The sequence below is a fragment of the Rutidosis leptorrhynchoides genome, chromosome 2, assembly GCF_046630445.1.
Source record: "Rutidosis leptorrhynchoides isolate AG116_Rl617_1_P2 chromosome 2, CSIRO_AGI_Rlap_v1, whole genome shotgun sequence".
In the NCBI taxonomy this organism is placed as follows: domain Eukaryota; kingdom Viridiplantae; phylum Streptophyta; class Magnoliopsida; order Asterales; family Asteraceae; genus Rutidosis; species Rutidosis leptorrhynchoides.
Window position 1 is genome coordinate 542153849 of NC_092334.1, and position 72089 is coordinate 542225937.

Below are 72089 nucleotides of genomic sequence, written 5' to 3' on the forward strand. Positions count from 1 at the left end.
GATCCAAGGTTATTGTTGGTATGTAGCGCAGCCTGTACTGCGGCTATGTTTGAAGCTAGAAAAGTACGGAATTCCTCTTCATTCATATTCACGGTGTGTCGAGTAGTCGGTGCCATTTCCTTCAAAATAGTCAAATGGAACAAGTTAATCATACAGAATATTAAGAGTAGTTAATAGTATTTCGTATCATAATATGAACTCATTTATAAAAGCTTTTTCTTCATATTAGCGTTTTATAAGTTTAAATTCGGGTAGTACCTACCCGTTAAGTTCATACTTAGTAGCTAATATACAATTCCACTACTACAATTCTATATGAAAAAGTGATTATAATAATATTTCGCGTTCAAACTTTTACACAATATTTTACAAACTTACAATACCGCTTATTTTACAAATAGCATGAAATATAGCACACAATAAATTTGATATAAGATGGTTGTGAAGATAATTCTAGCTAGTACACAAGTCGTTCAGCAAAGGCAATAAAGACACGTAATTCATACATCCAGAAACAAGTCATGCATTCTGGTTTTACTAGGATTACTTCCCATCCTTGGTCTTGTGGAACATAACCATTATGGCCGTTAATAAGACAGCGTGTTGTAACGTTGTCAAAGGGACGAGGGTTACGTAATGTCCAACAGTCCCGTAACAATCTAAAAACCTCATTTCTTACCCCAATTACCGACTCCGTCACTTGTGGGAACGTTTTGTTTAATAGTTGTAGCCCGATGTTCTTGTTCTCACTTTGGTGAGAAGCGAACATTACTAATCCGTAAGCATAACATGCTTCTTTATGTTGCATGTTAGCCGCTTTTTCTAAATCACGAAGTCCAATATTCGGATATATTGAGTCAAAATAATTTCTTAACCCATTGCGTAAAATAGCATTTGGGTTCCCCGCAATATATGCGTCAAAGTAAACACATCGTAACTTATGGATTTCCCAATGTGATATCCCCCATCTTTCGAACGAAAGCCTTTTATAAACCAAGGCATTCTTGGAACGTTCTTCGAATGTCTTACAAACTGATCTCGCCTTAAATAGTTGTGCCGAAGAATTCTGACCGACTCTAGACAAGATTTCATCAATCATGTCTCCGGGTAGGTCTCTTAAAATATTGGGCTGTCTATCCATTTTGTGTTTTTATACTGTAAAATAGACAAGAGTTAGATTCATAAAAAAAAATACTTATTAATACAAGCAATTTTTACATATATCATAAAGCATACGCACACTATATTACTTATATTACACCACACAAATACAACTATCTTATTCCGACTCGCTTGTTTCTTCTTCTTCGGTTTTGGTTTGTTTTGCCAAGTTTTTAGGGATATATGATGTTCCCCTAATACGAGCCGTCGTTATTGTAGTGACCCGAACTTTTCCATGTTTATATATATTAATTGAGATTGATATTTACATGATTAAATATTTCCAACATGTTAAGCAATCAAACTTGTTAAGACTTGATTAATTGAAATATGTTTCATATAGACAATTGACCACCCAAGTTGACCGGTGATTCACGAACGTTAAAACTTGTAAAAACTATACGATGACATATATATGGTTATATATATAGTTAACATATTTTTATTATAAGTATGTATCTCATTAGGTATTTTAACAATGAGTTATATACATAAAAATGAGACTATTAATTTAAGAAACTCGAAAACGATATATATAACGATTATCGTTATAACAACGTCTTACTAGGTACATATAAATCATATTAAGATATTGATACACTTGGTTAACTATGTTAAATGATAAGTAAATATATTATTAAGTGTATTAACAATGAAATACATATGTAAAAATAAGACTACTAACTTAATGATTTCAAAACGAGACATATATGTAACGATTATCGTTGTAACGACATTTAACTGTATATACATCATACTGAGATATATTATATATCATAATATCATGATAATATAACAATTTAACATCTCATTTGTTATAATAAAAAATGGGTTAACAACATTCAACAAGATCGTTAACCTAAAGGTTTCAAAACAACATTTACATGTAACGACTAACGATGACTTAACGACTCAGTTAAAATGTATATACATGTAGCGTTTTAATATGTATTCATACACTTTTGAAAGACTTCAAGACACTTATCAAAATACTTCTAATTAACAAAAATGCTTACAATTACATCCTCGTTCAGTTTCATCAACAATTCTACTCGTATGCACCCGTATTCGTACTCGTACAATACACAGCTTTTAGATGTATGTACTATTGGTATATACACTCCAATGATCAGCTCTTAGCAGCCCATGTGAGTCACCTAACACATGTGGGAACCATCATTTGGCAACTAGCATGAAATATCTCATAAAATTACAAAAATATGAGTAATCATTCATGACTTATTTACATGAAAACAAAATTACATATCCTTTATATCTAATCCATACACCAACGACCAAAAACACCTACAAACACTTTCATTCTTCAATTTTCTTCATCTAATTGATCTCTCTCAAGTTCTATCTTCAAGTTCTAGTTACATAAAATCAAGAATACTTTCAAATTTGCTAGCTCACTTCCAATCTTGTAAGGTGATCATCCAACCTCAAGAAATCTTTGTTTCTTACAGTAGGTTATCATTCTAATACAAGGTAATAATAATATTCAAACTTTGGTTCAATTTCTATAACTATAACAATCTTATTTCAAGTGATGATCTTACTTGAACTTGTTTTCGTGTCATGATTCTGCTTCAAGAACTTCGAGCCATCCAAGGATCCGTTGAAGCTAGATCCATTTTTCTCTTTTCCAGTAGGTTTATCCAAGGAACTTAAGGTAGTAATGATGTTCATAACATCATTCGATTCATACATATAAAGCTATCTTATTCGAAGGTTTAAACTTGTAATCACTAGAACATAGTTTAGTTAATTCTAAACTTGTTCGCAAACAAAAGTTAATCCTTCTAACTTGACTTTTAAAATCAACTAAACACATGTTCTATATCTATATGATATGCTAACTTAATGATTTAAAACCTGAAAACACGAAAAACACCGTAAAACCGGATTTACGCCGTCGTAGTAACACCGCGGGCTGTTTTGGGTTAGTTAATTAAAAACTATGATAAACTTTGATTTAAAAGTTGTTATTCTGAGAAAATGATGTTTATTATGAACATGAAACTATATCCAAAAATTATGGTTAAACTCAAAGTGGAAGTATGTTTTCTAAAATGGTCATCTAGACGTCGTTCTTTCGACTGAAATGACTACCTTTACAAAAACGACTTGTAACTTATTTTTCCAACAATAAACCTATACTTTTTCTGTTTAGATTCATAAAATAGAGTTCAATATGAAACCATAGCAATTTGATTCACTCAAAACGGATTTAAAATGAAGAAGTTATGGGTAAAACAAGATTGGATAATTTTTCTCATTTTAGCTACGTGAAAATTGGTAACAAATCTATTCCAACCATAACTTAATCAACTTGTATTGTATATTATGTAATCTTGAGATACCATAGACACGTATACAATGTTTCGACCTATCATGTCGACACATCTATATATATTTCGGAACAACCATAGACACTCTATATGTGAATGTTGGAGTTAGCTATACAGGGTTGAGGTTGATTCCAAAATATATATATAGTTTGAGTTGTGATCAATACTGAGATACGTATACACTGGGTCGTGGATTGATTCAAGATAATATTTATTGATTTATTTCTGTACATCTAACTGTGGACAACTAGTTGTAGGTTACTAACGAGGACAGCTGACTTAATAAACTTAAAACATCAAAATATATTAAAAGTGTTGTAAATATATTTTGAACATACTTTGATATATATGTATATATTGTTATAGGTTCGTGAATCAACCAGTGGTCAAGTCTTACTTCCCGACGAAGTAAAAATCTGTGAAAGTGAGTTATAGTCCCACTTTTAAAATCTAATATTTTTGGGATGAGAATACATGCAGGTTTTATAAATGATTTACAAAGTAGACACAAGTACGTGAAACTACATTCTATGGTTGAATTATCGAAATCGAATATGCCCCTTTTTATTAAGTCTGGTAATCTAAGAATTAGGGAACAGACACCCTAATTGACGCGAATCCTAAAGATAGATCTATTGGGCCTAACAAACCCCATCCAAAGAACCGGATGCTTTAGTACTTCGAAATTTATATCATATCCGAAGGGTGTCCCGGAATGATGGGGATATTCTTATATATGCATCTTGTTAATGTCGGTTACCAGGTGTTCACCATATGAATGATTTTTATCTCTATGTATGGGATGTGTATTGAAATATGAAATCTTGTGGTCTATTATTATGATTTGATATATATAGGTTAAACCTATAACTCACCAACATTTTTGTTGACGTTTTAAGCATGTTTATTCTCAGGTGATTATTAAGAGCTTCCGCTGTCGCATACTTAAATAAGGACGAGATTTGGAGTCCATGCTTGTATGATATTGTGTAAAAACTGCATTCAAGAAACTTATGTTGTTGTAACATATTTGTATTGTAAACCATTATGTAATGGTCGTGTGTAAACAGAATATTTTAGATTATCATTATTTGATAATCTACGTAAAGTTTTTTAAACCTTTATTGATGAAATAAAGGTTATGGTTTGTTTTAAAATGAATGCAGTCTTTGAAAAACGTCTCATATAGAGGTCAAAACCTCGCAACGAAATCAATTAATATGGAACGTTTTTAATCAATAAGAACGGGACATTTCAGTTGGTATCAGAGCGTTGGTCTTAGAGAACCAGAATTTTTCATTAGTGTGTCTTATCGAGTTTGTTAGGATGCATTAGTGAGTCTGGACTTCGACCGTGTTTACTTGAAAAATGATTGCTTAACAAATTTTGTTGGAAACTATATATTTTTAATATGTGAATATTATGTGATATATTAATCTCTTAACGCGTTTGATATTATGTGATAGATGTCTACCTCTAGAACAAGTCCCATTGACTCACCTAATAATAATGAAGAGTCAAATGTAAATTGGAATGATTCGTGGACTGATTCACAAGTTCCCGAAGAGGAACCGGAAGAAGAGTCGGAACCGGAAGAAGAATCGGAACCGGAAGAAGAATCGGAACCGGATGAAGAAATAGAACCGGTGGGGGAAATAATAAAACGGTTAAGTAAAAGAAAATCCTCAACCAACCGACCAAGGTTAATTATGGTCAATGGTGTTTCCGCCAAGGAAGCAAAATATTGGGAGGATTACCAATTCTCCGATGAATCGGATTCCGACGAGAATTCCGATGATGTTATAGAAATTACCCCAACTGAATTTAAAAAGGCAAAAGAAAATAATAAGGGAAAGGGCATAAAAATAGAGAAATCTAATTCCAACCCCGATGAACTTTATATGTATCGTCAACGCCCGAAGTCCTTAAGTTGTAACAATGACCCGGGAACCTCTAAACCACCAGGTTTTTCTAAACCAATGTGGACAACGACGGCTCGTATTAGGGGAACATCATATATCCCTAGAAACTTGGCAAAACGAACCAAAACCGAAGAAGAAGAAACAATCGAGTCGGAATAAGATAGTTGTATTCGTGTGGTGTAATATATGTAATATAGTGTTCGTATGCTTTATGATATATGTAAAAATTGCTTGTATTAATAAGTATTTTTTTATGAATCTAACTCTTGTCTATTTTACAGTTTAAAAACACAAAATGGATAGACAACCCAATATTTTAAGAGACCTACCCGGAGACATGATTGATGAAATCTTGTCTAGAGTCGGCCAGAATTCCTCGGCACAACTATTTAAGGCGAGATCAGTTTGTAATACATTCGAAGAACGTTCCAAGAATGTCTTGGTTTATAAGAGACTTTCGTTTGAAAGATGGGGGATATCACATTGGGAGACCCATAAGTTACGATGTGTTTACTTTGACGCATATATTGCGGGGAACCCAAATGCTATTTTACGCAACGGGTTAAGAAATTATTTTGACTCAATATATCCGAATATTGGACTTCGTGATTTAGAAAAAGCGGCTAACATGCAAAATAAAGAAGCATGTTATGCTTACGGATTAGTAATGTTCGCTTCTCACCAAAGTGAGAACAAGAACATCGGGCTACAACTATTAAACAAAACGTTTCCACAAGTGACGGAGTCGGTAATTGGGGTAAGAAATGAGGTTTTTAGATTATTACGGGACTGTTGGACATTACGTAACCCTCGTCCCTTTGACGATGTTACAACACGCTGTCTTATCAATGGCCATAACGATTATGTTGCACAAGACCAAGGATGGGAAGTAGTCCTAGTAAAACCAGAATGCATGACTTGTTTCTGGACGTATGAATTACGTGTCTTTATTGCCTTTGCTGAACGACTTGTGTACTAGCTAGAATTATCTTCAAAACTATCTTGTATCAAAGTTATTGTGTGCTATATTTCATGCTTTATGTAAAATAAGCGGTATTGTAAGTTTGTAAAATATTGTATAAAAGTTTGAACGCGAAATATTATTATAATCAGTTTTTCATATAGAATTGTAGTAGTTGAATTGTATATTAGCTACTAAGTATGAACTTAACGGGTAGGTACTACCCGAATTTAAACTTATAAAACGCTAATATGAAGAAAAAGCTTTTATAAATGAGTTCATATTATGCTACGAAATACTATTAACTACTCTTAATATTCTGTATGATTAACTTGTTCCATTTAACTATTTTGAAGGAAATGGCACCGACTACTCGACACACCGTGAATATGAATGAAGAGGAATTCTGTACTTTTCTAGCTTCAAACATAGCCGCAGTACAGGCTGCGCTACATACCAACAATAACCTTGGATCTAGCAGTACAGGAAATCGTGTAGGATGCACCTACAAAGAATTCACTGCCTGCAAACCTTTGGAATTTGATGGAACCGAAGGACCGATCGGATTGAAACGGTGGACCGAGAAGGTCGAATCGGTGTTTGCCATAAGTAAGTGTACTGAAGAGGACAAAGTGAAGTACGCTACGCATACCTTCACAGGTTCTGCGTTAACATGGTGGAATACCTATCTAGAGCAAGTGGGACAAGATGATGCGTACGCACTACCGTGGTCAGCATTCAAGCACTTGATGAACGAGAAGTACCGTCCCAGAACCGAGGTCAATAAGCTCAAGACAGAACTTAGAGGGTTACGAACCCAAGGATTTGATATTACCACGTACGAAAGACGATTCACAGAATTGTGCCTATTGTGTCCGGGAGCATTCGAAGATGAGGAAGAGAAGATCGACGCATTTGTGAAAGGATTACCGGAAAGAATTCAAGAAGATATAAGTTCACACGAGCCCGCCTCTATACAACAGGCATGTAGAATGGCTCATAAACTAGTGAACCAGATTGAAGAAAGAATTAAAGAACAGACTGCTGAAGAGGCCAATGTGAAGCAAGTCAAAAGAAAGTGGGAGGATAACGGTGATAAGAATCACCAATACAACAACAACAGCAATTACAACAATAATCGCAACAATTATCCCAACAATCGCAACATCAATCGCAACTACAACAAACACCCCAACAACAACAACAACAACAACAACAACAACAGCAACAGCAACTACAACAATCATCCCAACAACAATAATAACCGCAACAACAACAACAATCAGAAGCAGCTATGCCAAAGGTGTGAAAAGTATCACTCGGGGTTCTGCACCAAATTTTGCAACAAGTGTAAAAGAAATGGTCATAGCGCGGCGAAGTGTGAGGTTTACGGACCAGGGGTTAATAGAACGAAAGGAACAAATGGTGTCGGAACGAGTAATGGCGGAGCAAGTAGTGTCGGAGCAAGTTATGCCAATGTAGTTTGTTATAAATGTGGAAAACCGGGCCACATTATTAGAAATTGCCCGAACCAGGAGAACACGAATGGACAAGGCCGCGGAAGAGTTTTCAATATTAATGCGGCAGAGGCACAGGAAGACCCGGAGCTTGTTACGGGTACGTTTCTTATTGACAATAAATCTGCTTACGTTTTATTTGATTCGGGTGCGGATAGAAGCTATATGAGTAGAGATTTTTGTGTTAAATTAAGTTGTCCATTGACGCCTTTGGATAGTAAATTTTTACTCGAATTAGCAAATGGTAAATTAATTTCAGCAGATAATATATGTCGGAATCGAGAAATTAAACAGGTTAGCGAAACATTTAAGATTGATTTGATACCAGTAGAGTTAGGGAGTTTTGATGTGATAATCGGTATGGACTGGTTGAAAGAAGTGAAAGCAGAGATCGTCTGTTACAAAAATGCAATTCGCATTATACGAGAAAAAGGAAAACCCTTAATGGTGTACGGAGAAAAGGGCAACACGAAGCTACATCTTATTAGTAATTTGAAGGCACAAAAACTAATAAGAAAAGGTTGCTATGCTGTTCTAGCACACGTCGAGAAAGTACAAACTGAAGAAAAGAGCATCAATGATGTTCCCATTGCAAAAGAATTTCCCGATGTATTTCCGAAAGAATTACCGGGATTACCCCCACATCGATCCGTTGAATTTCAAATAGATCTTGTACCAGGAGCTGCACCAATAGCTCGTGCTCCTTACAGACTTGCACCCAGCGAGATGAAAGAACTGCAAAGCCAATTACAAGAACTTTTAGAGCGTGGTTTCATTCGACCAAGCACATCACCGTGGGGAGCTCCTGTTTTGTTTGTCAAGAAGAAAGATGGTACATTCAGGTTGTGTATCGACTACCGAGAGTTGAACAAACTTACCATCAAGAACCGCTACCCACTACTGAGAATCGACGACTTATTTGATCAACTACAAGGCTCGTCTGTTTATTCAAAGATTGACTTACGTTCCGGGTATCATCAAATGCGGGTGAAAGAAGATGATATTCCAAAGACTGCTTTCAGAACACGTTACGGTCATTACGAGTTTATGGTCATGCCGTTTGGTTTAACTAATGCACCAGCTGTGTTCATGGACCTTATGAACCGAGTGTGTGGACCATACCTTGACAAGTTTGTCATTGTTTTCATTGATGACATACTTATTTACTCAAAGAATGACCAAGAACACGGTGAACATTTGAGAAAGGTGTTAGAAGTATTGAGGAAGGAAGAATTGTACGCTAAGTTTTCAAAGTGTGCAATTTGGTTGGAAGAAGTTCAATTCCTCGGTCACATAGTGAACAAAGAAGGTATTAAGGTGGATCCAGCAAAGATAGAAACTGTTGAAAAGTGGGAAACCCCGAAAACTCCGAAACACGTACGCCAGTTTTTAGGACTAGCTGGTTACTACAGAAGGTTCATCCAAGACTTTTCCAGAATAGCAAAACCCTTGACTGCATTAACGCATAAAGGGAAGAAATTTGAATGGAATGATGAACAAGAGAAAGCGTTTCAGTTATTGAAGAAAAAGCTAACTACGGCACCTATATTGTCATTGCCTGAAGGGAATGATGATTTTGTGATTTATTGTGACGCATCAAAGCAAGGTCTCGGTTGTGTATTAATGCAACGAACGAAGGTGATTGCTTATGCGTCTAGACAATTGAAGATTCACGAACAAAATTATACGACGCATGATTTGGAATTAGGCGCTGTTGTTTTTGCATTAAAGACTTGGAGGCACTACTTTTATGGGGTCAAAAGTATTATATATACCGACCACAAAAGTCTTCAACACATATTTAATCAGAAACAACTGAATATGAGGCAGCGTAGGTGGATTGAATTATTGAATGATTACGACTTTGAGATTCGTTACCACCCGGGGAAGGCAAATGTGGTAGCCGATGCCTTGAGCAGGAAGGACAGAGAACCCATTCGAGTAAAATCTATGAATATAATGATTCATAATAACCTTACTACTCAAATAAAGGAGGCGCAACAAGGAGTTTTAAAAGAGGGAAATTTAAAGGATGAAATACCCAAAGGATCGGAGAAGCATCTTAATATTCGGGAAGACGGAACCCGGTATAGGGCTGAAAGGATTTGGGTACCAAAATTTGGAGATATGAGAGAAATGGTACTTAGAGAAGCTCATAAAACCAGATACTCAATACATCCTGGAACGGGGAAGATGTACAAGGATCTCAAGAAACATTTTTGGTGGCCGGGTATGAAAGCCGATGTTGCTAAATATGTAGGAGAATGTTTGACGTGTTCTAAGGTCAAAGCTGAGCATCAGAAACCATCAGGTCTACTTCAACAACCCGAAATCCCGGAATGGAAATGGGAAAACATTACCATGGATTTCATCACTAAATTGCCAAGGACTGCAAGTGGTTTTGATACTATTTGGGTAATAGTTGATCGTCTCACCAAATCCGCACACTTCCTACCAATAAGAGAAGATGACAAGATGGAGAAGTTAGCACGACTGTATTTGAAGGAAGTCATCTCCAGACATGGAATACCAATCTCTATTATATCTGATAGGGATGGCAGATTTATTTCAAGATTCTGGCAGACATTACAGCAAGCATTAGGAACTCGTCTAGACATGAGTACTGCCTATCATCCACAAACTGATGGGCAGAGCGAAAGGACGATACAAACGCTTGAAGACATGCTACGAGCATGTGTTATTGATTTCGGAAACAGTTGGGATCGACATCTACCGTTAGCAGAATTTTCCTACAACAACAGCTACCATTCAAGCATTGAGATGGCGCCGTTTGAAGCACTTTATGGTAGAAAGTGCAGGTCTCCGATTTGTTGGAGTGAAGTGGGGGATAGACAGATTACGGGTCCGGAGATTATACAAGAAACTACCGAGAAGATCATCCAAATTCAACAACGGTTGAAAACCGCCCAAAGTCGACAAAAGAGCTACGCTGACATTAAAAGAAAAGATATAGAATTTGAAATTGGAGAGATGGTCATGCTTAAAGTTGCACCTTGGAAAGGCGTTGTTCGATTTGGTAAACGAGGGAAATTAAATCCAAGGTATATTGGACCATTCAAGATTATTGATCGTATCGGACCAGTAGCTTACCGACTAGAGTTACCTCAACAACTCGCGGCTGTACATAACACTTTCCACGTCTCGAATTTAAAGAAATGTTTTGCTAAAGAAGATCTCACTATTCCGTTAGATGAAATCCAAATCAACGAAAAACTTCAATTCATCGAAGAACCCGTCGAAATAATGGATCGTGAGGTTAAAAGACTTAAGCAAAACAAGATACCAATTGTTAAGATCAGATAAAGAAGAAATACCCGCATCTATTTCCAGAAGATTCGTCAACACCTTCAACAGCTTAAAATTTTGGGACGAAATTTATTTAACGGGTAGGTACTGTAGTGACCCGAACTTTTCCATGTTTATATATATTAATTGAGATTGATATTTACATGATTAAATGTTTCCAACATGTTAAGCAATCAAACTTGTTAAGACTTGATTAATTGAAATATGTTTCATATAGACAATTGACCACCCAAGTTGACCGGTGATTCACAAACGTTAAAACTTGTAAAAACTATACGATGACATATATATGGTTATATATATAGTTAACATGTTTTTATTATAAGTATGTATCTCATTAGGTATTTTAACAATGAGTTATATACATAAAAATGAGACTATTAATTTAAGAAACTCGAAAACGATATATATAACGATTATCGTTATAACAACGTCTTACTAGGTACATATAAATCATATTAAGATATTGATACACTTGGTTAACTATGTTAAATGATAAGTAAATATATTATTAAGTGTATTAACAATGAAATACATATGTAAAAATAAGACTACTAACTTAATGATTTCAAAACGAGACATATATGTAACGATTATCGTTGTAACGACATTTAACTGTATATACATCATACTGAGATATATTATATATCATAATATCATGATAATATAACAATTTAACATCTCATTTGTTATAATAAACAATGGGTTAACAACATTCAACAAGATCGTTAACCTAAAGGTTTCAAAACAACATTTACATGTAACGACTAACGATGACTTAACGACTCAGTTAAAATGTATATACATGTAGTGTTTTAATATGTATTCATACACTTTTGAAAGACTTCAAGACACTTATCAAAATACTTCTACTTAACAAAAATGCTTACAATTACATCCTCGTTCAGTTTCATCAACAATTCTACTCGTATGCACCCGTATTCGTACTCGTACAATACACAACTTTTAGATGTATGTACTATTGGTATATACACTCCAATGATCAGCTCTTAGCAGCCCATGTGAGTCACCTAACACATGTGGGAACCATAATTTGGCAACTAGCATGAAATATCTCATAAAATTACAAAAATATGAGTAATCATTCATGACTTATTTACATGAAAACAAAATAACATATCCTTTATATCTAATCCATACACCAACGACCAAAAACACCTACAAACACTTTCATTCTTCAATTTTCTTCATCTAATTGATCTCTCTCAAGTTCTATCTTCAAGTTCCAAGTGTTCTTCATAAATTCCAAAAGTTCTAGTTACATAAAATCAAGAATACTTTCAAGTTTGCTAGCTCACTTCCAATCTTGTACGGTGATCATCCAACCTCAAGAAATCTTTGTTTCTTACAGTAGGTTATCATTCTAATACAAGGTAATAATAATATTCAAACTTTGGTTCAATTTCTATAACTATAACAATCTTATTTCAAGTGATGATCTTACTTGAACTTGTTTTCGTGTCATGATTCTGCTTCAAGAACTTCGAGCCATCCAAGGATCCGTTGAAGCTAGATCCATTTTTCTCTTTTCCAGTAGGTTTATCCAAGGAACTTAAGGTAGTAATGATGTTCATAACATCATTCGATTCATACATATAAAGCTATCTTATTCGAAGGTTTAAACTTGTAATCACTAGAACATAGTTTAGTTAATTCTAAACTTGTTCGCAAACAAAAGTTAATCCTTCTAACTTGACTTTTAAAATCAACTAAACACATGTTCTATATCTATATGATATGCTAACTTAATGATTTAAAACCTGAAAACACGAAAAACACCGTAAAACCGGATTTACGCCGTCGTAGTAACACCGCGGGCTGTTTTGGGTTAGTTAATTAAAAACTATGATAAACTTTGATTTAAAAGTTGTTATTCTGAGAAAATGATGTTTATTATGAACATGAAACTATATCCAAAAATTATGGTTAAACTCAAAGTGGAAGTATGTTTTCTAAAATGGTCATCTAGACGTCGTTCTTTCGACTGAAATGACTACCTTTACAAAAACGACTTGTAACTTATTTTTCCGACTATAAACCTATACTTTTTCTGTTTAGATTCATAAAATAGAGTTCAATATGAAACCATAGCAATTTGATTCACTCAAAACGGATTTAAAATGAAGAAGTTATGGGTAAAACAAGATTGTATAATTTTTCTCATTTTAGCTACGTGAAAATTGGTAACAAATCTATTCCAACCATAACTTAATCAACTTGTATTGTATATTATGTAATCTTGAGATACCATAGACACGTATACAATGTTTCGACCTATCATGTCGACACATCTATATATATTTCGGAACAACCATAGACACTCTATATGTGAATGTTGGAGTTAGCTATACAGGGTTGAGGTTGATTCCAAAATATATATATAGTTTGAGTTGTGATCAATACTGAGATACGTATACACTGGGTCGTGGATTGATTCAAGATAATATTTATTGATTTATTTCTGTACATCTAACTGTGGACAACTAGTTGTAGGTTACTAACGAGGACAGCTGACTTAATAAACTTAAAACATCAAAATATATTAAAAGTATTGTAAATATATTTTGAACATACTTTGATATATATGTATATATTGTTATAGGTTCGTGAATCAACCAGTGGTCAAGTCTTACTTCCCGACGAAGTAAAAATCTGTGAAAGTGAGTTATAGTCCCACTTTTAAAATCTAAGATTTTTGGGATGAGAATACATGCAGGTTTTATAAATGATTTACAAAGTAGACACAAGTACGTGAAACTACATTCTATGGTTGAATTATCGAAATCGAATATGCCCCTTTTTATTAAGTCTGGTAATCTAAGAATTAGGGAACAGACACCCTAATTGACGCGAATCCTAAAGATAGATCTATTGGGCCTAACAAACCCCATCCAAAGAACCGGATGCTTTAGTACTTCGAAATTTATATCATATCCGAAGGGTGTCCCGGAATGATGGGGATATTCTTATATATGCATCTTGTTAATGTCGGTTACCAGGTGTTCACCATATGAATGATTTTTATCTCTATGTATGGGATGTGTATTGAAATATGAAATCTTGTGGTCTATTATTATGATTTGATATATATAGGTTAAACCTATAACTCACCAACATTTTTGTTGACGTTTTAAGCATGTTTATTCTCAGGTGATTATTAAGAGCTTCCGCTGTCGCATACTTAAATAAGGACGAGATTTGGAGTCCATGCTTGTATGATATTGTGTAAAAACTGCATTCAAGAAACTTATTTTGTTGTAACATATTTGTATTGTAAACCATTATGTAATGGTCGTGTGTAAACAGAATATTTTAGATTATCATTATTTGATAATCTACGTAAAGTTTTTTAAACCTTTATTGATGAAATAAAGGTTATGGTTTGTTTTAAAATGAATGCAGTCTTTGAAAAACGTCTCATATAGAGGTCAAAACCTCGCAACGAAATCAATTAATATGGAACGTTTTTAATCAATAAGAACGGGACATTTCAGTTATCCACATTGGTTTAGAAAAACCTGGTGGTTTAGAGGTTCCCGGGTCATTGTTACAACTTAAGGACTTCGGGGGTTGACGATACATATAAAGTTCATCGGGGTTAGAATTAGATTTCTCTATTTTTATGCCCTTTCCCTTATTATTTTCTTTTGCCTTTTTAAATTCAGTTGGGGTAATTTCTATAACATCATCGGAATTCTCGTCGGAATCCGATTCATCGGAGAATTGGTAATCCTCCCAATATTTTGCTTCCTTGGCGGAAACACCATTGACGATAATTAACCTTGGTCGGTTGGTTGAGGATTTTCTTTTACTTAACCGTTTTATTATTTCCCCCACCGGTTCTATTTCTTCATCCGGTTCCGATTCTTCTTCCGGTTCCGATTCTTCGTCCGGTTCCGACTCTTCTTCCAGTTCCTCTTCGGGAACTTGTGAATCAGTCCACGAATCATTCCAATTTACATTTGACTCTTCATTATTATTAGGTGAGTCAATGGGACTTGTTCTAGAGGTAGACTTCTATCACATAATATCAAACGCGTTAAGAGATTAATATATCATATAATATTTACATGTTAAAAATATATAGTTTCCAACAAAATTTGTTAAGCAATCATTTTTCAAGTAAACACGGTCGAAGTCCAGACTCACTAATGCATCCTAACAAACTAGATAAGACACACTAATGCAAAATTCTGGTTCTCTAAGACCAACGCTCGGATACCAACTGAAATGTCCCGTTCTTATTGATTAAAAACGATCCATATTAATTGATTTCGTTGCGAGGTTTTGACCTCTATATGAGACGTTTTTCAAAGACTGCATTCATTTTTAAAACAAACCATAACCTTTATTTCATAGATAAAGGTTTTAAAAAGCTTTACGTAGATTATCAAATAATGATAATCTAAAATATCCTGTTTACACACGACCATTACATAATGGTTTACAATACAAATATGTTACAACAAAATAAGTTTCTTGAATGCAGTTTTTACACAATATCATACAAGCATGGACTCCAAATCTCGTCCTTATTTAAGTATGCGACAGCGGAAGCTCTTAATAATCACCTGAGAATAAACATGCTTAAAACGTCAACAAAAATGTTGGTGAGTTATAGGTTTAACCTATATATATCAAATCATAATAATAGACCACAAGATTTCATATTTCAATACACATCCCATACATAGAGATAAAAATCATTCATATGGTGAACACCTGGTAACCGACATTAACAAGATGCATATATAAGAATATCCCCATCATTCCGGGACACCCTTCGGATATGATATAAATTTCGAAGTACTAAAGATTCCGGTACTTTGGATGGGGTTTGTTAGGCCCAATAGATCTATCTTTAGGATTCGCGTCAATTAGGGTGTCTGTTCCCTAATTCTTAGATTACCAGACTTAATAAAAAGGGCATATTTGATTTCGATAATTCAACCATAGAATGTAGTTTCACGTACTTGTGTCTATTTTGTAAATCATTTATAAAACCTGCATGTATTCTCATCCCAAAAATATTAGATTTTAAAAGTGGGACTATAACTCACTTTCACAGATTTTTACTTCGTCGGGAAGTAAGACTTGGCCACTGGTTGATTCACGAACCTATAACAATATATACATATATATCAAAGTATGTTCAAAATATATTTACAACACTTTTAATATATTTTGATGTTTTAAGTTTATTAAGTCAGCTGTCCTCGTTAGTAACCTATAACTAGTTGTCCACAGTTAGATGTACAGAAATAAATCGATAAATATTATCTTGAATCAATCCACGACCCAGTGTATATGTATCTCAGTATTGATCACAACTCAAACTAAATATATTTTGGAATCAACCTCAACCCTGTATAGCTAACTCCAACATTCACATATAGAGTGTCTATGGTTGTTCCGAAATATATATAGATGTGTCGACATGATAGGTCGAAACATTGTATACGTGTCTATGGTATCTCAAGATTACATAATATACAATACAAGTTGATTAAGTTATGGTTGGAATAGATTTGTTACCAATTTTCACGTAGCTAAAATGAGAAAAATTATCCAATCTTGTTTTACCCATAACTTCTTCATTTTAAATCCGTTTTGAGTGAATCAAATTGCTATGGTTTCATATTGAACTCTATTTTAAGAATCTAAACAGAAAATGTATAGGTTTATAGTTGAAAAATAAGTTACAAGTCATTTTTGTAAAGGTAGTCATTTCAGTCGAAAGAACGACGTCTAGATGACCATTTTAGAAAACATACTTCCACTTTGAGTTTAACCATAATTTTTGGATATAGTTTCATGTTCATAATAAAAATCATTTTCTCAGAATAACAACTTTTAAATCAAAGTTTATCATAGTTTTTAATTAACTAACCCAAAACAGTCCGCGGTGTTACTACGACGGCGTAAATCCGGTTTTACGGTGTTTTTCGTGATTCCAGGTTTTAAATCATTAAGTTAGCATATCATATAGATATAGAACATGTGTTTAGTTGATTTTAAAAGTCAAGTTAGAAGGATTAACTTTTGTTTGCGAACAAGTTTAGAATTAACTAAACTATGTTCTAGTGATTACAAGTTTAAACCTTCGAATAAGATAGCTTTATATGTATGAATCGAATGATGTTATGAACATCATTACTACCTTAAGTTCCTTGGATAAACCTACTGGAAAAGAGAAAAATGGATTTAGCTTCAACGGATCCTTGGATGGCTCGAAGTTCTTGAAGCAGAATCATGACACGAAAACAAGTTCAAGTAAGATCATCACTTGAAATAAGATTGTTATAGTTATAGAAATTGAACCAAAGTTTGAATATGATTATTACCTTGTATTAGAATGATAACCTACTATAATAAACAAAGATTTCTTGAGGTTGGATGATCACCTTACAAGATTGGAAGTGAGCTAGCAAACTTGAAAGTATTCTTGATTTTATGAAACTAGAACTTTTGGAATTTATGAAGAACACTTAGAACTTGAAGATAGAACTTGAGAGAGATCAATTAGAAGAAGAAAATTGAAGAATGAAAGTGTTTGTAGGTGTTTTTGTTCGTTGGTGTATGGATTAGATATAAAGGATATGTAATTTTGTTTTCATGTAAATAAGTCATGAATGATTACTCATATTTTTTGTAATTTTATGAGATATTTCATGCTAGTTGCCAAATGATGGTTCCCACATGTGTTAGGTGACTCACATGGGCTGCTAAGAGCTGATCATTGGAGTGTATATACCAATAGTATATACATCTAAAAGCTGTGTATTGTACGAGTACAAATACGGGTGCATACGAGTAGAATTGTTGATGAAACTGAACGAGGATGTAATTGTAAGAATTTTTGTTAAGTAGAAGTATTTTGATAAGTGTATTGAAGTCTTTCAAAAGTGTATAAATACATATTAAAACACTACATGTATATACATTTTAACTGAGTCGTTAAGTCATCGTTAGTCGTTACATGTAAGTGTTGTTTTGAAACCTTTAAGTTAACGATCTCAATTAATGTTGTTAACCCATTGTTTATTATATCTAATGAGATGTTAAATTATTATATTATCATGATATTATGATATATTAATATATCTTAATATGATATATATACATTTAAATGTCGTTACAACGATAATCGTTACATATATGTCTCGTTTCGAAATCCTTAAGTTAGTAGTCTTGTTTATATGTATATAACTCATTGTTAATATACTTATGGAGATACTTACTTATCATAATCTCATGTTAACCATATGTATATCCATATATATATATCGTCATGTCGTTTTTACAAGTTTTAACGTTCCTGAATCGCCGGTCAACTTGGGTGGTCAATTGTCTATATGAAACATATTTCAATTAATCAAGTCTTAACAAGTTTGATTGCTTAACATGTTGGAAACATTTAATCATGTAAATATCAATCTCAATTAATATATATAAACATGGAAAAGTTCGGGTCACTACATAAGGTGCGATTGAAGTTGTGATTATTATTGTTGTTGTACTGGTGACCCTTGTCACTGGTTTCTTCCTCCTTCCTCTTGCCTTCTTTTATTTTGGCCTCCCCGGCTGCTAACTCTTTATTTCTTCCCTCGATCTGGCCCATGAGTTTGTGAGCCATTTGACTCGCTTTCTGCATTGATGTAGGTGCGGATGCACTTACATTTTCCTGAATTCTAACTGACAGCCCTTTCACAAAAGCGTTGATCTGTTCTTCCTCGTCCTCAAACATACCAGGACACATTAGAGACAATTCTGTGAATCGTCGCTCATATGTGGTGATATCGTTTCCTTGCACTCGTAGTTCTCTAAGCTCTGTCTTGAGCTTGTTGACCTCATTCCTGGGATGGTACTGCTCATTTATCATGTGTTTGAACGCTGCCCATGGTACTGCATAAGCAGTATCTTGTCCCACCTGCTCGAGATAGGTGTTCCACCATGTTAACGCAATACCTGTGAAAGTATGCGTGACATATTTCACCTTATCATCTTCAGTACATTTTCTTATAGCAAATACAGACTCGACCTTCTCGGTCCACCGTTTTAGTCCGACTGGTCCTTTGGTTCCATCGAACTCAAGAGGTTTACAGGCAGTGAAAGCCTTGTAGGAGCATCCTACATGGTTCCCTGTAGAGTTAGTCCCACTGCTGGACCCTGAGGGATTGTTACGTAATGTAGCCTGTACAGCGGCTATGCTCACAGCAAGAAAGTTACGGAATTCTTCTTCGTTCATATTCAGAGTTTGTCTGGTAGTCGGTGCCATTTCCTTCAAAGATAGCCAAAAGAGTTAAGTTAATCATATAGAATATCAGGAGTAGTCAATAGTATTTTGTAGCATAATATGAACTTATTTATAAAAGCCTTTTCTTCATATTAGCATTTTATAATTATAATTCGGGTAGTACCTACCCGTTAAAGTTCATACTTAATTGCTAATATAGGATTCAACTACTACAATTCTATCATGAAAAACTAATTACAATAATACTTCATATTTAAATCTTTGGTACAATATTTTACAATCGTACAATACTACTATTTTACATACAGCATGAAATATAGCACACGATAATTATAATACAAGGCAGCTGTTAAGACAATTCTAGTTAAACTCAAATCGTTCAATAAAAATACGTAATTCATAGGACCAAAAATAAGTCATGCACTCTGGTTTAACCAATACTATTTCCCATCCCATGTCCAGTGGAAAATAACCGATGTGGCCCTTGATCGTACAGCACGCTGTGATGTCGTCAAAAGGATGGGGGTTACATAATACCCAACATCGTCGTAACAAATCAAAAACTTTAGTCCTCACCTCAACCACTAAATCTGTTACCAGTGGGAATGTTCTATTAAGAAGTTCTAACCCGATGTTCTTTTTCTCAGTTTGGTGAGAGGCAAACATAACTAACCCATAAACGTAACATGCTTCTTTAAGTTGCATGTTTGCAGCTTTTTCTAATGAATGAAGTCCTATATTGGGGTATATGGAATCAAAATAAGCCCTCAACCCGTAGCGGAAAATTGCATTAGGGTTTCCAGAATACATCGCCCTAAAGGAAATATGGGCCAACTTAGGGTTTCCCCAGTGTGAGATACACCACCTATCGAAGGAAAGCATTTTATTAACTAAGGCATGCTCGGAGTGCCTTTTGAATACTTTGCAAACCAACTTTATCATAAACAATTGAGACGATGAATCTTGACCCACTCTAGACAAGATTTCAACAACATTTACTGTGGTAGGTCTTCTAAAATATTTGGTTGTCTATCCCTAACGTCCATTTTGTATTTCGTTATAAACTGTAAAAGAGATGAAAATTGTACTTAAGTCTGATAATGGAAATAACAAGACATTACAAGCAATTTTTACATATAGCATAAAAGCACAAGCACGTTATCATACATATATTACAAGGCATGGTAAAACTCATTACTACGAACTGTTTAATCAGACTCACTTGTTTCTTCCTCTTCTGACTTAGTTCGTTCCACTAATTTCTTACCAATACCCATTCTGCCCCTAATACGAGCAGTCATTTTCACACCCTTTTCGGAAGAACCTAGTCTCTGAGATGTTCCAGGTTGATAATTAAAGTTTAAGTTATACGGGTGTTTACGATCAGAACGGTCAGGGTTATTTTTGATAACTAATGGTCCATCGGACTTGAGATCGGGTTTCTCTATCTTGATAGATGGAGATTTCCCCTTTTTCTTTTTATTAAACTGAGCCGGTGTAATTTCTATCACTTCATCGGAATCCTCATCGGGATTCTCTTCCAGTTCCTCAGGGAATTGGGAGTCTTCCCAGTATTTTTCTTCCTCAGTTGAGACACCATCGACCATTTTTACCTTTGGTACATTGGTTGAAGATTTTGACTCAATATCTGAGTCGCTTGAATGACTACTGTAATCAGAGTCATTTGATAGCCTAGCGTAATTAGATGAAGTCATCTAACACATAATAGCAAGCATGTTAAGAAATTAATATATCACATAATATTTACATGTTAAGCATATATAGTTTCCAACAAAAATGTTAAGCAATCGTTTTTAAAACAGACACGGTCGAAGTCCAGAATCACTAATGCATCCTAACAAACTCGGTTAGACACACTAATGTAAATTTTCTGGTTCTCTAAGACCAACGCTCTAATACCAACTGAAATGCCCCGTTCATATAGATTATAAACGTTTCATATTAATTGGTTTCATTGCGAGGTTTTGACCTCTATATGAGATGTTTTTCAAAGCCTGCATTCATTTTAAAAACAAACCATAACCTTTATTTTATCAAAAAAGGTTTAAAAGACATAACATAGATTATCAATCATCGATAATCTAAAAATACCAAGTTTTTACACAACCATTACAATATATTACAATCTTAGACATCCGAATGCAGTTTTTAAACATTATCATACAAGCATGCTGACTCTAAATCTCTTCTTTAATTAGCATGCAATAGCGGAAGCCTTTAATAATCACCTGAGAATAAACATGCTTAAAATGTCAACAAAAATGTTGGTGAGTTATAGGTTTAACCTATATCGTAAATCGTAATAATAAACCACAAGATTTCATTTTCATAAACATTATACAGGCATTTCGCAATCTGCATAAAAATCATTCATATGGTGAACACCTGGTAACCGAACTAACAAGATGCATATAGAATATCCCCCGCATACAGACATTTCGTAATCTGCATGCTATATACCGGCCGTCGCAATCAGTATATATCAATCGAAGTACTAAAGCATTCGTAACCCGAATGGGACGTGTCAAGGTTCATAGATCTATCTTTAGGATTCGCGTCAATTAGGGGCCATTTCCCTAATTCTTAGGCTACCAAGCTAACAAGGGGCGATATTCGGTATTCGTAATTCAACCATAGAATATAGTTTCAAGTACTTGTGTCTATTTTGTAAAACATTTACAAAGCTGTATGTATTCTCATCCCAAAAATATTAGATAGTAAAAATGGGACTATAACTCACTTTCACAGATTTTCAATTCGTTGAAAATCAGATTTAGCCACGGATCGATTCACGAACCTATAACAAATATATACATATATCAAAATATGATAGAAATACATTCACATCATATTTTTATTTACGTGTTGATGATTTAAGTTGTCAAGTTAGCAGTCCAACATTAGTAGTCCAATGTTAGTAGTCCAATGTTAGTAGTCCATATCTATATAGTCCAAAATATCACCCTGGAATAATTAAGACGTATTGTATACATATTGTATAAGACTCAATCATGACCCAAGGTACAACTATTGTCTTAGAATTAATCTAGACGTATTGTGTACATGGTGTCTTTCGATTTATCTGACGTTGTATAACTATTGTCTTAACTAATCAAGATTACATGATATTGTCTTGGACTTAACCAAGACTAGTATATTACAAGAAAATAGTCATGACATGTTTAAATACATGTATAATACATGAAAAGTTAGCTAGGATATGGTTAGTATAGATTTTGTAAAAACAATCCCGTAGTCATTTTAGCCATTTTAACCAATATTGTTTTGGCCTTATCTTCTTCGTTACAAATCGGTTTTGAGTGAATCAAATTGATATGGTTTTGTAATGAACTCTACTTACTAACACTAAATAGAAAAGGTGATGGTTTATAGTCAGAGTTACAGGTTACAAGTCTATTTATAAAGAGTAGTCATATCTGTCGAAAGAACGACACCTTGATGACCATTTTGAAAAATATGTTTACCACCATTTTTAGATATGTTATCATGTTCATATGAAATATCATTTTCTCAGAAAACCAACTTTAAATTCAAAGTTTAAGATAGTTTTTAATTATCCAACTCGAAACAGCCCCCGGTTTTACTACGACAGCGTATGTCCAGTTTTACGGTGTTCTTCGTGTTTTCAAGTTTTAAATCCTTATGTTAGCATATCATATAGATATAGTACATGTGTGAAGTTGTTTCTAAAGTCAAGTTAGAAGGATTAAGTTTGTTTGCGAACAAGTTTAGAATTAACTAAACTATGTTCTAGTGATTACAAGTTATTTTCTTCGAATAAGATAGTTATATAAGTAAGAATTGAACGAGGTTATGAAAATCATTAGTTCCTCAAGTATAGTAGGTAAACCTACTGGAAAAGACAAGAAATAATCTTGAGCTTCAAAGGATCTTTGATGGCTTGGAAGTTCTTGAAGTAGAATCATGACATGAAAACAAGTTCAAGTAAGATTACCACTTGATTTAAGATAGTTATGTTTATAGAATTTAATCAAAGCTTAAATATAATTATTACCTTGATTTAGAATGAATACCTACTGAGATGAATGAATGTTTCTTGATGTTGGAAGATTATTTGAAATGGATTTGAAAGATTGAAAGTAATCTAGCAAATTTGAAAGGATTTTCGAAGTGTTCTTGAAGTGTTCTTCCTATGATGATTATAGCTTAATTCTTGAATTAGTTTTTGATGAAGATGATGATTAGTTTACTGGAAATTTCATTCTTAAGAGAGTGTGTGTGTTTTGAGAGAGAATTAGAAAGAAATTGGAAATGAAATGAAGTGAATGATGAGTGGTGAGTGGTGAGTGGGGTTAAAAGGAGTTATTGTTTTGTTTTTTTGCTCATAAGTCATGCAAGTTGTCTAATGGTTGGTTCCATATGTTTGTTGACTCATCAAGGGCTGCTAAGAGCTGATCATTAAGTGTATATACCAATAGTATATACATCTAGAAGCTGGGTATTATACGGATGAAAATACCGTATGAATACGAGTAGAATTCTTGATGAAAATGAACGAGAATACGATTACAACTATCTTTGTCAAGTATAAGTATTTTGATATATGTATTTAAGTCTTTCAAAAGTGTATTAATACTTCTTAATACATTACATATATATACATTTTAATTAAGTCGTTATTTCGTCGTTAATCGTTACATGTATATATTGTTTCGAAACCCTTAAGTTAATAGTCTCGTTTTATGTATATTGTTCATGGTTAATACACTTAATGATATACTTAATTATAATTTTATTATGTTAAACATAGTGAATTAATATATCTTAATACGATACATATGTATTTATTTTAATTAAGACGTTATTACGTCGAAAATCGTTATATATATATATATATATATATATATATATATATATATATATATATATATATATATATATATATATATATATATATCGTTTTGAATTCATTAATTTAGTAGTCTCATTTTATGTATTTAACCCATTGTTAATATACTTAATGAGATTCTTACATATCATAATACCATGTTAAATATATATATGTCCATATATATATCATCATATCGTTTTTACAAGTTTTAACGTTCGTGAATCGTCGGACAAACTGGGTGGTCAAACGTTTATGTAAAATCCGTTTCAATTAATCAACTCTTAACAAGTTTGATTACTTAAAATGTTGGAAACATTTATATATGTAAATATCATTCTCAAATATATATAATCATGGAAAAATACGGGTCGTTACAGCTAATTTAACAACTTAAATCGTCAACACGTAAATACAAATATGATGTAAATGTATTTCTATCATACTTTGACATATATGTATATATTTGTTATAGGTTCGTGAATCGATCCGTGACCAAGTCTGATTTTTGACGAATTGAAAATCTATAAAAAGTGAGTTATAGTCCCATTTTTACTTTCTAATATTTTTGGGATGAGAATACATGCAGCTTTATAAATATTTTACAAAATAGACACAAGTATTTGAAACTACATTCTATGTTGGATTACTATACCGGATATCGCCCTTTTTGAACTTGGTAGCCTAAGAATTAGTGTTTATTATAATTGCCACTAATTGACGCGAATCCTAAAGATAGATCTATGGGCTTTGACACGCCCCAGTCAGAGAATTTGAACTGCTTTAGTACTTTGATTTTATCTACAGATGAGTGGTTCTGTTTTGGGGATATTCTAGATGCATTCTGTTAATGTTGGTTACCAGGTGTTCATCATATGAATGATTTTTGGCAGTGAGCAGACCTGCACCTTGTTATGAAAATGAAATATTGTGGTCTATTATTACGAGTTACTATATAGGTTAAACCTATGACTCACCAACATTTTTGTTGATGTTTTAAGCATGTTTATTCTCAGGTGATTATTAAAGACTTCCGCTGTTGCATGTTATTTAAAAGACAAGATTTGGAGTCAGCGTGCTTGTATGACATTGTTTAAAAACTGCATTCGGAAACATATTTTATTGTAACATATTATTAATCATTATGTAATGGTCGTGTGTAAACTTTATAGTTTTAGATTATCATTGATCGATAATCTATATTATGTCAGTTAAACCTTTATCATATAAATAAAGGTTATGGTTTGTTTTAAAAATGAATGCAGTCTTTGAAAAACGTCTCATATAGAGATCAAAACCTAGCAATGAAACCGATTATTATGAAACGTTTATAATCGATATGAACGGGGCATTTCAGTTTGGACGGCGTTGATATGTACTTGAAATGAGTTAAACTTATGGAGGTTGATGGTGGTTGATGCCGGATGTTGAGGTGGTCACTGGTGGTGGCCGAAGGTAGTTGCCGAAGTCTGATTGATGATGGAGGTTGCGGGAAAGTGGCGGTGGTAGAAGGTTGATGGTGGCGGTTGCAGGAGGCTGACGGTGGTGGTGGTAGGTTGATGATGGCAGGTGGTGGAATGGTGTGATGGTGGCAGGAGCTAGGAGGATGATGGCGTATTTTTTTTTTTGCAGAAACATTAATGTAATTACTATTAAAGAGTGGAACTAAAAAGACGAAAATGTCCATGTGGCCTAAAAAGACCAAACTGCCCTTGTGAACAGAGACTGCTCATCCTAATTAGTACTTCGTATTATAGTGTAGTATAATATAATATAATAGAACCACCAAATATGCTCTCGGACATTTTCCCTCCCACCTCCCAATCTTTTGAATTAAAAAATTCAAAATCCTATCCACCTTTGCCTTCCACTTCACCACCACCACCACCACCACCACCACCACCACCACCACCACACACATTCTCTGCTCGACGTCCGAATAACCCGGTTTCTCCTGTTAACCGCCCAGTTGCAGAGACTTGTTCCTTCACTGATTTACTCAATCAAGTCGATCCATTTTCCGGCAAAGCAAATCAGTCAGATTTGGTTGTTCTGGTCACAAGAGTGGACTCTGATTTAGTTATATTCATCGGTAGATTACCTATTGGTTACAATAAAATGGAGATTCAAGATGCTTTCGGTTCATACGGCAATATTGTTGAACTTAAGGTATGGTCTGATCGCCGGTACGCATTCGTGAAGTACGAGTCTGGCTCGATTGCAGGTGAGGTAATTAAAAAGATGAACGGCGTCACTTTGTTTGGTAAGAAATTATACGTCGGCTCTGCTTTACGAAATCATACTTCTGGTCCTAAATCGGTTGCTTGTAATCGGGTTAGTTCTTCCGTTTTGTGGGCTAATCTTTGCGTTAATTTTGACATCGTGAACAAGCTTCGTTTGTGTACCCTGTTAATTGATCATCAGCCTTTTTCTTATCATAAATTGATTTCATGTTTGACCCGTAAAGGGGTACTCGCGAATCAAGTTTTCAAATGGGGAAGTTTTGGTTATGTCGTGATGTGTATTGATGAAGATAACCTCATCAAAATCTGCTCCGATCATCCTCATATGGACGGGTTGATCTCAATTGCTCCCTTATCCTCTCCTGCTGATAGATTTTTTCGGTTTAATTGGACAAAATCTCGGGTATCCCTACCATATATTAATCGGAAAGCAATATAAAAGAGTTAGCAGTAGGTTTCGGTAAGGCTTTATACGTTGCTCGATCTTCTGCTGAGTTGAAGCAAATTGGAACTACTTTTGTGTTTATTGAATTAGACAGTTTTTCGTTGATTGAAAACGTGATTAAAGATGATAGAAACAATTTGGGAACGGATTCTTTTTTTATTCGAGTGTGCGAAGTTGCCTCAACAGATTATGACAGAGTTTTTCAAGACGGTTTTCCAGCATCGGAGTTAGCTAATTCGAATCGGGCTGTGTAGGAAGGCGATGTTATCATTGATGGCGATCATTTGGTTGATCAAATGTTTTGTGCTAACTCAAAGACCACCTTTAATGATGTGAATGTTTCTAACACTCCAGCTGATTCGAGTCATCATGTCAATCTGGAATCCATTTCAGAGAAGGTTAAAAGTGCTATGGCATGTTCTAATGTTTCTGCCTCTTTTGATGTTGAATTGGAGTTTCCATGTTTTGGTAAACCGTGCGTTAAAAATTGCTTGAAATCGTGGAATTTTTGCCGGAACTATAACGTTCCGTTTTGTTGTTTGACTAACAGTTCTTCCGATAATGTTGTTAACAGGAACGAGTCTACCTCAGACCCGATTCAACTGGTGCCTAGTGGTTTTTTTGTAGGCAGCGTTCGCATTCCCACTTCGGATGGTGTGCAGTCAGTTTCGGAAACTTTTATACGCGACAAAGTTTCATCTATCGAGAGTATGATTCCGGCTTTCGATTATGCTGAAGAACTTGAAGATGGCTTGGTTGATGTGATTCCAGTTTTGGAGTCGAAAAATGTGGCCAATGTTTTCGTTCCTTCTAATGTCGTTGAGGGCTCTGGTGATTTTTGTGGGCCTGAGAAGTTAGGCTCATCCTCTGTTGGGCCGAGTCATGATGAAGTCACTGGATCAAAGGTGGGTTTGGTCAAGGTTGCTTGCAGTTTTGATTCTATCGCGTCCAAGGTTGACAATGTTAATGGTAGAAATATGGTTAGTTCCGATCCTATTGTGGCTTTTTGTGAGGTAATGGACAATATGGAAGGTGTTCAAAAGGGTGTCGCTAACAACTCTAAAGTACCAGCTTCCGAACCATCGTTTGATAAAAAGCCAAGAAAGGAAAGAAAAAAGAAGATTCCTTATGAAGAGGAGTTGGAAGTGTTTGGTGACTTCGTCAAAGATGCTTGATCTCGGTGTGTGTTTAGATGATTCTTTATTTTTCGTTGCTTGGTTAGATAGGTTATCATCTTTTGTCCTTCTGTGATTCGTAATACTTGTGTTTTTTAGATGGTTTAGCGAGCTTTGTATTGGTTTAGTTTTGTAATGCTCTGCTTGTTTGGTTTGTTTGTTTCAAGAAGGTTTCATTTCCTAATGAACCTTCTTTTGATTAATAAAGTTCTTTCGTTTTTAAGCTGAAAAAAATAAATAATATAATATAATATAATGGTCAATGGCCGTTATATTGTAGCTTGCTGTGCGACTATATGATGTAAAGTCATGCATGCATTTGAACAGGGACGGTCCTCTTCATTATGATGCTCAGTGCGAAAAGATCGAAATATGTCCTCCAAACTTTAAATGATAAAGTTTTTTATAAGTAATATTAAATCAATAAAACTTTTAATTTAAATAGCTGAATGAGTACCAATTATGAATCGAGCACGTATCATTGTTAAAAATATAAGACTATTGAATGTTGTATTTTAATTTAATGAATAAATAAATTATAGTTTCATGAAATCTTAACCTTTGAAATGTAAAGAACTATTTATATTGTCATATATTAAATTTATAAAACAATTACTAAAATATAACAATAAAAATAATAATGGGCAATTTTAAAAAATAATTATGGGGCTCATAAAGTAATAATGAGCCATTTTGTTCGGATTGATTGTATTGGTTCATAAGATCCTTCATTTATTGTTTAAGGTTACCTAAATCTTTTCTTAATGTATTAAAGAGGGCCTCTCTAACCGAGGTGGGTGTCCACTAACGGCCATTCCTGGCTCGGCTCCGATAACGCAAAAAAATAAAAAACTATAATCCGCACATTATAATGGGGTAGTATTATTTTTCTTTTTACTAAAATAATTATCACTATTAACATTAGAATACCGTCATCAATAAATGAAGCATTCTAAACCGACGATCGTTAAGCCTCAAAAAGAGTAAACAATCTAGAAAGACCTAAAACATAGCTAATTCAATCCGAACCAAAACGACAACAACCACTAAAAAGCAACCACAACCAATAAAACAAGCTACAATCAACCACCTCCAAACTAAACATAGCGACGAAACACCCTAAACACAACCCAAAATAAGAACAACAACAACAAACCTATAACATAAGAAACTAAAAAAAAAAAAAAAAAAAACGATTACAACTAAGAGGGACCTTTACAATTCCTTTTGTCCGGACTTGACGTCCTTCTCTCGACCTCATCAATGATGTTAAACCCATAAAGTTACTTTCCATTTTCTTATGTCGTTTTCATGTAGTAATATACATACAATTCCATTAACCTAAGTTAAAAATTACAAAGTTTATTCTAAAAATCCCATAGTCGATCTTATATTTTGATGCCCCCAGTCTTGTGATGCCCAGTGCGGTTGCACGTCTCGCCCACCCCCAGGTCCGGACCTGCATGTGAACTAAATAAAATGTTTGTTTAACCAACTGTGTGGGTTGAAAATGACTGTGTAAAAAACACAGATTAAACCTTTCAATCATAGGAAAAAAAAATCTCCCAATCACAGGAAGCCAAGATTGCACTAAACAAAGATTCACAATCAAAAAATTATGAACCAGAACAGTTGAGTCACACAGTAAAGCCTCACAAACAAGTTAAAAAGATTTGAACTTGTTTAATCACTCACAGTAGCTTATAATACAAAGATGAAGATCAAAACCCTAAAACAAAATGAACGAGAGAAAAAATCACAGATACAGATATGATTGATAAATTAAAAAAGAAAAAAGACAATAAATATATAATATAACTTAATTGCATCCAGGTCCCTAAACTTAAAAGTCGGCTTATGCACACAAGAATTCTTTTTTCAACTTTAGCCACCAAACTCCAAGTATCAACAAATAGCAACTTTAGTCCCTACACATTCTTAATCCAGAAATAGAAATGTTTAGATTAAAAGTTATATAATTCAATATCCCCCCTTAATCTAAACATGGAAAAGATTAAACAATGTCAACTTTTCACACAACATATCATGTTATGCTTTAGGTAAAGCCTTAGTGAATATATCTGATATATTATCACTAGATGCTTTATCAACAGTTTTAATAACACCAAGCCCAATTTTTTCTCTTACAAAATGAAGATTAATTTCAAAATGTTTAGTTTTTTCATGGAAAATAGGATTCTTAGCAATTTGTAAAATTGATTTATTATCACAAAAAACTTTTACAGGAATTTTAGTACTTGTTTTCAAATCATTTAAAATCTTTAATATCCAAATAATTTCACAAGTGATAGATGCTAGAGCTCTATACTCAGCCTCTGCTGAAGATCTTGAAACAGTAGACTGTTTCTTGCTCTTCCATGAGACTAATGAATCACCAAGAAATACACAAAAACCAGTTACTGACCTTCTTGATGATGTACACTTAGCATAATCTGAATCCACATAAGCAGATAACACAAAATTGTCACTTCTCTTTATAAAAATACCTTTATCCGGTGAACTTTTAAGATATCTAAGAACTCTAAATGCAGCCTTTAAATGTGACTTTAAAGGAGCATGCATATGTTGACTAAGACAATGCACATCATAAGCTATATCAGGTGTAGTTGAAGTAATGTAAATTAATTTTCCAACAAGTTTTTGATATTCACTTATATTATCCCAAAGCATATCAGTATTAGAGTGATTATCAAAACTAGACAAAGCAACACCAGTTTCCATAAAAAGTAATTGCAGGTTTACTAGCTAGCAATCCAAACTATGAAATAACTTTCAAACAATATTTTCTTTGTGTCATAGAAAGACCATTACCTTTATCAAGTAACTCAATACCAAGAAAGTATTTCCAACAAGTTTTTGATATTCACTTATATTATTCAAAGGCATATCGGTATTAGAGTGATTATCAAAACTAGACAAAGCAATACCAGTTTCCATAAGAGTAATTACAGGTTTACTAGTGTAGTGACCCGAACTTTTCCATGTTTATATATATTAATTGAGATTGATATTTACATGATTAAATGTTTCCAACATGTTAAACAATCAAACTTGTTAAGACTTGATTAATGGAAATATGTTTCATATAGACAATTGACCACCCAAGTTGACCGGTGATTCACGAACGTTAAAACTTGTAAAAACTATATGATGACATATATATGGATATATATATAGTTAACATGATACTATGATAAGTAAACATATCATTAAGTATATTAACAATGAACTACATATGTAAAAACAAGACTACTAACTTAATGATTTTTAAACGAGACATATATGTAACGATTATCGTTGTAAAGACGTTTAATGTATATATATCATATTAAGAGATATTCATACATGATAATATCATGATAATATAATAATTTAAAATCTCATTTGATATTATAAACATTGGGTTAACAACATTTAACAAGATCGTTAACCTAAAGGTTTCAAAACAACACTTAACGAATCAGTTAAAATGTATATACATGTAGTGTTTTAATATGTATTTATACACTTTTGGAAGACTTCAATACACTTATCAAAATACTTCTACTTAACAAAAATACTTACAATTACATCCTCGTTCAGTTTCATCAACAATTCTACTCGTATGCACCCGTATTCGTACTCGTACAATACACAGCTTTTAGATGTATGTACTATTGGTATATACACTCCAATGATCAGCTCTTAGCAGCCCATGTGAGTCACCTAACACATGTGGGAACCATCATTTGGCAACTAGCATGAAATATCTCATAAAATTACAAAAATATGAGAAATCATTCATGACTTATTTACATGAAAACAAAATTACATATCCTTTATATCTAATCCATACACCAACGACCAAAAACACCTACAAACACTTTCATTCTTCAATTTTCTTCATCTAATTGATCTCTCTCAAGTTCTATCTTCAAGTTCTAAGTGTTCTTCATATATTCTACAAGTTCTAGTTACATAAAATCAAGAATACTTTCAAGTTTGGTAGCTCACTTCCAATCTTGTAAGGTGATCATCCAACCTCAAGAAATCTTTGTTTCTTACAGTAGTTTATCATTCTAATACAAGGTAATAATCATATTCAAACTTTGGTTCAATTTCTATAACTATAACAATCTTATTTCAAGTTATGATCTTACTTGAACTTGTTTTCGTGTCATGATTCTGCTTCAAGAACTTCGAGCCATCCAAGGATCCATTGAAGCTAGATCCATTTTTCTCTTTTCCATTAGGTTTATCCAAGGAACTTAAGGTAGTAATGATGTTCATAACATCATTCGATTCATACATATAAAGCTATCTTATTCGAAGGTTTAAACTTGTAATCACTAGAACATAGTTTAGTTAATTCTAAACTTGTTCGCAAACAAAAGTTAATCCTTCTAACTTGACTTTTAAAATCAACTAAAAACATGTTCTATATCTATATGATATGCTAACTTAATGATTTAAAACCTGGAAACACGAAAAACACCGTAAAACCGGATTTACGCCGTCGTAGTAACACCGCGGGCTGTTTTGGGTTAGTTAATTAAAAACTATGATAAACTTTGATTTAAAAGTTGTTATTCTGAGAAAATGATTGTTATTATGAACATGAAGCTATATCCAAAAATTATGGTTAAACTCAAAGTGGAAGTATGTTTTCTAAAATGGTCATCTAGACGTCGTTCTTTCGACTGAAATGACTACCTTTACAAAAATGACTTGTAACTTATTTTTCCGACTATAAACCTATACTTTTTCTGTTTAGATTCATAAAATATAGTTCAATATGAAACCATAGCAATTTGATTCACTCAAAACGGATTTAAAATGAAGAAGTTATGGTAATAAATCTATTCCAACCATAACTTAATCAACTTGTATTGTATATTATGTAATCTTGAGATACCATAGACACGTATACAATGTTTCGACCTATCATGTCGACACATCTATATATATTTCGGAACAACCATAGACACTCTATATGTGAATGTTGGAGTTAGCTATACAGGGTTGAGGTTGATTCCAAAATATATATAGTTTGAGTTGTGATCAATACTGAGGTACGTATACACTGGGTCATGGATTGATTCAAGATAATATTTATCGATTTATTTCTGTACATCTAACTGTGGACAACTAGTTGTAGGTTACTAACGAGAACAGCTGACTTAATAAACTTAAAACATCAAAATATATTAAAAGTGTTGTAAATATATTTTGAACATACTTTGATATATATGTATATATTGTTATAGGTTTGTGAATCAACCAGTGGCCAAGTCTTACTTCCCGACGAAGTAAAAATCTGTGAAAGTGAGTTATAGTCCCACTTTTAAAATCTAATATTTTTGGGATGAGAATACATGCAGGTTTTATAAATGATTTACAAAATAGACACAAGTACGTGAAACTACATTCTATGGTTGAATTATCGAAATCGAATATGCCCCTTTTTATAAAGTCTGGTAATCTATGAATTAGGGAATAGACACCCTAATTGACGCGAATCCTAAAGATAGATCTATCGGGCCCAACAAGCCCCATCCAAAGTACCGGATACTTTAGTACTTCGAAATTTATATCATATCCGAAGGGTGTCCCGGAATGATGGGGATATTCTTATATATGCATCTTGTTAATGTCGGTTACCAGGTGTTCACCATATGAATGACTTTTATCTCTATGTATGGGATGTGTATTGAAATATGAAATCGTGTGGTCTATTATTATGATTTGATATATAGGTTAAACCTATAACTCACCAACATTTTTGTTGACGTTTTAAGCATGTTTATTCTCAGGTGATTATTAAGAGCTTCCGCTGTCGCAAAATTAAATAAGGACGAGATTTGGAGTCCATGCTTGTATGATATTGTGTAAAAACTGCATTTAAGAAACTTATTTTGTTGTAACATATTTGTATTGTAAACCATTATGTAATGGTCGTGTGTAAACAGGATATTTTAGATTATCATTAATTGATAATCTACGTAAAGCTTTTTAAACCTTTATTGATGAAATAAAGGTTATGGTTTGTTTTGAAATGAATGCAGTCTTTGAAAAACGTCTCATATAGAGGTCAAAACCTCGCAACGAAATCAATTAATATGGAACGTTTTTAATCAATAAGAACGGGACATTTCAGTTGGTATCCGAGCGTTGGTCTTAGAGAACCAGAATTTTGCATTAGTGTGTCTTATCGAGTTTGTTAGGATGCATTAGTGAGTCTGGACTTCGACCGTGTTTACTTGAAAAATGATTGCTTAACAAATTTTGTTGGGAACTATATATTTTTAACATGTGAATATTATGTGATATATTAATCTCTTAGCGCGTTTGATATTATATGATAGATGTCTACCTCTAGAACAAGTCCCATTGACTCACCTAATAATAATGAAGAGTCAAATGTAAATTGGAATGATTCGTGGACTGATTCACAAGTTCCCGAAGAGGAACCGGAAGAAGAGTCGGAACCGGAAGAAGAATCGGAACCGGAAGAAGAAATAGAACCGGTGGGGGAAATAATAAAACGGTTAAGTAAAAGAGAATCCTCAACCAACCGACCAAGGTTAATTATGGTCAATGGTGTTTCCGCCAAGGAAGCAAAATATTGGGAGGATTACCAATTCTCTGATGAATCGGATTCCGACGAGAATTCCGATGATGTTATAGAAATTACCCCAACTGAATTTAAAAAGGCAAAAGAAAATAATAAGGGAAAGGGTATAAAAATAGAGAAATCTAATTCCAACCCCGATGAACTTTATATGTATCGTCAACCCCCGAAGTCCTTAATTTGTAACAATGACCCGGGAACCTCTAAACCACCAGGTTTTTCTAAACCAATGTGGATAACGACGGCTCGTATTAGGGGAACATCATATATCCCTAGAAACTTGGCAAAACGAACCAAAACCGAACAAGAAGAAACGAGCGAGTCGGAATAAGATAGTTTATTCGTGTGGTGTAATATATGTAATATAGTGTGCTTATGATTTATGATATATGTAAAAATTGCTTGTATTAATAAGTATTTTTTTTATGAATCTAACTCTTGTCTATTTTACAGTATAAAAACACAAAATGGATAGACAACCCAATATTTTAAGAGACCTACCCGGAGACATGATTGATGAAATCTTGTCTAGAGTCGGTCAGAATTCCTCGGCACAACTATTTAAGGCGAGATCAGTTTGTAAGACATTCGAAGAACGTTCCAAGAATGCCTTGGTTTATAAAAGGCTTTCGTTCGGAAGATGGGGAATATCACATTGGGAAATCCATAAGTTACGATGTGTTTACTTTGACGCATATATTGCGGGGAACCCAAATGCTATTTTACGCAACGGGTTAAGAAATTATTTTGACTCAGTATATCCGAATATAGGACTTCGTGATTTAGAAAAAGCGGCTAACATGCAACATAAAGAAGCATGTTATGCTTACGGGTTAGTAATGTTCGCTTCTCACCAAAGTGAGAACAAGAACATCGGGCTACAACTATTAAACAAAACGTTCCCACAAGTGACGGAGTCGGTAATTGGGGTAAGAAATGAGGTTTTTAGGTTATTACGAGACTGTTGGTCATTACGTAACCCTCGTCCCTTTGATGACGTTACAACATGCTGTCTTATCAACGGCCATAACGGTTATGTTCCACAAGACCAAGGATGGGAAGTAGTCCTAGTAAAACCAGAATGCATGACTTGTTTCTGGACGTATGAATTACGTGTCTTTATTGCCTTTGCTGAACGACTTGTGTACTAGCTAGAATTATCTTCACAACTATCTTGTATCAAAGTTATTGTGTGCTATATTTCATGCTTTATGTAAAATAAGCGGTATTGTAAGTTTGTAAAATATTGTATAAAAGTTTGAACGCGAAATATTATTACAATCAGTTTTTCATATAGAATTGTAGTAGTTGAATTGTATATTAGCTACTAAGTATGAACTTAACGGGTAGGTACTACCCGAATTTAAACTTATAAAATGCTAATATGAAGAAAAAGCTTTTATAAATGAGTTCATATTATGCTACGAAATACTATTAACTACTCTTAATATTCTGTATGATTAACTTGTTCCATTTGACTATTTTGAAGGAAATGGCACCGACTACTCGACACACCGTGAATATGAATGAAGAGGAATTCCGTACTTTTCTAGCTTCAAACATAGCCGCAGTACAGGCTGCGCTACATACCAACAATAACCTTGGATCTGGCAGTACAGGAAATCGTGTAGGATGCACCTACAAAGAATTCACTGCCTGCAAACCTTTGGAATTTGATGGAACCAAAGGACCGATCGGATTGAAACGGTGGACCGAGAAGGTCGAATCGGTGTTTGCCATAAGTAAGTGTACTGAAGAGGACAAAGTGAAGTACGCTACGCATACCTTCACAGGTTCTGCGTTAACATGGTGGAATACCTATCTAGAGCAAGTGGGACAAGATGATGCGTACGCACTACCGTGGTCAGCATTCAAGCACTTGATGAACGAGAAGTACCGTCCCAGAACCGAGGTCAATAAGCTCAAGACAGAACTTAGAGGGTTACGAACCCAAGGATTTGATATTACCACATACGAAAGACGATTCACAGAATTGTGCCTATTGTGTCCGGGAGCATTCGAAGATGAGGAAGAGAAGATCGACGCGTTTGTGAAAGGATTACCGGAAAGAATCCAAGAAGATATAAGTTCACACGAGCCCGCCTCCATACAACAGGCATGTAGAATGGCTCACAAACTAGTAAACCAGATTGAAGAAAGAATTAAAGAACAGACTGCTGAAGAGGCCAATGTGAAGCAAGTCAAAAGAAAGTGGGAGGAAAACGGTGATAAGAATCACCAATACAACAACAACAGCAATTACAACAATAATCACAACAATTATCCCAACAATCGCAACATCAATCGCAACTACAACAAACGGCCCAACAACAACAACAACAACAACAGCAACAACAACTACAACAATCATCCCAACAACAATAATAATCGCAACAACAACAACAATCAGAAGCAGCTATGCCAAAGGTGTGAAAAGTATCACTCGGGGTTCTGCACCAAATTTTGCAACAAGTGTAAAAGAAATGGTCATAGAGCGGCGAAGTGTGAGGTCTACGGACCAGGGGTTAATAGAACGAAAGGAACAAATGGTGTCGAAACGAGTAATGACGGAGCAAGTAGTGTCGGAGCAAGTTATGCCAATGTAGTTTGTTATAAATGTGGAAAACCGGGCCACATTATTAGAAATTGCCCGAATCAGGAGAACACGAATGGACAAGGCCGCGGAAGAGTTTTCAATATTAATGCGGCAGAGGCACAGGAAGACCCGGAGCTTGTTACGGGTACGTTTATTATTGACAATAAATCTGCTTACGTTTTATTTGATTCGGGTGCGGATAGAAGCTATATGAGTAGAGATTTTTGTGCTAAATTAAGTTGTCCATTGACGCCTTTGGATAGTAAATTTTTACTCGAATTAGCAAATAGTAAATTAATTTCAGCAGATAATATATGTCGGAATCGAGAAATTAAACTGGTTAGCGAAACATTTAAGATTGATTTGATACCAGTAGAGTTAGGGAGTTTTGATGTGATAATCGGTATGGACTGGTTGAAAGAAGTGAAAGCAGAGATCGTTTGTTACAAAAATGCAATTCGCATTATACGAGAAAAAGGAAAACCCTTAATGGTGTACGGAGAAAAGGGCAACACGAAGCTACATATTATTAGTAATTTGAAGGCACAAAAACTAATAAGAAAAGGTTGCTATGCAGTTCTAGCACACGTCGAGAAAGTACAAACTGAAGAAAAGAGCATCAATGATGTTCCCATTGCAAAAGAATTTCCTGATGTATTTCCGAAAGAATTACCGGGATTACCCCCACATCGATCCGTTGAATTTCAAATAGATCTTGTACCAGGAGCTGCACCAATAGCTCGTGCTCCTTACAGACTCGCACCCAGCGAGATGAAAGAACTGCAAAGCCAATTACAAGAACTTTTAGAGCGTGGTTTCATTCAACCAAGCACATCACCGTGGGGAGCTCCTGTTTTGTTTGTCAAGAAGAAAGATGGTACATTCAAGTTGTGTATCGACTACCGAGAGTTGAACAAACTTACCATCAAGAACCGCTACCCACTACCGAGAATCGACGACTTATTTGATCAACTACAAGGCTCGTCTGTTTATTCAAAGATTGACTTACGTTCCGGGTATCATCAAATGCGGGTGAAAGAAGATGATATTCCAAAGACTGCTTTCAGAACACGTTGCGGTCATTACGAGTTTATGGTCATGCCGTTTGGTTTAACTAATGCACCAGCTGTGTTCATGGACCTTATGAACCGAGTGTGTGGATCATACCTTGACAAGTTTGTCATTGTTTTCATTGATGACATACTTATTTACTCAAAGAATGACCAAGAACACGGTGAACATTTGAGAAAGGTGTTAGAAGTGTTGAGGAAGGAAGAATTGTACGCTAAGTTTTCAAAGTGTGCATTTTGGTTGGAAGAAGTTCAATTCCTCGGTCACATAGTGAACAAAGAAGGTATTAAGGTGGATTCGGCAAAGATAGAAACTGTTGAAAAGTGGGAAACCCCGAAAACTCCGAAACACATACGCCAGTTTTTAGGACCAGCTGGTTACTACAGAAGGTTCATCCAAGACTTTTCCAGAATAGCAAAACCCTTGACTGCATTAACGCATAAAGGGAAGAAATTTGAATGGAATGATGAACAAGAGAAAGCGTTTCAGTTATTGAAGAAAAAGCTAACTACGGCACCTATATTGTCATTGCCTGAAGGGAATGATAATTTTGTGATTTATTGTGACGCATCAAAGCAAGGTCTCGGTTGTGTATTAATGCAACGAACGAAGGTGATTGCTTATGCGTCTAGACAATTGAAGATTCACGAACAAAATTATGCGACGCATGATTTGGAATTAGGCGCGGTTGTTTTTGCATTAAAGACTTGGAGGCACTACTTATATGGGGTCAAAAGTATTATATATACCGACCACAAAAGTCTTCAACACATATTTAATCAGAAACAACTGAATATGAGGCAGCGTAGGTGGATTGAATTATTGAATGATTACGACTTTGAGATTCGTTACCACCCGAGGAAGGCAAATGTGGTAGCCGATGCCTTGAGCAGGAAGGACAGAGAACCCATTCGAGTAAAATCTATGAATATAATGATTCATAATAACCTTACTACTCAAATAAAGGAGGCGCAACAAGGAGTTTTAAAAGAGAGAAATTTAAAGGATGAAATACCCAAAGGATCGGAGAAGCATCTTAATATTCGGGAAGACGGAACCCGGTATAGGGCTGAAAGGATTTGGGTACCAAAATTTGGAGATATGAGAGAAATGGTACTTAGAGAAGCTCATAAAACCAGATACTCAATACATCCTGGAACGGGGAAGATGTACAAGGATCTCAAGAAACATTTTTGATGGCCGGGTATGAAAGCCGATGTTGCTAAATACGTAGGAGAATGTTTGACGTGTTCTAAGGTCAAAGCTGAGCATCAGAAACCATCAGGTCTACTTCAACAACCCGAAATCCCGGAATGGAAATGGGAAAACATTACCATGGATTTCATCACTAAATTGCCAAGGACTGCAAGTGGTTTTGATACTATTTGGGTAATAGTTGATCGTCTCACCAAATCAGCACACTTCCTGCCAATAAGAGAAGATGACAAGATGGAGAAGTTAGCACGACTGTATTTGAAGGAAGTCGTCTCCAGACATGGAATACCAATCTCTATTATCTCTGATAGGGATGGCAGATTTATTTCAAGATTCTGGCAGACATTACAGCAAGCATTAGGAACTCGTCTAGACATGAGTACTGCCTATCATCCACAAACTGATGGGCAGAGCGAAAGGACGATACAAACGCTTGAAGACATGCTACGAGCATGTGTTATTGATTTCGGAAACAGTTGGGATCGACATCTACCGTTAGCAGAATTTTCCTACAACAACAGCTACCATTCAAGCATTGAGATGGCGCCGTTTGAAGCACTTTATGGTAGAAAGTGCAGGTCTCCGATTTGTTGGAGTGAAGTGGGGGATAGACAGATTACGGGTCCGGAGATTATACAAGAAACTACCGAGAAGATCATCCAAATTCAACAACGGTTGAAAACCGCCCAAAGTCGACAAAAGAGCTACGCTGACATTAAAAGAAAAGATATAGAATTTGAAATTGGAGAGATGGTCATGCTTAAAGTTGCACCTTGGAAAGGTGTTGTTCGATTTGGTAAACGAGGGAAATTAAATCCAAGGTATATTGGACCATTCAAGATTATTGATCGTGTCGGACCAGTAGCTTACCGACTTGAGTTACCTCAACAACTCGCGGCTGTACATAACACTTTCCACGTCTCGAATTTGAAGAAATGTTTTGCTAAAGAAGATCTCACTATTCCGTTAGATGAAATCCAAATCAACGAAAAACTTCAATTCATCGAAGAACCCGCCGAAATAATGGATCGTGAGGTTAAAAGACTTAAGCAAAACAAGATACCAATTGTTAAGGTTCGATGGAATACTCGTAGAGGACCCGAGTTCACCTGGGAGCATGAATATCAGATGAAGAAGAAATACCCGCATCTATTTCCAAAAGATTCGTCAACACCTTCAACAGCTTAAAATTTCGGGACGAAATTTATTTAACGGGTAGGTACTGTAGTGACCCGAACTTTTCCATGTTTATATATATTAATTGAGATTGATATTTACATGATTAAAAGTTTCCAACATGTTAAACAATCAAACTTGTTAAGACTTGATTAATGGAAATATGTTTCATATAGACAATTGACCACCCAAGTTGACCGGTGATTCACGAACGTTAAAACTTGTAAAAACTATATGATGACATATATATGGATATATATATATAGTTAACATGATACTATGATAAGTAAACATATCATTAAGTATATTAACAATGAACTACATATGTAAAAACAAGACTACTAACTTAATGATTTTTAAACGAGACATATATGTAACGATTATCGTTGTAAAGACGTTTAATGTATATATATCATATTAAGAGATATTCATACATGATAATATCATGATAATATAATAATTTAAAATCTCATTTGATATTATAAACATTGGGTTAACAACATTTAACAAGATCGTTAACCTAAAGGTTTCAAAACAACACTTACATGTAACGACTAACGATGACTTAACGAATCAGTTAAAATGTATATACATGTAGTGTTTTAATATGTATTTATACACTTTTGGAAGACTTCAATACACTTATCAAAATACTTCTACTTAACAAAAATACTTACAATTACATCCTCGTTCAGTTTCATCAACAATTCTACTCGTATGCACCCGTATTCGTACTCGTACAATACACAGCTTTTAGATGTATGTACTATTGGTATATACACTCCAATGATCAGCTCTTAGCAGCCCATATGAGTCACCTAACACATATGGGAACCATCATTTGGCAACTAGCATGAAATATCTCATAAAATTACAAAAATATGAGAAATCATTCATGACTTATTTACATGAAAACAAAATTACATATCCTTTATATCTAATCCATACACCAACGACCAAAAACACCTACAAACACTTTCATTCTTCAATTTTCTTCGTCTAATTGATCTCTCTCAAGTTCTATCTTCAAGTTCTAAGTGTTCTTCATATATTCTACAAGTTCTAGTCACATAAAATCAAGAATACTTTCAAGTTTGCTAGCTCACTTCCAATCTTGTAAGGTGATCATCCAACCTCAAGAAATCTTTGTTTCTTACAGTAGGTTATCATTCTAATACAAGGTAATAATCATATTCAAACTTTGGTTCAATTTCTATAACTATAACAATCTTATTTCAAGTGATGATCTTACTTGAACTTGTTTTCGTGTCATGATTCTGCTTCAAGAACTTCGAGCCATCCAAGGATCCATTGAAGTTAGATCCATTTTTCTCTTTTCCAGTAGGTTTATCCAAGGAACTTAAGGTAGTAATGATGTTCATAACATCATTCGATTCATACATATAAAGCTATCTTATTCGAAGGTTTAAACTTGTAATCACTAGAACATAGTTTAGTTAATTCTAAACTTGTTCGCAAACAAAAGTTAATCCTTCTAACTTGACTTTTAAAATCAACTAAAAACATGTTCTATATCTATATGATATGCTAACTTAATGATTTAAAACCTGGAAACACGAAAAACACCGTAAAACCGGATTTACGCCGTCGTAGTAACACCGCGGGCTGTTTTGGGTTAGTTAATTAAAAACTATGATAAACTTTGATTTAAAAGTTGTTATTCTGAGAAAATGATTGTTATTATGAACATGAAACTATATCCAAAAATTATGGTTAAACTCAAAGTGGAAGTATGTTTTCTAAAATGGTCATCTAGACGTCGTTCTTTCGACTGAAATGACTACCTTTACAAAAACGACTTGTAACTTATTTTTCCGACTATAAACCTATAATTTTTCTGTTTAGATTCATAAAATAGAGTTCAATATGAAACCATAGCAATTTGATTCACTCAAAACGGATTTAAAATGAAGAAGTTATGGGTAAAACAAGATTGGATAATTTTTCTCATTTTAGCTACGTGAAAATTGGTAATAAATCTATTCCAACCATAACTTAATCAACTTGTATTGTATATTATGTAATCTTGAGATACCATAGACACGTATACAATGTTTCGACCTATCATGTCGACACATCTATATATATTTCGGAACAACCATAGACACTCTATATGTGAATGTTGGAGTTAGCTATACAGGGTTGAGGTTGATTCCAAAATATATATAGTTTGAGTTGTGATCAATACTGAGATACGTATACACTGGGTCGTGGATTGATTCAAGATAATATTTATCGATTTATTTCTGTACATCTAACTGTGGACAACTAGTTGTAGGTTACTAACGAGGACAGCTGACTTAATAAACTTAAAACATCAAAATATATTAAAAGTGTTGTAAATATATTTTGAACATACTTTGATATATATGTATATATTGTTATAGGTTCGTGAATCAACCAGTGGCCAAGTCTTACTTCCCGACGAAGTAAAAATCTGTGAAAGTGAGTTATAGTCCCACTTTAAAAATCTAATATTTTTGGGATGAGAATACATGCAGGTTTTATAAATGATTTACAAAATAGACACAAGTACGTGAAACTACATTCTATGGTTGAATTATCGAAATCGAATATGCCCCTTTTTATTAAGTCTGGTAATCTAAGAATTAGGGAACAGACACCCTAATTGACGCGAATCCTAAAGATAGATCTATCGGGCCCAACAAGCCCCATCCAAAGTACCGGATGCTTTAGTACTTCGAAATTTATATCATATCCGAAGGGTGTCCCGGAATGATGGGGATATTCTTATATATGCATCTTGTTAATGTCGGTTACCAGGTGTTCACCATATGAATGACTTTTATCTCTATGTATGGGATGTGTATTGAAATATGAAATCTTGTGGTCTATTATTATGATTTGATATATAGGTTAAACCTATAACTCACCAACATTTTTATTGACATTTTAAGCATGTTTATTCTCAGGTGATTATTAAGAGCTTCCGCTGTCGCATACTTAAATAAGGACGAGATTTGGAGTCCATGCTTGTATGATATTGTGTAAAAACTGCATTCAAGAAACTTATTTTGTTGTAACATATTTGTATTGTAAACCATTATGTAATGGTCGTGTGTAAACAGGATATTTTAGATTATCATTAATTGATAATCTACGTAAAGCTTTTTAAACCTTTATTGATGAAATAAAGGTTATGGTTTGTTTTGAAATGAATGCAGTCTTTGAAAAACGTCTCATATAGAGGTCAAAACCTCGCAACGAAATCAATTAATATGGAACGTTTTTAATCAATAAGAACGGGACATTTCAACTAGCTAGCAATCCAAACTCTGAAATAACTTTCAAACAATATTTTCTTTGTGTCATAGAAAGACCATTACCTTTATCAAGTAACTCAATACCAAGAAAGTATTTTAACAAACCTAAATCTTTAACTTTAAACTTTGTTTGCAAAAAAAAATTACACTTTTCTATATGTTCAGTACTATTACCAGTTATCACAATATCATCAACATAAATAATGTGCAAAAGTGTGTAGTGCTTAATTTGCCTTTTCAAACTTTTAAATTTATATAACCTTTATTTAATACACTTTTAACACCCTAACGAGCGACAAGACCCGGTCAGATGTAGTATTTTAGGTTATCGTCCCAAAAGAGCGTAGATGCGTTTTTAAGTTGGTTTATTATATAGCTTAGGTCTTATTAAAGAACTAAAGATAGATTTTTATATGTTTTTAGATTGTAGATTCTTATCTCTTAGGAAAAAGATGATTTAAGATACGTTTTTAATGAATAAAAATAACAAATGCTTAATCAAAGAAAAATAAAGAAACAATTAAATAATAAAAGTAGCTACATGAACGAATAACTTCTAAGGAAATCATATTAGGCAAGTTTCATAACTTATATTAACACAAATCAAGATATTAATCATAGACAAACTATTATCCCTATACAGGTTAAGGCAAGTGTTGCATGGTAGGACTTAAAGCATATGCTAGACACGTGATGTTCATGGCTAACATCTCAATTCTTTGTATTCAATTCAATTACATATTAAATTAATCTTATGATGCGGATTAATTAACATGCAAATAGATTGACAAATATATAAACTATTAAACATCAAGTAGATCAACTCAAGTTACTAGCTGAAAGTTAATTTGTACTCGGTTCACATGCAATCATTAACCAAACACATCCAAACGGAGGATTTTTGACTAAGCCTAACAATATTAAATTTTATTATATAAGTGTAACTCAAATTCAACAAATTTATCACTAACCATGTTGTTTAACTTAATTGCATGCAATCCAATTTAACAAGTTTGATTCACTAGATCTAAACAAGTAGCATGAATCGAATAATAGATCATTGGATTAAGTGCTAATCAATCCTAAAATCAAGTTATTTAGTTATTAAGCATGGCAAACAAGCATATTAAAACATGGAAGATGCAAAAAAGTTTAAACAATCATCACAGAAACTCAAGTTATATAGATCTGGAAAAACCAGGAACTGCACAAAAGTAAGCACGAAGCCAGCGGCTTTGTGCCAGTCAAGCCGGCGGCTTGGACTGGCGAAGCCGGGGGCTTCATCTGATTCCCAGACAAAGTTAGTTTTCGTCCACGTAACCACTATAAACGTTTAGTTCATAGTGGTAGACGAACACATAATAAAAACAATAATTAAAATGCGATAATAAAAGTAAATTGATAAAGACATGTACCTTAAAAGGTAAATTAAAAGATAACTTTGATTAATAACTTGAATACAACTTGTAATTGAAACCCTAAAACCAAGAGTTTTCGTTTTTGGTGAAAAACCTAGGATAAAATGAAAAGTTACATACAAAACTGATACAAGAGGCCTCTATTTATAGTTTTCAAAAATGGTGGCCCAAGCCGGCGGTTTCAGAGAGAAGCCGGCGGCTTCACTATGTTGGTTACTCCTTCTGCAAGTTTAACGTAGCTAGCAAGTTAAAAAATGCGTATCTGCCTTAGGCCAAACCGGCGGCTTCAGTGTCAAGCCGACGACTTCATTGATCTGTAATCTTTTTGATTTCGTTGCCTTTTTTTTAACTTTTCTTAGGCTTTAAGTACACGAAACTGGCTTAAGGCGATGACTTCAGTTGTTAGACGGCGATTTCACTGCTATATTATGATTTCTGGTGTTTTATGCAATGTTCTGGAACTTTCTGAACTTTATCACCTAAGCCGGCGGCTTCAAGCCTTCATGCCGGCGGCTTCATTTCACTTTCTACAACTTTTAACTGTTTTTTGATCATGTTTAATACATAACTTAAACAAAAACATTAGAAATACATTTGTCCCCATTTTTACCCATTTTAGTATGTTTAAGTATTAAAACAACTTTAAAATAATAAGATAACTCCTTAAAATGTTATCAAAATTCTATATAATTTAGGAGTTATCAAATTCTCCACACTTAAGCTTTTACTTGTCCTCAAGTAAATTATATGAAAAACCTTTAAATAAATCAAGAGATGGCCCTTAGGTTGGATTTTTATACATATAACTTTTCAATTACCCAAACCATGCCCTTGTCTATTATAGTTCATAAATGTTAAGTTTAAAATTAGATTGTGGAATGTTAGATGGATGATTTTTATGACAATCGTCTCCATAAAATTTGGAGTTTAAGTGCAATAAGAATAAGCTTTTATACCTTCAGTGGTCCATGCTTATTATGACATATGGTAGTGGCTATAAGTTTGCAATCGTTTCTTAATTTTTTGGTATAATAATTAAATATATAGAATAATGTACAACGAGGTTTTCTTTCTTTAAGTTTCGGGTATGAAAGTATCATCAGTGTAATGATAACTTCCTTGACTTGTCAAAGGTGAAAATGCATAAGCATTTTTAATTAATGGATGATGTTTATATTATTATGAATTTATGCACTATTAATAGGTAAAATAATCTTTACATTGAATTTACATGTTCTTTTTTATGTAATGAACCTAAAACAATTTTGAAGGTGATTAACTTAGTTTAATTCTTAATGGGAACTTTTATCTCTTGAAAAATTTGAAAAAGTTTAAAAATTTTCGAATTTTCATAATTTTAACAATTTTTTCACAATTTTAAACTATTTTTTCTATTTTTTAGAATTTAAATGAATAATCACTTCCCTCCCCACACTTAGATTATGCAATGTCCTCATTTGCATTTATAATTCAAAATATTAATAAATGAAAGACATAATTGTAAATAAGAGAAAGAGTGATGTTACTTGATTGTAGGATCGCAGAACAATTGCAGAATTGATATCTTTGTATTCGAGATAGACAAGTTAACAGAAATTATTAAACAATACAAAATATAACACAAACATAATCTTTATTAATAACTTTATCACTTTAACACTTTAATACTTAGGAGCTATATTTCTCTTACATTCATAATTAGAAATTAAATATAATCAAACATATAGAAAACAAAACAAAATCCTAATAAGACATATAGGGATAGGTAGTTTTGATTATAGAGTCAGTTGCGCGACTCGTTCTTCTATCGAGATTACTTCTTAGGCTTATTCTCCCCACTCTTGTTTCTTTATATCTCATTCAACATCTTAATTTGCTCTAAGAAACTCAATATGGTATCAAAACCCTTACGAAAAGAAAGTTCAAATTTTACATTTAAATCATGGATTTGCCTCCTCACTTATTCACTAATCTTATATTGTTGAATTCCATCACTACTTTATCAATAGTAAGCTCATCATTATATTCTTTATCTTTCTCAACTCTAACCATTTTCACATTTGTTCTCGGAACCCTAGATCTAGGCACTAAAGGAATGGACTCAACAAGCGCACCATAACGAATAACCAGAGTATTGTTTTCATAGTTAACGGTTGCTCGAGCAGTAGCTAGAAACGGAGATCCCAAAAGTAACTGAGTGATAGGATCTTCTTTCATGTCCATGACCATAAAATTAACTTTGTAAAAAGCATAACTAACAACGACTTCAACTTCTTTAACGATTCCCAACAGTTTTTGCAAATGGTTATAGGCAAAGCAAACAATCCCTTGGATAGGCTCTAGAGATGGCAATCCTAGGTGATTGTAGACAGAAAATGGCATAACTTTAATGCTAGAACCAGTATCGGCTAATCCCACAATCGGAATGGGACCACGAATTAAGCAAGGAATATGAAACTCCCCTGGATCGGAACAAACAAAGGGAAACTCAGGTTTTTCGGGTAGAACTACTTCATCAACTACGAACGAATAAAAAGGGCGAAAACCTTCATTTTCTCGTTCCTTCAATTTTTCCATGAGTTCAGGTAACCAATCCGCATCGAAAATACACTCGGATTTTTCACTAGACACATCATCATTCTCACGAGCTTTTTCATCTACTTCTTCCTCATGAAACAACTCATGCATAAAAATAACCTCATCTCGATTTAGACCTTGAAATTTAGCATCTTTGGACTTATCTTCCTCATTCGCAGTTAACTTCTTAATTTTTTGATCATATTCATATTCTACCATTTCAAATTCCCACAGATATCTCAAACTAGGTTCATAAACATCAACCCTATTCACCTCTCTAACCACATTAACCTTCTCAAAATGAACCTCCTTCGATTTTTTAGATTCAGCTGGAACTTTTCCTTCGACAAGTTAAAACAACTTAGTAACATTGCGTTCTAAGTTTTGAATAGATGCTTGATGATTATTTTTCACTTGGGAAATTTGAGCTTTTATGTTATCATTAGCTTCATTTTGATTCTTGATGAAAGTTAGGATGCTTTCTTCAAGATTGGATTTCTTTTCGGGTTGAACATTAGGAGACGAATTTGAAATGAAGGGCGCTCTAACGGGATAGAAACCAAGTGGATTTTTATTATTATTAGGAAATGGTGCATTATAGTTATTACGATAATTTGGATTTCCTCCTTGATATTGATTCACATAAGAGACGTTCTCGACCTGTTCCATAGTAAGACTAGCAACATAATCTTTCGTAGCATGATGACCTTGGCATTTTTCACAACCTACCTTAATTACATGCATCTCTTTTGTAATCTTTTCTATGTGTCTTCCTAAATTACCCAACTATGCATTCATAGCTTTAATTACATCCTCTGAATCATAGCTCACGGATTTGACAAAACGGGATATATCTAAGTCTTGATGTCATTCATGGGAATGAGCAGCTAACTTATTAATCAACGATTCAGCTTCTTCGGCAGTTTTACTCATGATATTACCTCCAGCAGACGTATCAATCTCTCTTCTCATAGTTATGTCACAACCTTTATAGAAAGTAGTTACCTTTTTAAATGTTGTCAAACCATGTTGTGGACATCCCCTAAGCAATTGACCAAATCTAACCCACGCAGAGTAAAGTGTCTCGTTAGATTTCTGACAAAAATTAGCAATTTCAGTTTGAAGGGTGACAATTTTGGATGCGGGAAAGAAACGAGTTAAAAACTTTTCAACCATAGTATCCCAACTAGTGATATCTCCTTCGGGCAATGAATTTAACCACTCTTTAGCTTCATCTTTTAATGACCACATAAATAAACGAAGATAGATTTTATTACTTTCAATATTAGAGGTATTAAACAAATTGCAAATATCCTTAAAGTTTCGAATGTGCGCATTAGCATCTTCTTTTTCAGTTCCCCTAAATTGGTTATCCTTTAGTAAGTGAAAGATAGGACCCTTAATATCGAAATTTTCAGTTATAGTTGGCTGAGTAATAGTGTGACCTAATCCTTCCCGACCTGCTTTCATTAACGCTTCCATTGAATTTTCGGTAGTCATTTCAATGTCCGAATCAAAAAGAGATCCCAAATTATTAGAATCAGGACTAGTAGGTGGACTAGACAATGGACTATCTTTAGTTTGAGAAGTATTTTCTTCATCGAAGTTTAATTTCCTAACAATGTTCGGTTCTTTAGAATGTTTAAATAATATATCAGGATCGGGCAACATATCTTCTAAGACGGGATTCTTGGATCAGGTATTCATGTGATCTAAAATTATAAAAAGAAATATTTTAGGAGAAAACTCTTTAGACCTTAGGATATGAAGGCAATTTAACTTTAATCTTAATACGATCCTTGTATTTATTATTGAGTTTATATTTATGAAAATATATGGAACATGTTTTAATATATTAATATAATTTAAATTAATAAATATAATAATAAATATTAATGACACAACTATAAATATTAAATACCAACTTTTATCGCATAACAACGAATAATCAAACATAAATCAGCCTATTGAATCTTTCAATACTTAAGTGACCGTCAATGTCTAGGTTTAAGCAGGAGCCTTTAAATTGGAACCCCATCAACCATCCCCTAAAGGAGGACCATCGTCATTTGATTTCAAGAAATATCAATAACCAAAATATATCCAATTTCTGTATTTACCGCGCTCCCCGGCAGCGGTGCCAAAAAGTTGATGTACAAAAGTGTGTAGTGCTTAATTCGCCTTTTCAAACTTTTACATTTATATAACTTTTATTTAATACACTTAACACCCTAACGGGCAAGAAGACCAGTCAGATGTAGTATTTTAGGTTATCGTTCCAAGAGAGCGTAGATGCGTTATTAAGTTGGTTTATTATATAGCTTAGCTCTTATTAAAGAACTAAAGATAGATTTTTATATGTTTTTAGGTTGTAGATTCTTATCTCTTAGGAAAGAGATGATTTAAGATACGTTTTTAATGAATAAAAATAAAAATGCTTAATCAAAGAAAAATAAAGAAACAATTAAATAATAAAAGTAGCTACATGAGTGAATAACTTCTAAGGGAATCATATTAGGCAAGTTTCATAACTTATGTTAACACAAATCAAGATATTAATCATAGACCAACTATTATCCCTAAACAGGTTAAGACAAGTGTTGCATATCATTCAATAGGTAGGACTTAAAGCATATGCTAGACACGTGATGTTCATGGCTAACATCTCAATTCTTAGTATTCAATTTAATTACATGATACATATTAAATTAATCTTATGATGCGGATTAATTAACAAGCAAATAGATTGACAAATATATAAACTATTAAACATCAACCAGATCAACTCAAGTTACTAACTGAAAGTTAATTTATAGTCGGTTCTCATGCAATCATTAACCAAACACATCCAAACGGAGGATCTTCGACTAAGCCTAACAATATTAAATTCTATTATATAAGTGTAACTCAAATTCAATAAATTTATCACTAACCATGTTGTTAAACTTAATTGCATGTAATCCAATTTAACAAGTTTGATTGAATAGATCTAAACAAGTAGCATGAATCGAATAATAGATCGTTGGATTAAGTGCTAATCAATCCTAAAATCAAGTTATTTAGTTATTAAGCATGGCAAACAAGCATATTAAAACATGGCAGATTCAAAACAGTTTAAACAATCATCACTGAAACTCAAGTGATACAGATCTGGAAAAACCAGGAACTGCATAAAAGTAAGCACGAAGCCGGCGGCTTTGTGCCAGTCAAGCCGGCGGCTTGGAATGGTAAAGCCGGCGTCTTCATCTGATTCCCAGACAAAGTTAGTTTTTGTCCACGTAACCACTATGAACGTTTAGTTCATAGTGGTAGACGAACAAATAATAAAAACGGTAATTAAAATGCGATAATAAAAGTAAATTGATAAAGGCATGTACCTTAAAAGGTAAATTGAAAGTTAACTTTGATTAATAACTTGATTACAACTTGTAATTGAAACCCTAAAACTAAGTGTTTTCATTTTTGGTGAAAACCCTAAGATAAAACGAAAAGTTACATACAAAACTGATACAAGAGGCCTCTATTTATAGTTTTTAAAAACGAAGGCCCAAGCCGGCGGCTTCAGAGGGAAGCCGGCGGCTTCACTATGTCGGTTACTCCTTCTACAAGTTTAACATAGCCAGCAAGTTGAAAAATGCGTATCTGCCTTAGGCCAAGCCGGTGGCTTCAGTGTCAAGCCGGCAGCTTCAGTGTCAAGTCGGCGGCTTCAGTGTCAAGCCGGCGGCTTCACTGATCTGCAATCTTTTTGATTTCGTTGCCTTTTTTAAGTTTTCTTGGGCTTTAAGTACACGAAACTGGCTTAAGCGGACAGCTTCAGTAGTAAGCCGGCGGCTTCACTGCTATCTTACGATTTCTGGTGTTTTATGCAATGTTCTGAAACTTTCTGAACTTTATCACCTAAGTCGACGGCTTCATGCCTTCATGCCGGCGGCTTCATTTCACTTTCTGCAACTTTTAACTGTTTTTTTTGATCCTGTTTAATATATAACTTAAACAAAAACATTAGAAATACCTTTTTCCCCATTTTTACCCATTTTAGTGTGTTTAAGTATTAAAACGGCTAAAAAATAATAAGATAACTCCTTAAAATGTTATCAAAATTCTGTATAATTTATGAGTTATCAATAAACTAACAAAATAATACAACAATTTTTAGTTCTCTTAACAAACAAAGAATAATCATTAACACTTTGAGTAAATCCATATTCAAACAAAGCATCACAAAATTTCTCATTCCATTTTCTAGGAGCTTGTTTTAAACAATAAAGAGATTTGACAAGTTTACAAACTCTTGTGTCATTTTTATCAAAATAACCTTCAGGAAGTGACATATACACATCTTCAGCTAAGTCACCATATAAAAAAGCATTATTAATATCAAGTTGATATAAAGACCAACTGTTTTGAATAGCAACAGTAATAACAGTTCTAACAGTGACCATTTTAACAACAGGAGAAAAGGTTTCATCAAAGTCTAACCCTTCTCTTTGATTATAACCTTTAGCAACTAACCTAGCTTTATATCTCTCAATCTCACCAGTAGATTTATATTTAATTCTATAAACCCATTTACTACCTATAGGTTTTCTACCTTTAGGTAAATCAGTTATAACCCAAGTATTATTTCTATTAAGAGCTTCCATCTCTTTATTCATAGCTTTAACTTTGTTCTTGTCTTTGGAAGCCTCAAGGTATGATTTAGGTTCATGTCCTCTATTTAAACTGGTTACAAAATAGTAATTTTTAGAACCAAGTTTTCGAATAGTTTATATAATTATGAAGACCATATTTTACCTTATTATCACCGACATAATCATTTAATCTTGAAGGTAAAGTAGTTTTTCTACTAATTCTCCTTAAATTTTCAGTAACTTCTGTTGTTGATTCAACACCAGAAGTGCCCTCAGGGACAACATTTTGTCCAACGGATGTTCCTTCATAAGAAGTTGCATGTTTCCCTCACTTATTGATTCCAATGAATCAACTTGTATAGCATGTCTGCCATCATCCATAGGACTGTTTCTCCCTTCATCATTGGGACTTATAAAATCATTGTTGTCTAAAATAGAAGTATCACTTAAATCTTTTTCATTTATAATTTCATACATAACAAAATCAAAAAAGTTCAAGTGGTTTAAATTGTTTTCATCAAGATTAACGTTGTAAACAGAATCAAGTTTGAAAGGGTAAATATGTTCGTAAAACTTTACATCTCTTGAAAAAATAAAACCCTTATTTTCCAAATCAAACAATTTATACCCTTTTTGAGAATTTGAATATCCCATAAAAACCCATTTAACACACCTTGATGAAAACTTATCAGTATTATTCAAAACCGTAGCAAAAAAGAGACAACCAAATGATTTTAAATGGGAGAAATTAAGACCAGAACCATAAATCAATTCATAAGGACACTTTTCAGATAGAATAGAGGATGAAAGCCTGTTAATCAAATAAATTGTAGTCAAAATACATTCAGACCATAAGTATAAAGGAATTCCCCCTGAAACATAAGGGACCTTGCTACATTAAGAAGGAGTCTATGTTTCCTTTCAGCAATGCCATTTTGTTGTGAAGTATAAGCAAAAGATGTGTGGTGCATTATATCTTTATTATTAACAAAACTTCTCATTTTATTGTTAACAAACCCAGTTCCATTATCACTTCTAAAACATTTTATTTTTAATTCAAGCTGATTTAAAAGAAGGTTGTAGAAACTTTCAATCTGACCAAATACTTCTTCTTTTCATTTAAGTAAATATGTCCAAATAGCCCATGAAAAATCATCAACAGTAGTTAAAAAATATTTAAAACCATCTTTGCTTTTAACTTTATAAGGACCCCAGACATCTAAATGTATTAACTCACCAACCCTAGTTAATTTATGATCACTAAGTGGAAAAGGTTCCTTAGTTTGTTTTGCCTTATGACAAATATCATAAGGTTGATTAAATTCAACATTTTCAAGTTTAAGTTTAGTTTTTAAAACATTTAGAACTTGATTAGCAGGATGACCAAGTCTATTATGCCAGAGGTAATTTGTTGATTTTGAACTGTTAGACATATTAGACACAACTTTCTAACCATTAAAGTATTCATCAAAAAAATAAAGTCCATCACACTCAGTACCAGTCCCCATCAACCGTTTTTGAACTAAATCCTGTATGTAACATTTTTTAACATCAAAACTTACAATCAGATTACTATCTCTTATTAGCTTGTTAACAGACAATAAGCTAACATAGTATTGAGGTATAACCAGAACATCAAACAATTTAATATCATTAGACAGTTTTAAATTGCCCATTTGCAGTATTTTAGCATTAGTACCATTTGTATGATTTACAGTAAGATTTAAATCAGAAACATTTATAACATCATACAAATTATGTGATGAAGAAACCATATGTTGATTTGCCCTTGAATCAATGATCCAACCCTTTGAAATAGGATTTATGTTTTGAAAACAGTTTGATGAATAAAACTTATCAAAGTTTTGATAAAAAAACACATTATTATTTTCAAAATTATTTGAAACATTTGCATCCAAATGACTTGAACCAGACTTGTCATTGACCAAGCTTAACAACTTCATAATTTGATCACTTGTTAGTTGTACAGATGAATCAAGTTTATCATTATTATTTTTGTTAGACACACAATTATTACTATTAAATCTAGGTGATCGTTGATTAAATGGTTTTTTAATATAGCCTGGAAGATATCCTATGATTTCATAACACACATGTAGGATCCTGGATCTCATGAATACCATAAATGTGAACAATTAACCACATGAATGTAGAGAGCATTAGTTAAACTAGTCAACTATATTCCACGACTCTCTTGAATACATTACAAATCGGTGGCTAATGTTAGTGACTAAGGGAGGCTTGGTGTTCTATATATAGCCCTCATCTATAGAACACCTCCCTTACAATCTAAGGGATATAGTTAGCTCTTTCTAGAGACCTAACAATCTCCCCTTAAGAGATAACTATTTCTCGAAGATTTCTCACTAGGTAAAATGCATACAAAATTACAATGAGAAAGAATTAACTATTTCTAACTAACTCCCCCTCGAATCTTGCATGGCCGTTGAAGTAGATCTTTGAAACTTGGAGTTCTTCTACATTCAATGGTCTTTGAGTTTGCACAGCGGAAATGCACATTAACTTGACATTCATCAACGCATCACTTCATGTTGATGAAGACATGAATTCTTGGAAACTCTCCCCTCAAGGTACCGTTACTCCTAATATCTCATTGAAGAACAATTCTAATCTTAATTTGAGTCTTTGATATTGAAGACAATGAGAAAAGATCTTCTTTGAATCCATATAGCTCCCCCTAACACTTTCCTTGATTAGTAAGCTCGAAAAACTAGAGAAACTCCCCCTTCAAAGTATATGAGGCACGACCGATCAAGTTTGATTTCAATCAAACACTTGATCATCTCATAAAGCGTATAGATCGTTGGCTCCTTCGAAGTTCCTAACGTCTCAAATACTCCCCCAAGGATGTGGAAGTTGCTTTTAGTTTTCCTTTGCTCACTCGTCAAACAAGTAACGCAATGATTTTGTCTTCTTTAAAGTCCAAGTCCAATACTGTACGCGTATTGAAGTCACACGCACATCAACCATATACATATCTCCCCCACAATGATGTTTGCACGAAGAAAAAGCTTCATTGTTTAAAATGGTTGACGTGCTCGGCAAATCTCCAAAATACCATAAATAACGCGTGTGAGAAAAGCCATGTGAATCTAAGCCTCGAAAAGAGTGAAAAAATATGCTTTGGAGGTCCAGATTCGGTAAAGGAACATCCCTGAAAATTGTGATAAACTGCAGGGGCCAAAACTGTCAAAATTGCAGTCAGATTCGGTAAAGGACTGGTCTTGCAAAAGTCTTAAACCTTTCAGGGACTAAAAGTGCCAAAATAACCACCAGATTCGGTAAGTGGACTGAAATAAGCTCATTGGGCTTGTGGATTCGGTAGGCCCAATAAAGAAAAGCATTTCAACAGCAAGCTAGGGAAGTAATTATGCTTGTTGGGCCTGATTCAGAATCAGTAAGGTGGCCCAAACATATTATGATCTGCAACATGTGAATTTCACAAGAAATATTGCACCCGAATCAGATAAGTCTGGGAATAAGATAAGAGCTGATTCCGAAGCTTATACCGAATCAATACCGAAGCTTATATCGAATCATGGTGAGATTGTTTGAGTTGCCGTGAGGGCTGGTAAGGATAAACGTGCGGTATTATTCTTATATGTAGGGCTGTACATACTACTAGTCAGATTCGTGATATCCCTTCTGATGGAGGTTGGGCAACAACCGGAGTTGTCGCCGGCAAAGATTCTTTCGAATCACCCGCCTCCATGACTTTAGTCTTGTGACGACCCGAAAATTTCTGACCACATTTAAACTTAATCTTTAAATGAATTAATGTTTCCAACACTATAAGCAAAGTCTGTTAAGTTGAAATTCAAAGATTTGGAACTGTGTTCATGTAACCTTCGACTTTTCCGGACGATTCACAAACCACTATTTGTAAATAAGATATGTATATAAATATATGTATATATTTGAGATTGATATTTACATATATATAAATGTTTCCAACATGTTAAGAAATCAAACTTGTTAAGACTTGATTAATTGAAACGAATTTTATGTAAACGTTTGACCACCCAGTTTGTCCGACGATTCACGAACGTTAAAACTTGTAAAAATGACATGATGATATATATATGAACATATGTATATATTTAACATGATACAATTATAAGTAAGTATCTCATTAAGTATATTAACAATGGGTTATATACATAAAACGAGACTACTAAATTAAGGAATTCGAAACAATATATATATGTAACGATTAACGACGAAATAACGACTTAATTAAAATGTATATATATGTAATGTATTAAGAAGTATTAATACACATTTGAAACACTTAAATACATATATCAAAATGCTTATACTTAACAAAGATATTTATAATCGTATTCCAATTCGTTTTCATCAAGAATTCTACTAGTATTCTTACGGTATTTTCACCCGTATAATACCCAGCTTCTAGATGTATATACTATTGGTATATACACTCAAATGATCAGCTCTTAGCAGCCTTCAATTAGTCAACAAACATGTGGAACCAATCATTAGACAACTAGCATGACTTATGAGCAAGAAAATGAAACAAGAACTCCTTTAACCCCACTCACCACTCACCATTCACTTCATTTCATTTCATTTCTAATTTTCTTTCTAATTCTCTCTCAAAACACACACACACCCTCAAGAATGAAATTTCCAGTAAACTAATCATCATCTTCATCAAAAACTACTTTAAGAATCAAGCTATAATTATCATAGGAAGAACACTTCAAAAATCCTTTCAAGTTTGCAAGATTACTTTCTATCTTTCTAGTCCATTCCAAGTAATCACCTAAGATCAAGAATCTCTTGTTATTTACAGTAGGTTATCATTCTAAATCAAGGTAATATTCATATTCAAGCTTTGATTCAATTTCTATAAATATAACTATCTTTAATCAAGTAGTAATCTTACTTGAACTTGTTTTCATTCTATGATTCTACTTCAAGAACTTCCAAGCCATCAAAGATCATTTGAAGCTCAAGATTAATTCTTGTCATTTACAGAAGGTTTACCTACTAAACTTGAGGTAGTAACGATGTTCATAGCCTTGATCAATTCTTACATATATAACTATCTTATTCGAAGAAAATAACTTGTAATCACTAGAACATAGTTTAGTTAATTCTAAACTTGTTCGCAAACAAACTTAATCCTTCTAACTTGACTTTAAAAACAACTTCTCATATGTACTATATCCATATGATATGCTAACATAAGGATTTAAAGCTGGAAAACACGAAGAACACCGTAAAACTGGGCATACGCCGTCGTAGTAAAATCGGGGGCTGTTTCGGGTTAGTTAATTAAAAGCTATCTTAAACTTTGAATTTAAAGTTGGTTTTCTGAGAAAATTATATTCCATATGAACATGATAACATATCTAAAAATGGTGGTTAAACTCAAAGTAGAAACATGTTTTTCAAAATGGTCATCAAGGTGTCGTTCTTTCGACATATATGACTACTCTTTATAAATAGACTTGTAACCTGTAACTCCAACTATAAACCACCACTTTTTCTGTTTAGTTTTAGAAAGTTGAGTTCATTACAAAACCATAGCAATTTGATTCACTCAAAACCGATATGTAACGAAGAAGTTATGGGCAAAACAACATTGGTTAAAAATGGCTAAAATGACTACGGGATTGTTTTTACAAAATCTATACTAATCATATCCTAGCTAACTTTTCCTGTATTATACATGTATTTAAACATGTCATGATTATTTCCTTGAAATATACTAGTCTTGGTTAAGTCCGAGACAATATAATATAACCATGATTGATTAAGATAATAGTTATACAATACGTCGGATAAATCGAAAGACACCATGTACACAATACGTCTAGATTAATTCTAAGACAATAGTTGTACCTTGGGTCATGATTGAGTCTTGTACAATACGTATACAATACGTCTTGATTATTCTAGGGTGATATATTGGACTATAAATATGGACTACTAACATTGGACTGCCAACATTGGACTACTAACGTTGGACTGCTAACTTGACAACTTAAATCATAAATACGTAAATAAAAATATGATGTGAATGTATTTTTATCATACTTTGATATATATGTATATATTTATTATAGGTTCGTGAATCGATCCGTGGCTAAGTCTGATTTTTGACGAATTGAAAATTTGTGAAAGTGAGTTTCATTACTCCTTTTTTATATATATATTTTTGGGCTGAGAATACATGCACTGTTTTTATAAACTATTTTACGAAATGGACACAAGTACTTAAAACTATATTCTATGGTTGGATTACGAATACCGAATATCGCCCCTTGTTAGCTTGGTAGCCTAAGAATTAGGGAAATGACCCCTAATTGACGCGAATCCTAAAGATAAATCTATGGACCTTGACACGTCTCATTCGGGTTACGAATGCTTTAGTACTTCGATTGATATATACTGATTGCGACGGCCGGTACATAGCATGTAGATTGAGAAATGCCTGTATGCGGGGGATATTCTATATGCATCTTGTTAGTTCGGTTGCCCGGCGTTCACCATATGAATGATTTTATCTTTATGCAGATTGCAAAATGCATGTATAATGTTTATGAAAATGAAAATGAAAATCTTGTGGTCTATTAAAATGATGGAAATGATTGTTTATGTTAAACTAATGAAATCACCAACCTTTTGGTTGACACTTTTAAGCATGTTTATTCTCAGGTACGAAAGAAATCTACCGTTGTGCTTTTACTCAAATTAAAGATATTACTTGGAGTCATTCATGACATATTTCTAAAGACGTTGCATTCGAGTCGTTGAGTTCAAAAAGATTATTATTAAATAAATAACAGATTAAGTCATTTATAATTTGGAGATATTATGAATTGATATGCATATTTGTCAACTATCATTGAAATGAAAAATTGTCTTTTAAAAATGAATGCAATGTTTGTAAAACGTATCATATAGAGGTCAGTACCTTGCAATGGGACCAAATGTTATTGTATTCGTCCATATGGATTTGGACAGGCCATTACAGTTGGTATCAGAGCTGGTTTAATTCCGTTGGTGCGGGTTAGTCGTAAAGGAGGTTCTCATAGTGTGACCTGTGGCGAAGCATTGGCTCTTACTCCTTACGATCCCTTACGAGGGTTGGCAGAAGCCGAGAGGCGGGCCCTAAAATCAGTATCTGAGGTACACTTAGTGGTCGCCGGATAGTTAAGGTACTGGGTAGGATGGTGGTTGTCCCCAACTGTATTACAGTTGGTATCAGAGCATTGGTATTAGCGAACCAGGTCTTGCATTAGTGTGTCTAACTGATAGTTGTTATGATGCATTAGTGAGTCTGGACTTCAACCGTGTCTGCATGTCAAAAGTTTTGCTTATTGTCTCTTGTCGGGAATTACCTGCTTAACATTCTTAGTCTAGATACGTCTTACTGCATTGATTTCATTATTAGTGTATAGATAAAATTCATATCTTAGCGTATCTGTTACTGTAAACTTTTCCTGTCAGCTTCCGAAAGTTCCTCTGTAATCTACGGGATCTTCTGTACTACATATAGGTATTCTATGTAATTAGAATATTATCTGATATCCGATAATCATTTCATATCGAAAATCCTTTATTTTAACCGTGTAAGATGAATTCCGCTACTAGTTCGAGTTCCTCAGAGTCTGACAGCTATTCCGATATGGATTTCTACCTGAGCTCCGAAAGCAGTGTAATCGGAATGGATCAACCAATTAGCCATCATCAATTCTGGATGAATTGGGGATGGGTTCGTAGTCGACTAAATCAATGGAGACAAGAAGAAGGCGATCCCTTCCATCCACCGAATTTCCCTCTTGGCGAAGAACCTGAAGAACTTACCGGCGAACCTGTCCGAAACACCATCTTCACCCTCATTTCCAGAATAGCTCGCAACGATTACGTAATATCTACTATTTTAAACCTTATTCATCCGCTCATCTCAACTGCCCATCATCCCGGAATAATAGAAGAAGTCAACGAGCTTCCCGCTCGGGTAATAAATCTGGAGAATATGGTGCACAACTTACAAGCACCAGCAACACCACCGGCACCAACAGTACCACCAACATCAACAACGCCTGTACCACCAACAACAACATTCGCATCACCCGCCTCAACATCACAATCCGTACCTCAAGCATAATCTTCATCCAACATCTCTCATTTTTGTTCTATATATCGTTCTACATCAACATCATACGCCTAGTAGACACCAAGGAAAACCAACATCGATAAATGATGAAGTATTGATTCATAACTTCATTGGAGAAATATTCCGCGGCGATTATGTAATCTCCAAAGTCTTAGGGATTATTTAATTCTAGTTCTAACCATAGATCTGATGGATGGAGGAATAGGAATGATAGAGGGTAGAGTAGAAACCCTGACAAAGGTTGATGCGTAATTTACAAGCTAGACTTGTTATACAAGTACCACCAGCAGAACCGCCAACATAACCAGCAGTATTACCAACACCAGCAACACCTGCAGCACCACAATATCCGCAAGCTCCATAACCACTGACAATATCAACACCTCAATCAGATTTATAATGTATTAACTCATTCTTTCCAAAGAATTTATATATATATTATATATATATATATATATATATATATATATATATATATATATATATATATATATATATATATATATATATATATATATATATATATATATATATATATATATATATATATATATGAATTTTGAAATCATAATATATCTTTTCATACTAAGCTGATACGTGTGAACTTTGAAGGGTAAATACTACTTGATTAATTCACATTACTAAAATGCTATGATATACATCCTTCGTTAACAACCTATATCTCTAATTCAGCTCAATGAACTCTATCCCCTAATAAACCAAGTGTATTATTCAATTAGGTTTGATTTTTCACTTTCATTTCAGATGTACCTGAAACCTTCTAGAAAATATCATTCGTGCCTTGCGGAATTCACAAGAATTCCACGAACACCAAAATCTTCCACCGAGAAATATTTAAGTTCACAATTAATATGTTACACTGTACACTCTTCAATTATTCGATATTCATTATCTATAATCAATACTTTCACAACGATATATATTCTTCCATAGAAATCAGAACAACCATTTTCATTCAGATTCAATTACATATTCTGATTTTGACAGATCAGAATCCAAGTCAGGTTATGACAGATAACATTACTCTTAAATCATTACATCTTTCAAAACCATACTTTGAATTCAAAACTGTACTAGAACATCACTTTTATTCATAAACCCAGAAATATATACATTTCATCCAAAATCCTAAATGATTTCATCTTGAGCATCACATGTATATTGACAATTACCACCTGTGATGAAACCCTTTATAATTCTTGAAAACACTTCAATTGATAATCAATCGAGAAGATGAACCAACCACACATTATCGACAGAAGAAAAGAGTTAAACTTATAGTCATACACCTGGAAAGCTATCTAAACCTAAGTAAGACTTTAACACGTATCCATGATAAATCCTTCGGCATTATTATTACTGAAAATAACTTTGCAATTCCTTTTCAAGTATCCAGTTTTGTCACACCTTCAGCAAGACAACTTCGATGTTTCATTTGGAGAAACCTTAATTATACCTTGATATATACGATTGCCTTTCTATCGTTGTTACCGGGGAACCTTTTATGTTCCACCATATTAGCAGTAAGCGTACCAGTGACTTCGTTACTTTGTGACTTAAATCTCTCCGAAATTTCACTATCATTATTCATTGAAATCCATCATGTACACATCAACGTCTTGTAACGATAATTTTCATACCAGATACCGTGAAGCATCAATCGTTAACTTCGATTTTCCTGGACTTACATATGACGTCTATTTCCTGGACTTACGTACTCCAATTCTGGAATTCTGAAAAGCACCCCAACCTGCGAATTAGTTCTCCGAGTTTGAAAATACTAATGAAGCAGCAAACTATAAATGTCTTTAACAGTCAAAAGTTTGATGATAAAGAATGGAGTATTGGAAACACTCAATAGAAAATTTGGTACTGAAAAACGGATTAAACAAAACTATGAAGGAGACTGTGAACAAATCACAAGGACTAAACTTGTACATAAAGAATCTAGATGATTCTGTATCCGATGAAATGTTCCACGAATACCTTGTTCCTTATTTATTTTAAATCCTTGTGGAAAAATCCTAAAATATCATCGTATCTTTCATTATAAATATCTTCGATATTTCTGAAGATATCTTCATAACTATTCTTTTTCGAAATCACTTATCTCTTCGTGCTATATGTGCTACATTTTATAGGAAACTGTTTTAGTTTCTAAATTTCTATAAACTTCGAGTTTAAATTATGAATTTTTTGAAGTAGTGTTGGAAATTGAAGCATGAGTTAGTATAATATAATGATGCCTGATCAACGTAGTTATATTACAGTAAGTCATGCTGAGTTTCTATTGGAACATGATGATACACAGATTATACCATCATCATGTGTCATGCTACACGATTCTTTCATTCTATTTAACCTCTAAACATATCAAGAACATATTTTGTTGATAGTTTTACCTTTTCCGTGATATCGGTAATTTACCAAATTAAATCGTACTATTACAATTCCTTTCTGCTTAAAATATTAGTTAATATTAGTTATGTTCATTCAAAATTTCGTACCTACAAAATCGAGACGTCTTGATCACTTTACTTAAAGTCGAGAAGAAAAGCATGGAGCTCCGATATATATAAGGAAAATATAAAGCCCGATAACAAAACAGAAATTACAAACTGTGTATATCAATGCGTATAGCAATATAAAGACACTGGAGAATGATAAATACAACAATCCCTAGAGCATAATAGAAGTAAACATATTCCTCCAGTGGGAGCTGGAAAAGAAGGATAATGGTGGTGAACGTCAATATTAAGTCAAGAAATAGAACTGGATTGAGCATTTTCACAATCTTTTGGATGTATGAATTGAGAAAGAAAGTATAGGGATGGTGAAAATAATGAGACGAAAGAGGTCAATTTATAGGGGTAATATCAGGCAAAGCAATCGAGGCAGGTTACCACATTTAATTAAAGAGGATTCTAATTTCCTTAAATCCCGAAAAATCAATCTGAGATAGATTACGAAGATTTTCTTTACATTCCTTGAAACCCGGAAATCAACTGTGACTAGGTCAAAAGTTAAGACGAAACTTTATTTTTCTCAATTCCATTTTTAAAGATAGCTTCATTCATACTCTTCGCGTAATCGAATTGTTTTATCCATATTTTCGCAAAGATGAAAAACTCTATATTTATTGAACTCATGCTATTCATAAACGGAACTCGACACATTCAAGGTACTCAAAATACTCCATTAATCCATTTTATTATATTCTTTTGATGATGATTTTATGAATAATCGAGTTCATGACGAGAATTCAAGTTATATCATATTCCTTGATACGAGAATATTCTGGTTTTCGTTATCAACTTTCCTTAACCAAATTTCAGGACGAAATTTCTTTAACGGGTAGGTACTGTGACGACCCAAAAATTTCTGACCACATTTAAACTTAATATTTAAATAAATTAACGTTTCCAACATGATAAGTGAAGTCTGTTAAGTTGAAATTCAAAAATTTGGAACTGTGTTCATGTAACCTTCGACTTTTCCGGACGATTCACGAACCACTATTTGTAAATAAGATATGTATATAAATATATGTATATATTTGAGATTGATATCTACATATATATAAATGTTTCTAACATGTTAAGAAATCAAACTTGTTAAGACTTGATTAATTATAACGGATTTTATGTAAACGTTTGACCACCCAGTTTGTCCGACGATTCACGAACGTTAAAACTTGTAAAAACGACATGATGATATATATATATGAACATATGTATATATTTAACATGATACAATGATAAGTAAGTATCTCATTAAGTATATTAACAATGGGTTATATACATAAAACGAGACTACTAAATTAAGGAATTCGAAACAATATATATATGTAACGATTAACGACGAAATAACGACTTAATTAAAATGTATATATATGTAATGTATTAAGAAGTATTAATACACATTTGAAAGACTTAAAGACATATATCAAAATACTTATACTTAACAAATATAGTTATAATCGTATACCCATTCGTTTTCATCAAGAATTCTACTCGTATTCATACGGTATTTTCACCCGTATAATACCCAGCTTCTAGATGTATATACTATTAGTATATACACTCAAATGATCAGCTCTTAGAAGCTCTCAATTAGTCAACAAACATGTGGAACCAACCATTAGACAACTAGCATGACTTATGAGCAAGAAAACAAAACAAGAACTCCTTTAACCCCACTCACCACTCACCACTCACCATTCACTTCATTTCATTTCTAATTTTCTTTCTAATTCTCTCTCAAAACACACACACCCTCAAGAATGAAATTTCCAGTAAACTAATCATCATCTTCATCAAAAACTACTTCAAGAATCAAGCTATAATAATCATAGGAAGAACACTTCAAGAACACTTCGAAAATCCTTTCAAGTTTGCAAGATTACTTTCAATCTTTCTAGTCCATTCCAAGTAATCACCTAAGATCAAGAAACTCTTGTTATTTACAGTAGGTTATCATTCTAAATCAAGGTAATATTCATATTCAAGCTTTGATTCGATTTCTATAAATATAACCATCTTTAATCAAGTAGTAATCTTACTTGAACTTGTTTTCATTCCATGATTCTACTTCAAGAACTTCCAAGCCATCAAAGATCCTTTGAAGCTTAAGATTAATTCTTGTCATTTATAGTAGGTTTACCTACTAAACTTGAGGTAGTAACTATGTTCATAGCCTTGCTCGATTCTTACATATATAACTATCTTATTCGAAGAAAATAACTTGTAATCACTAGAACATAGTTTAGTCAATTCTAAACTTGTTCGCAAACAAACTTAATCCTTCTAACTTGACTTTAAAAAAAACTTTACACATGTACTATATCTATATTATAAGCTAACATAAGGATTTAAAACTTGAAAACACGAAGAACACCGTAAAATTGGGCATACGCCGTCGTAGTTAAACCGGGGGCTGTTTCAGGTTGGATAATTAAAAACTATCTTAAACTTTAAATTTAAATTTGGTTTTCTGAGAAAATGATATTTCATATGAACATGATAACATATCTAAAAATGGTGGTTAAACTCAAAGTAGAAACATGTTTTTCAAAATGGTCATCAAGGTGTGGTTCTTTCGACAGATATGACTACTCTTTATAAATAGACTTGTAACCTGAAACTCTGACTATAAACCACCACTTTTTCTGTTTAGTTTTAGAAAGTATAGTTCATTAAAAAACCATAGCAATTTGATTCACTCAAAACCAATTTGTAACGAAGAAGTTATGGGCAAAACAATATTGGTTAAAAATGGCTAAAATGACTACGGGATTGTTTTTACAAAATCTATACTAACTATATCCTAGCTAACTTTTCCTGTATTATACATGTATTTAAACATGTCATGACTATTTCCTTGTAATATACTAGTCTTGGTTAAGTCCGAGACAATATAATATAACCTTGATTGATTAAGACAATATTTATACAATACGTCGGATAAATCGAAAGACACCATGTACACAATACGTCTAGATTAATTCTAAGACAATAGTTGTACCTTGGGTCATGATTGAGTCTTGTACAATATGTATACAATACGTGTTGATTATTCCAGGGTGATATATTGGACTATATATATGGACTACTAACATTGGACTACTAACGTTGGACTGCTAACTTGACAACTTAAATCATAACACGTAAATAAAAATATGATGTGAATGTATTTTTATCATACTTTGATATATATGTATATATTTATTATAGGTTCGTGAATCGATCCGTGGCTAAGTCTGATTTTCGACGAATTAAAAATTTGTGAAAGTGAGTTTCATTACTCCCTTTTTATATATATATTTTTGGGCTGAGAATACATGCACTGTTTTTATAAACTATTTTATGAAATGAACACAAGTACTTAAAACTATATTCTATAGTTGGATTACGAATATCGAATATCGCCCCTTGTTAGCTTGGTAGCCTAAGAATTAGGAAAATGGCCCCTAATTGACGCGAATCCTAAAGATAGATATATGGACCTTGACACGTCCCATTCGGGTTACGAATGCTTTAGTACTTCGATTGATATATATTGATTGCGACGGCCAGTATATAGCATGCAGATTGCGAAATGCCTGTATGCGGAGGATATTCTATATGCATCTTGTTAGTTCGGTTACCAGGTCTTCACCATATGAATGATTTTATCTTTATGCAGATTGCGAAATGCCTGTATAATGTTTATGAAAATGAAAATGAAAATCTTGTGGACTATTAAAATGATGAAAATGATTGTTTATGTTAAACTAATGAACTCACCAACCTTTTGGTTGACACTTTTAAGCATGTTTATTCTCAGGTACGAAAGAAATCTACCGTTGTACTTTTATTCAAATTAAAGATATTACTTGTAGTCATTCATGGCATATTTCTAAAGACATTGCATTCAAGTCGTTGAGTTCAAAAAGATTATTATTAAGTAAGTGACAGATTAAGTCATTTATAATTTGGAGATATTATGAATTGATATGCATATTTGTCAACTATCGTTGAAATGAAAGATTGTCTTTTAAAAATGAATGCAATATTTGTAAAATGTATCATATAGAGGTCAGTACCTCGCAATGGGACCAAATGTTATTGTATTCATCCATATGGATTTGGACGGGCCATTACAAGTCTCATGGGACTCTGACAGAGTAGCAGAACTACCCGTCGGTTTAGCTCTCGCAGAGATATTGCTATATCCGACTCCTGAAGTCACTGATATACCATGAGGTGGCACATCTCTTTCAGTTAAAGACTCATCCTCCAGACCCTGAGATTCAGAATCCGGAAGATAAGTGGTTTGAACCAATGGATCAATTTCTTGAACCAAAGGAACAGTCTGCTGGAAGTCTGATAAATATCCCGAAGGATTGTCAGGTTGATTCGTTTCCATGGGATGCAGCAGATCTCCCTCATCAAGCTAAGCCGGACCTCTAGACCCTGTTGTACATTGAGTCATAAGAGGATTTCCAGTCGATACGCAGGGTGCCTTTTCAAGATTTTTCGGCTCCCTTTCGGCCGTTCTGGACTTCAATGATTGAGTTTCCTCAATCGATTAAGTCATCGTAGACTTTACTGTAGAGGAAGACTTTACTTCCTTTTGAGATGCTAAAGCACCTTGCTGAGTAGGATTTATTATTAAGTTCTGATTAGGATGGATGGGCGGATTGGTATTTTTACCATCGGTACTTTCAGCTCTCTTGCCTACCGAAGCTTGCACTTCATTTAGCATAGGGCTTACTGTTATTATTGGATGTGATACGGATATGGGTGAAAGTGACCTAACAGGTTCTAGATCTTGGTCCGTATCACCAATGGTTTGAGTAACTGTTTGGCATACGATATGAGTCGTAGTCCTAGATCTAGTTACGCGTTGGGTTGGCGGAGTCTGAATCATCTCATCTGGGATATATCGTGTCCTCTTCTTCGGTAATTCGGGAGATGATTCAGTTGCTGATGAATCGATGTCACTGCTCTCCTCAGGTGTTGTGGAAAGGGTTGGTTCAATCCTAGGTGAACTAGGTTCCCTGATTCTCATGGGTTGAGCTTGTTGAGCTACCCTAGGACGTTTAAGGTTTATCCTGAGTGGAGGATTAGCTGGCCCGGGTGGTTGAACTATTGGTTCCTCTACAACCTCTGGGGCTGGAACCACGGCTGGTTCAACTTGTACTTGTTGTACCAGGTTCGGAAGAGGTATTCCTACCGCCTCAAAGTAAGAACGCATTCTGGCGTCTTGGGCTTCAGCTAGCCTCACTAACCAATTAGGAATTGGTGCAATGAATCTATTGTCTGAGATCACCGGGTATAACGACCCTCATTTTTCCATTCTATATTTTTCCAATATTAAATGCCCAAACAATATAAATAAAAACTTAATAATTAAACTTTAATCAATAATTGTTAAGTATTAAGAATTATAAAACATATTAATTAACTTTGTACAATAATTTACAAGTTAATAAAAGATGGAAATAATAAGCTAATTAACTTCCATGAACAAGATGTAATAAACTAAAACTTAAAGTATGTAACTAATTAATATTAAACAAGTTTGGAATCATTTAAGCTAATCTAAAGTACAAGGACTAAAACGAAAAAGTTCCAAACCCTTCCTTGATGCCCTAGCCAAAAATTAAAGGGATAAAATGACCCTTTTGCCCTCCCAAAATCGGCCACCATCACCACCCATGCAAACCCTAACTTGTTCCCTAAGTACTCCTAACTAAACCCTAATTCTAGATCTTTCTAACCTCACCTATAAATAGAGGCCTAGGTTAAAGCTATTCTTGTACCAAAACATACTTACAATCCTCTCTCAAAAACCAAAACCTCTCTCTCTTCCTCTCTTGGGATTCGGCAAAGAAACCACCACCACACCACCACCATCTTCAAGTGATCTTCAAGGAATCTTCAAGTAATCTTCATCGTGTTCTTCGTGATCTTCAAAGTGTTATTGGTTTGCAAGTGCTTTTGATCTTCATCTTCAAGTCATCTTCATCTTTTTCTTGTTAATCTTCATCAAATATCATCAAGGTATAACCCTAGATCCAAACTTTTAAATTCTATCTTTTTGATTCGTGTTTATGTTCATAATCATATTCATGTCAGGGAAGGGTTGGAAACAGCCAGAGAGTATTCCTGATGGGCTGCGTACACTAGAGTATGGGGTCGGATTACTCGCTCTTCCCGGGTAACCCGAACAGGGAAAACCTTACAACTTCTATATATATATATATATATATATATATATATATATATATATATATATATATATATATATATATATATATATAAATGTACATATACATACATACCTATGGCTATATAAAAAAAAGTTTGATCTTCAAAACCCTAAAACTTAATCATGTTTATGTTATCACATATGTTTATTAATTGTAAAAAAAAATGTGTATGCATATATACATATACATACGGCATATACATACATATATTTAAAAAAAAAATTTATACATACATACATATACACGATATATATAAAAAAAAGAGAGATTTTGTTTGATCTTTAAACCCTAAAAGATTTATCAAAAGATTTGTTAAATATTTAAAAAAGGAAACAAATAAGTATATACCTAATATATATACATATATATATATATATACATATATATATATATATACATAAAAATTTTTTTTTCTATATATACATACATACATGCGGATATATATATATATATATATATATATATAAAAGAAAAAAATATATAAACTATATAAACTATATATATATATATATATATATATACATATACATATACACGATACATATACATATATATATTAAATACTTAAACCCTAATTAACCTAACCTTAATTTATTAAAACCCTAATACAACTTAAACCCTAAACATTAATTATATAACCCTAATAATCATTACCTAATCATTACTTTACTAAACCCTAAACACTACCAATTATTACTAAACCCTAATTATTAATTAATTATTAAACCCTAATATTAATACTACTCTAATTAATTAAAACCCTAATACTACTTATACTACATACTACTTAACACTTATACACCTATACTACTACTAACACCTATAGGGTACTACTTATATTATAACACTTATGTTATAAGATTAAAACATGCACAATATTGTGAATTTGCTCGAACGTCAACGCTACTTAAGGCCTAGGGTGATCCTTGGTACCACTATGGGACGCTTGTGGATTTCGAATGCCAAACTTAGATTTTGGTCAAGAAATCCTGGGCCAACCGGTAACAATTGATCATTCAAGTGACTCGGCGGTGGCATAGATGTTTGAGTATGGTGCACAATGTCAACCCGACTATAGTGATCATACACTCACTTGCACACTTAATAAGTGGTGGACTTATTAAGGACAACTCACTAGTGTTCAACACTAACTTACTAAAAATGGAAACTTACTAAAAATGGAAACTTACTAAAAGTGGAAACTTACTAAAAATGGGAACTTAGTAAAACGAACTACACTTAAACACTTGCATACTTAAACTTAAACTTGGGCAAAACATTTAACTACTCTTAAATGTCATTAGGTTGACTTTCTGCTCACATTCATCCAACTCTTCTATTCCAAGGAATAACAACTCTCTCCTACTTACTAAGGTGAACTTCATAGCCCCACTTTATATTGTGCACAACTTATTTAACTTATTGGGGTGAGACACATGCTACTTTTACTATTTATAATTTAGACACAAGTACCAATTGTTAAACTATGCTATACCTGGCTATGTCCTGCAAAGTCCCTACAGTGATATTTTTAATTGCTCTTTAAATGCATTCTTAATTATTGGGGGTAGGCCTATCGGGAGTAACGTCCCCGATATATTTGACTAAGTCTTTGTATTACTTAATAATGAAATTAAACCGACAAGGACATAACAACTTGTCATTAGGGCAAACTTTAAACGTTTAGTCTAAATATCACGAACTGCATAACTTTTTGATCTGCGAGATCAACTTTATAAACAAAAATCTTGTGGTCTAAAACAACGGTCAAACATATTTGTTAAACCTATGATTTCACTCAACCATTTTTTTGGTTGACACTTTAGCATGTTTTGTCTCAGGTGCTGATTGATCAAGTTTACTTACCTACTGCTTATGTGATTCTACTTGGACTTAGGATCAAGAACTATCGCATTTATTATTCTTGGATTTCAAACATTTACTTTATTGTAATTTCCATTCTTGTAACGACTTTCTATTTTCCGCTGCGTACTCAATAAAGGTTGTTTTTATCATATAGTATTGTTCTCGTATTACATAATATGTTGGTATTTTTGATATTAATGTCACATTCACCCATGCCCTAACTGGGGGTGTGATAGATTGGTATCAGAGCATAACCAGGCTGTTATAGAGAACCAGGATTGTATCTTTATGTGTGCCTTACTTGCTAGCTAGGGTGCCTTAGCAATCTAGGAAACTATAACCTTTCCTGCCTTAGACTT